Genomic DNA, 65,439 nt, shown 5'->3' on the forward strand with positions numbered 1-65,439 from the left:
GAGCTTATAAGATGATGAATAAAGCAACCCTTACGCATATAGCAACCATACCTGGTTTCACGTTGCCCTGTATCGTTTTGCTCTTGTTAATCTGAGCGCTTGGCTTTCCTAAATGCATGTACACCCCACACAACAGCTCAGCAAAACATGTAGTAACGTAAAGTGCAGCAAACAACCTTACCGGCAGCTGTTGTGCTTCCCTCGTTTAATTTGCCAGAGGAAAGGTCCTCATCTTCTTCCTCATCCTCCGAAATGGCCTCCAACACGTAGTCTTCGTCGCTGGCGTCGTCATCCTCGATCCCGAGCGCGTTATACGTGATTTTCTGTTGTCCGTTGACATTTTGCGTTCTTCGGGCTTCTGTTCGCACACAAACGCATACAAGTGGTAAGAACTACAACCACAGCTCTAAAGCCCGACTCATGTAGTCTACCAGCCATCGTCCTATCCTTCGCACGCTGTCCCTCGTTCTCGCAACGCCAACTAGCGCGGCGCGAATCTACCGCGTGGCCGTCGCAGAGCTGCCCAGTTTCAAATATGAGCGGCTGAAGGTGCAAGTTATATTTCAAAAACTCAAGTAGCGGTACATTCATGCAGCTAAAGTTTTGCATGTATTTAACAGACACTTGACACCAAGACTCTACATGTAGAACCGCCCAGCAGTGTTCACGCCTGCCGCCACTGCTGTGTGATGGACACATGAGATAAAGACATACTTCGTTTCCGATATTCTCGATGTTCGAGTCGTCATGGACCGAGTACTGTTGTTTTCATGACGGTACACGTACTCGGTAGCTTGGCGCTTGACGAGCACTGCTGCTCGTGGCTGTCTTCGTCAACTCAAGCAATGAATTATTCTGCTCAGATCGACAGCCGCTGAAACTGAGGCTTAATTTTTTTTAACATTTCGCTAGTCCACTGCGCCAAGAAATAACGGAAACAGTCAATTCGGGCTTAGGCAGCCTAAGCGAAGTTAGGCTTACCCACTGGTGGCGAAGTGTATGTCTGCACTGTTGACGCTTTGGCTGAGAACGCTGACATATACTACTAACGTTACTAGTATTTAGGTACCAGAGTACTTACTACAACAACAGACCGCAGACCCCCTAAATAGTGAAGTATTTAACGTTTTCTTCTTTTAACAACGCACGGTGGGGTCGTGCAGCACATTCACCAGAGTGTCCAGCATCTCGGAGTTCCACACGTCCTCGAACAGCTCCGAGCATGACCGTGTAGGCGAGTAGATGCCCAGTGGTATTTCATGCCCGTACGGCAACGTCACCTGGTGCTGCTGGACCGTGTCCTGCTGCGGCCAGCACGTCGACGCACAAGGCTTGAAAACAGGAGCTGTCGAACTTGGAACGGGCCACTGCTCCGCGCTCGTGGGACTACGGAGGATAAACTGCGGTGGCATCACCTGTGGCATGGTGACGACTGGAGGTACCGAGACTTGCTGAGTTTGATCCTGAATCTGAGCTGCCGGGAGATCCGGATGCTGGTGCTTGAGGTGGTGCCAGTTGTGCTGAAGGTTTTGCCAGAGCCCGGCACCAGACACGCCTTGACTGTGCTTCCGTAGTGGAATTTCATATGCTTCTCCAGTTTGTTGTTGCTTGGAAACGTGCAGATGCATCCCTGAACGGGGCATTTTAACGGCTCGATGTAGCCGTGAAGACGCTTGTGACGGGAAAGGTTACCGGACGTGCTGAAGCGCTTGCCGCAGATGCGAACGGGACACACGTGTGGACGCTCACCCGTGTGGGTCTTGATGTGCTCAGCGAGCGTGTATTTGCGGCTAAAGCGACGTGTGCAGCCCAGCTCCGGGCACACGTGACTGGCGGGTCGCGTGCGCTTCACACTCGTCGACTTCACGGTGTACGACGGCGACCGTGGCAGTGTCTGCGGCTCATGTTAAGCATCGATATGCGCTACCATGACGACGAATAGCTTTGTGTGCACTGTACAGTGAGAGCTTTAGCCCGTGCAGAGCCAAAGCGATAATGACGTGGGGTAGCTGGTCTTTGTGGAGTCAAGTTGGCGGCCGCGCTCACGCCGATGAGCCGTGTGACTCGGTCTGTAGGCCATCACGTTCCCTGAGATCTTAGGTAAGCTGAGCCACTGTCATCCACGAGCTGGCCAGCTGACTCAAACACGTGAGAATGACGGCATCGTTGTGTCTGCTCGTAGGTCCCACCTCGGTGACAGATTGCAGCGTTGCAGTGGAGGCACTGAATTCACTCCAGCAGACAACGGTGGGCTGAAGCATTCGTATCCTATGTTCTGGACCCAGGAAGGCCTAAAGCCGCGGACGAAGGCTGATGACTTGAGGCGGGCATCCATCTTGCTGATCGTTTTTCGGTGCGCCATGCCACGAAGGACTCGAAAGGCACAACCATGACCACACACCACCTCTATCTAACGAGTGTACGCTGCAGTGCTGGCCGACAGTCTGATCCGTACACGACGACACGGATACCGACAGCAGGTTATCACCGCGCGTCGAGCTGGCGTGCCGCGCTACTACATGCAGGAAGCTCGCCGTATGACAGCCCCGCTGAGCCATCCACTGCCAAGGTGGTCCAGTGACAATGCCTACGGCAGAAACCCGATCGTCACGGGCCTGATGCTGCTCGTAGCGACTGCCGAAATCCACGATTACGCTCGAATCCTTCGCACCATTTGAAGTTCAAATCTCGATCTAATGGATCTTCAACGTGGACAGCAAATGCACGTACCCCGCCGTGGTCTACTCGTCGATGTTGACGGTGGCAATACGGAAAAGGCTTTGGCAGCACAAGCTCGTGCCATTCGATGTTCCTGAATCACGTGACTATAATGCATTGCATTAATAATACTGTAGCGTAGTGGCGATCGTATGAATATTTTTCCCGGGCGCTTGCTAGCACCGATACTGGCGTTTACAATGCGGGGGCGAAATCATGCGGATTCTGCCATTATCGTGTACTAAGTATGATAGTAAGATGAGCGGATATCACTGAGCTTAGCAAAATGAATTGTACATTATTTCGCGTTCCTTCAGTTTATACACGAACACCTCACTACCATCGGTTCGCTTTCTCCTGCTTCGGCTCGACGTCAGCGCCCAGAATACACGCTAAAGTGTCGAGTAGGTCGTCATTCCATACGCAGTCAAGCGAAACTGCACGGTTTCCTGACTCTGACGGAGTCGACCACCACGAGGCGTCCGAGTCTGACTCTGTGTCGGATTCGCCGCTGTCGATAGAACAGGGACTCACGGTCTTCGTACTCGTCTTGTAGTAAACGTTTTGTGTAGGATTTACCACGCCGGTAGCAGCAGTGGGAGTGGACGATATTTCTCCATGGTGCTTCTTCATGTGGCGGTTCAAGTTGCCGGTTGACGTCCCCACCGTAGTGAAACTTGAGATGTCGTTCCAGTTTGTTGGTACTCGGGAACTCGCAGATACAGCCGTCGATGGGGCAGCTCAACGGATCAATCTTGCCGTGCAGCCTTTTGTGGCGTGACAGGTTACCCGACGTCGTGAACCGTTTGCCACACGAACTTACAGGACACACGTGGACTCGCTTACGAGCAAGCAGTCTGCTCGTTTGGGCACACCGAAAGTTCTGATTGTATTGAAACACTGGCATTGGTAGGAAACCTTGACCATGCATCGGTAATGGTTGCACCGGGAAGCTGTAAAACACCGGGTTCATCTTGTAGTGCGTCGATTCTTGAATTGACGTGTCCACAGCAAATTTGAGAATGACCTACCGTTGTAGCTAACAGCTCCGTCAGTTCTATCAGATATCCGGCAGGCATGTGTTTTGACTTTGGGAGGGAGAGCACTTATGGGCACTCGGGATGCATGTATTCAAACGGTAACCATGATATATTGACAGATGAACTACCATTAGTCTCGGTTGCCCAGATATTAAAACCAATAATAAAAGAGAAGTCTCGTTGAATTTTCACTGCGTGTCTGTCCAAATCGTGAGCTGTAGCAACTTCCAGCCCTACGCTTCCGGAGACGTCAGGAACAACTTGTTGCGAACAACTAGCTTAAGTGCATGAGAAATCATTACAAAGATCTTCGAGGCGATGGGTGGAGGGGAAAGGCGAGACGCTGAAGCGCTTTTCGCCATGCATTTAGCTGCTGTTTATGCGATCTAATCGCGTCAACACGTGGTAACGAGGTCAATGCTGGCTGCTTCTCCATGTGTATTCGTGTTTATCAAACAAAACTCGTTTAGTAAATCTCGTATGGTATCCAGTGTAGCACATGCCATGTATTAATACAAGTTCACCTAGAAAAATGACCGCGGCGAGTCTTGGATTGGAGGACAGGTTGATGTAGCTTTAAAACTTGTTTATTTGAAAGAAATCAAATTCCGAACATGGAAATGTGCTCTGGTCGTCCAATATATTCACCAGCGTGTCAAGCAAAACGGGATTCCAGACGTCTTCGAGCATCTCCGTGGATGATAGAGTCGCCCAAGACGGTTCGTCTTCACTCCAAAGCGAGTCGACAACAGTTGTCGGGAGGGGAAGCCACTGCTCTGCACTTGTGGGGCTGCTCGCTCCGTGGTTGAGCGCAGGCAGATCCATTGTTGCCGGTGTGGATGTCTCCTGCTTGCTGAGACCGTGCTGGTTTTTCAAATGTCGGTTCAGATTGCCGGTTGTGGCGAAGGTCTTACCGCACCCCGGCGCAGACCTTGTTGTCCGTGCCGCAGTGGAACTTCATGTGCTTATCCAGATTGTTTCTGCTTGGAAAAGTGCAGATGCAGCTTTGTACAGGACATTTAAGCGGTTCGATGTATCCGTGAAGACGCTTGTGACGGGACAGGTTGCCAGACGTGCTAAAACTCTTACCACACGTGGGCACGGGGCAAATGTGTGTGCGTTCACCGGTGTGAGTCTTTGTATGCTCCATGAGCGTGTACTTGCGGGTGAACTGCCGCTTGCAGCCCGGCAAGGAGCAAGCGTACACGGACGAGGTGTCGGACAGCCGGCGTTTGAGGCCACACGAAAGCATGCCCTCAGTTGAGATGGGGGCTTTGCTGTTTGTGTGGTGAGCAACCAACTGCAGAATGAGTGAGCGTCGTCTGCAGCTCTTTGGCGTACGCGCCATGAGCTGAGCTGGTCCCGGCGTTGCAGTTGAGAGAGGCCTCGTGGCGGGACTCTGGAGTGGACACGAACCGATTTGATCGCCGTGCGCAGCGCAAAGGCCATGAGTGTGACACCAAGGTGCTGCGAGATCAGCACCGAAAATCTACGTGAAGCTGTCACAACTCGCGCGCTTTGCCACAAACAGCGCTAAACAGCTGCGGCTTGCAAGTGTCCACTGACATATTTCGTCTGCACCCATACTGCTTGGTGGCGCAAGCCTGGCTACACCCCGTCGCGTGCGATGCAAGACTGGGCAGCTCGCGTTTGTCACTGCTAGCGAGAATAATCAGAGTCGTGAAGATGATGCTCTCACCGGCGAGAGCCAAGGCAATGGCAAAGCGCAAGATCTGTGTAGTCGTTGCAGAATACATGTACTAAAGTATCCAAGGGCGAGCTTTCGCAACTGTCAGAATCCGAACATTTTGTATATCAAGTAGTTCTGAAACGTGGGGTTGTTTACTGTTAATATACATTCGTGCTAGCTCAATAAATTAAGGTGCCGTCGAGCTGCTTTCTAAAGCTGAAGTGGCTCGTACTCGTCGAGAAAGGACTCGAGTGCTTCGAGCAGGTCCTGGTTGGTAGCCGTCTCAGTGAAATCACTGAGGGTCTCTGACCAGAGCGTAAAGTCGTCAAGAGGCGTCATTGGGATCCACTGCTCGGTGGCTGAAGGACTGCCGACGACGACGGTCTTAGACGACGTGGGGCTTACGGCGTACGTTACGCAACCAGAGGCGGCATCGCCGGGGTGATTTTTCCGGTGACGGTTGAGGTTGCCCGTCGTGGTGAAGGTCTTGCCGCAGCCAGGCACCAAACACACCTTGACGTCGTCGCTTCCGCAGTGGAACTTCATGTGCTTCTCGAGCTTGATATTACTCGGGAAGGTGCAGATGCAGCCCTGAACGGGGCATTTGAGCGGCTCGATGTAGCCGTGGAGACGCTTGTGGCGTGAGAGGTTACCAGAGGTGCTGAAGCGCTTGCCACAAGTGGGAACAGGACACAGATGCGGACGCTCGCCCGTGTGCGTCTTGACGTGCTCAGCGAGCGTGTATTTGCGGTTGAACTCGCGGTGGCATCCCACTTCGGCGCAGCGGTAGACACCCGACTCGCTGTGCATGCGCTTAAGATCGGGGGCCATATTGGCCTCGAAGGAGACGGTGGGACTCGTCATGTTCTGGTAGTTTGTGCGAAGATGGCAAATTGGAAAGTGAGCTGAGAGCTGAGTGAGGCGCAATCCATCGGGGTGGACCATCAGTCGATCGCTGCGCCTTTTTCTGCTAGAGCTTAGTGAAATCAAGTCAATTCCGACTACTTGACCGTTACACCATCGAGTTCAGCTAGCCGAACGCCGTGTGACAGCAGATCGCCGCCCTGCTGTTCGTAGAGGAAGAGCCACAGGACCAAGTGTGAGATACTGTCTTATCGCGCAACATGTATTAATACTTACATGTACTATTAATACGTTAAGCCAGGGAAGCTCCCTGTCCACTTTTGCCGTTGTAAGCTCAGTATGCTGCAATAGCGAGGTGGCGTTACGTCGCTCCCCAGCAGATACGAAAGCCGAGTCAAACTCCTGGACATGGAGCGAAATCAAGACCGATTGTATTATGGTCCACCCACGCAACGCGCAGCGAAAAAAAAACACGCACACAGGACTGAAATCCTTGAGTAAAGATCCACCGACGTCAGGAGATAGGAAATCAAGATGCTGTGGTCGAGTCGTCGGGACACTACACTTGGATGGAGGTCTGTCAACAGCGATGCCGTGGCGTGCCTTAGCAATGGATCGTCGTGGATGTTGCTATGGAAACAATTGTATTAGCAACGACGTTTGATCCGCTTTCATGCTAGTGCATCGGTTCTCTTGTAGCAAACCCGTACGAGCTTGTAGCAAAGTAAGATTCTGTGGATGTCGAAGTGGATGTTCATTAGTTTTAGTGAATTCTGTCGGTAGTTGTCTACTGGGCTTCTAGTTTGATGGTAGCATGTTAATCTACGAGTTCCCGAGCTCCTGGACGTGAAAGCGGATGATGTCGTCCACGAGTTTGCTCTTCCTGTCACTAGAGGTGCCGTCGAGGCCCGTTTCGACCAGAAGAGCAGAAAGATTATCCAGCGTTTCATCCAGCACCTCGAGGGTCTCTGAGCCATTGCGGTTAAACGATTCCGTCGGCAGCGGGTTCGTTCCGGTCGACCACGCTCGTTTCAAACGGCATTGCGGGGCCGCGAGCTGCGATTCCGGACGCCACCCATCGGCCGTCGTGGGGCTCCGAGTGTCGAGCGCTGATGTTTTTGCGTTTGGTGTGTGCAGTGCGAAGACATCAGGGTGCTGGTTCTTCGTATGGCGATTGAGATTGCCCGTGGTGGTGAAGGTCTTGCCGCAGCCTGGCACCTCGCACAGATGCACAGGCCCACCGTAGTGGAACTTCATGTGCTTCTCAAGTTTTGTATCGCTCGAGAAGGCGCAGATACAGCCCTCTACAGGGCATAGAATGGGTTCGATGTAGCCGTGCAAGCGCTTATGGCGTGCCAGGTTCCCGGACGTAGTGAACCTCTTGGCGCAGGAGCGCACAGGGCAGACATGCGGCCGCTCACCCGTGTGCGTCTTCATGTGCTCGTTGAGCGAGTACTTGCGGCTGAATTGGCGGCGGCAACTGGGCTCGGGACAGCGGTGGAACAGCAGGTCCTCGGGCGCGTCGGCGGAATTGTCTGCCATCGCTGATGTGTGATAATGGAGAGCAGTTCGAGGCTGTTGCTTCGCGCACCAGAAGGACAGAGAGCAACTGGTAAAGTGAGCACTTCCAGCTCACGGAGTGATTATGGCGCCCCGATTTGCGGCTGTAGATCCTTGATCCGAAGCGCCGAAAATCGAAGTCGAAGGCGCTGTCCATTACCAGTAGCATTGTTGTGGTCTCGCAGCCATCGGCATAGGCTCTGTGGTGGCCATGGCTCGAACGGCTTTACGTCGCCGCACGTGCTACTCCACACGACGATACTCGCGCGCTACTCAACCGTCAACAGAACCCCAGTTGACAGGTATAGGTGTACACTGTACAGTACTCACATCAGCGCTTCAATTCCAGGTCGTTTGACTCTCGAGGCAGAGTGGCATCGTTTCGTGTGCTGTTCACGCCGACTCTCTTGCGGACATCTTTCGAACAGCGCGAAGTTCGCAGGTGGACTCATCGGAAGTTCGTGAAGTAGCCGCCGAACTTGCACGCTCTCTTTCGTAGAGAGCGGACTGACCAATCTTCCATCAGTGCGTCGTCGATGGCAAGCATCTGCCGCCGGCCATCGTCGTGATAAGCTTCCCCGAGAAGGCTGTATAAATACAATACCGTACATGTAGTACATGCTTTAACTTAAACAAAGTATCAGCTTGGAACGACGGATACCCGAGCGTGGCGCGAGCGACTAATAGGATAGCCGTCGCTGAACGACGGCTATTTTGTACCAGGCGACTCGTTGTGGTCTGGTTTGACGAACACGAGTCACCGCGCTGGCCGCCTGCGCTCGGCTTATTGTGCGGCAGGCGCGCTGCGCGAAAAAGCCTCGAGGCCGCTGAGCAATCACTCCAGCCATGAAGCTAGCGTCTTGCCGCTCGCGCTGGACGGCGACCATCATGAACGCTACCCGTCTCAAATCGGCGGGCAGCCAGCATTTCAATCAAGTACTTTCGATCGCCCGAAAAGTGGACACGACCGGAGCATAATCGAAAAACGTCACAAAACGAGGCGTTGATGCCCCCGCAAAGGTACGTCACATTACTGAACAGCTGCCACCGCCGGTGTGCACAGTAATACTGTGCACAAGATGGCAGCTCGCTGTCACACGTTCTTGCCGACTTACTGGACCAGTACTCTTATAATACATGCACTATTAATGGTACAATGGTGCCATATCTCAGGCCCAGCCGGTGGCGACAGGCGTCCTCGGTCTGCCCGTGGCGATGGCTATCCTTTGTAGGTCCCACTTCGCTCGACTAGACCAGCAGTGACGTCGTCTGATTGCTCTAAATGCTAGTGGTATTAGCCACCGCCCTCGCTGTCCGTCGTTCAACGCGCGCGCGATTAATAATTATTTCGCCATTTTGTCATTGCCTTCCGACCCTAGTAGCAACATGCAAGTCTCCACTGACCCCACCGCCACAGTCAAAAGTGCCGTGACGTTCAAGCGCCAGGTATCGGCTCCACTACATCCGACGGAGAGCTCCCCCATTGTTGTCGACAAAGCTCGATCTACGCCCACTGTTTGCCACTGCACGGAACCAGGCTGTGACCGCCGCTTCATTTTTTCGCAAGTACACATTAACCGAGCACATGAAGACGCACACAGGTGAGAAGCCCCACGTGTGTCCCGTTAAAACGTGTGTCAAGCGCTTCAGCACGTCCGGGAACTTGTCGAGACACAAGCGTCTCCACGGGTATATTGAGCCACTACAATGTCCCGTTGAAGGGTGTTTGAGCTCCTTCCCCAGCAATAACAAGCTCGAGAAGCACATGAAATTCCATCTCGGAGGTGCTGTACACGTGTGCAGCATCAACCACTGCGGCAAGACCTTCAGCACCGTGGGCAACCTGAACCGCCACGTCAAGAACCAGCACATTGACGAGGTATCCACCAGCTCGTCGTTTGATTTTAGTGCATCGAGCCCCACCAGTGCCGAGCAGCAGTCGATGTCCTCCTACACGGCGCTCCTGCTCGATAGCAGCATGGAGGTCTCCCAGCCACCTGCCATTGATGTGTCTAGTCTTCCACAGTTCACACCAGAACAGTGTGAGATGTTCCAAATGCTTCCTACGACGACCGGACACTTGGACGAGATGGTCGACGTCCTCTCGGACATTTTCGACGAACCCACCAACGAACAGACCAGAGAAACCGAAAACCACGGCAAAGTAAGTATCCTCGACGATATGATCAACTTTCACGTCTCCCGCATCTCGATGGCTTAAAAATAAATACTGCGTAGTAGTGTTTTGTGAAATAAAGTTAGTAAATCAGTTAATGGGCATCATTTTTTTTAGTTTGCTACTTCTACAGTACCGGTACTACCGTCTTACCCCGCATATAAGGCATATGTGCTGTAAATGAATACAACACTGCTTGTGTGTTATATTCGTTTAGAATGCCTATGTGTTGTACAGCGAACAAATTGTTTGACTTTGAAGAATCAAGTTTGTGGGTCCTGGAATCTGGCTTGCTTGACCCTCCTACGCGATCGGGTAGGGTTCAAACCCGCCTGCGTGCAGTTCACATGATGTTGTGATTGGTAACGGGTTTTTCTTTCTGTTGCGGAGGTTTTGCTTGTTACTGTAATATTATGAATTCTATTATTGTTTTTTTTCTTTTAATAAGAATTGTTTGCATTACATGTAATCACGTGTATTATATTATGTATCCATCTACTTTCACTGCGAAATATGATCCGGAGCGAACCAAGCACAGCGTTTTCAGAGGATTTTCAACCGTGTACGAGAATTTGGACACCAGCTTATTGTCCTTGTCAACAGTACTTACCTATAGCTACGTCGCTCAGTACTCATGGCTGTGTTTTTTTTTTTTAGAGAATTAAAGCCGAGTAACAGCAGCACCGACAAGTTTGTTCAGAAGGGTGGTTGGTTGGGAGCTCTCACGAATATTCATTGGTTGGTACAGCCTTGTGTTTTAAGTAGGTGTCAGGCACATGTGTTCTAATTAGGTAGGTGGTCAAATTGAGGTTTAAGCTAGATGTCGAGCGAATCCCGTATTTTATTTAGAGCACATATGCCTTATATGCGGGGTAAGACGGTAGTAGTGTTCACGTAGCTGCTATTAATACAGCATCGTCTCTTTTCGGCCAGACTTCTAAAATAAACGTAAGGGGCTGGCTGATAACGCGAGCCTTTTTAAGATCGTAAGGCGTTTCCGTGATAATATCAAAAACTCATTCCGCTATCATAAACTCATTCACAATTGCATCACGGTCTCTGCGCAAAAGCGGAAGTGAATCCACAATCGTATCCAGTTTCATAACTTTGTACGCTACCATGTACTGACAAGACGTCTCGAGGGACACTTTTTCATAGCTTAATGTGGTCGACATGAAAGTTTACCATAGCGTCGAACAAACTCTGCGGCTTTGGCTTAAGTGGTGGAGCCGGCAGCGGTTTCTGCGGGTCCGCGGAGGTGTACTCCATCTCGTCGAAGATGGACGACAGCACGTCTACGATGCCAGGGTTGCGAGTACATCTGGGCGTGACATTCAGGGAGGATGACACCTGAGACGGTACGACCTGCACCGGACTTGCTCGGGTCCACCCAGTCACACTGCCGCCGTAGTACTGTTGCGCTACGCCCGGAGCGAAAGACGACGAAGCGATGTCCATCGTTCTCTTCATTGGGAGGACGCGAGGGCTGGGAAACTGGTAAGTTATGTCAACAGGATACTGTTGCACTAGTTGCTGCGACGGAATGTGAACTTGGAGCTCCTGAGCAGGGCTTCTCCAATTCAATATTATACGGAATTTCCTGCCGACCACAGCAGTAATAATGATTCAATCCCTAAAGAAGCAATAATAAAATCGACCGCAAATACTGCAATGTATTATCATGACTCTGACTCACTTCGAACGGATGCCAATGTAGTCACGTCCCACAGGCTCCTGTTTGCCCGAAGAAACATTAGTAGTTCGAAATTGGCGGGTAGCATGGACGTACGCTGTGGAGTTAATACCAGCTTGCATTGCGAGCAAAGTCTCTCGCACGTGTTTGATGTCGGTGGAAGGTGCTTTAGGAGAGAATTGTAGATAGCACCTTTGTCCTGCTTGGACCGCTTGCCTGGCCCAGCACGAAGGATCTGAGTCGCGTAGTCTTCGGCACGAATCTTCCTCTTGTTGCCACAAACCGGCACTTCAAACCGCTTGACTGCTTGCGACTCTGCGTTGGAAAGATTGACGCCGTTGATGACCTTGACGACAGCCGACTCGAACACAGGAGAATGTACGATGTTAGCGTCTGCCTTCAGGTGACCACGCATGCATGGGTACTCAGCGACCACAGAGTCAAAGAGAAGGCGCACGTCCGCCAAGTCAATACCTTCAGTCTGCAGCTTCTTCGTCACGCTTTGAAACTTCTTCATGTGCTCAAGAAGAGCGACCAGCTTCCGATGTGACGCACCGGTCGGGATCAGCTCCTCCACGGCGTCCACTGTCTTGATCTGAGGGCGAATTCGAATGTAGCGCTGAAGCATCTCAAAACTGGAACTCCATCTCGTCATATTCCGTTTGATGGGATGGAGGCTGGTCACTTTTGAAAGTTCGGCGAAGTTATTAACTTGACATAACTTTGACATCAGCGTGTTAACTTGCGCTAGTAGCGGTTCGTAATCAGCGAGATACTTGTTAACCGCCAAGTTAAACCGGTGACTGGCACAACCAACAAGCGGAACACCAAGCTTGGTGGCGATCGACTGGTTGGTGCTGCAGTTATCGCCAACAATAAACGCCACCATGTCGAGCGTCTTGTTGTAGACATCCAATACACCGTCAAAGAGCTTGATGTGCACATCTGCATCCTGCGATCCGTCATCAAGGGGAGACACTGCGAGCAGCTGCAGACGCATATCCCCATCTGTATCAAAAGCACCATAAACGGCGATGTAGTGCATGGAGCCACTCGACCATCCATCGAACATTATTCCAAAACAGCTGCCCAGCATCGACTCGATCGTCTTGCCAGCTTTCTTGGCCACGTCGTGCATTGCGTTGAGAAGAACGAGCGAAGAAATGGATGTCCATTTCGACATCGATCGTGTCAGCTCGTTGTCAACTTCTGAGAGCGGCATATTGCGCTCGATGACCCACTGCATCCACTGGAAACGATGTGTCGTCTCTTCGGAGACAAACCCAAAGTCCTGGAGACTTTTAGATGTTGTAGAAAGGGAGGCTGCATGCTGAGTCTTGAAACCGGGGTGCTTGTGAGCGAGGTGAGCGATCAGGTTCGAGTAGCCAGTATTGGCAAGTTGCTTTCTCTCGTTACCGCACTGCTTGCAGCGATAACGGCCTTGATCGAGGGCCTCGTAGAAGTACGCGCAGATGTCCTTGTTGTTTGTCAGCATGTTTGAGGCGGGAGGTTACTTTGAAAAGTGAGCGAGCGAAGTACAAGAGGCTTCTCGACCTCACCTACTACTGTAACCAGTCGTTTTAACATCAACAAGTAAGTATGGCGTATAGATTCGACAAGATATGGTGGTGAGCGAGGCTCTGTTGTCCACCAATTCGAGTTTTGACCTGGAATGTGTATGAGCTTACTTTTGTACATTGTATTGTGAAAATTGGTCCAATATGATGTTATATTTTTTGCGAAAGTTGAAATAATCCGCTTTTTTATTGTAAAAAACTGATTTTAGTCGTACGGAAATTTTTTATTCAGACCCCTGCTCCTGAGGAGCCATCGGCGACTCGATCTGCACAGCGGCGTTAAAGTGTTTAGGCGGCAGCGGGCGCAACGTCTCGTCCGGGTGATGGCGCTTCACGTGGCGGTTCAGGTTGCCCGTGGTGCTAAATGTTTTGCCACAAGTACCGATGGTACACACGTGCACGGGGCTACCGAGATGGAACTGCATGTGCCTGTCGAGCTTATTGTCGCTCGGAAACGTGCAGTAGCAGCCCTCGATGGGACATTCGCGAGGCTTGATGACGCCATGTAGGCGCTTGTGGCGTGACAGGTTGCCCGACGTGCTGAAGCGCTTGCTACAGGACCGCACGGGACACACGTGCGGTTTCTCGCCTGTGTGGGGCTTAATGTGCTCCACGAGCGTGTATTTCCGGTTGAATTGTCGGCCGCAGCCTTGATGCGGACACCTGTGCGGCTTCTCCTGCGCTGGAGGGGGCGATGGCGGTAGCGTAAAGGAGGGCGAAGCGGTGCAGTCCACACTCGGGTCGGGGTTCGCGATGTGCGAGCGCTTCGTTGCCGACTTATGCGTCATGGTGAGCTCGGATCGACTGGCAAAATGCGAGATAGGTCACGGATGAGCAACAAGCGTGTCAGTTTAGCTTTCGGTGTTGAAATCACGCAGTGACAGGAAAGACGATAGTGCGTTCGACTGCGATGATAAATATGATGCCCCGAGGATCCCTTGTTAAATGTTACTCTGCCGGGTCATTTCTCAAGAGTTTCTCTGGCAAAAAGGGACGCGTCAGCGTGTGACAGCGTTGATAAGCTGACGACATGGCTCGGCTTGTCTTCAGTTCTCTGGACGAGGAAGGGACTTAGCATGCCTCAGCTTTGGCTAATGCGATAATTGACGCAGAAACGTGAGGGCAGGAGGAAGCTTAGCCCTCGGGCCAAGCCACACACTGCTGTCTCACGTCGATATCCTCTGCAAAGCGTGCTTCACTAACCAAGAACGACCGTCTTTTGCTCACGGATGACGTTTGAAAAAGTTACCGTAATGAACTGATCTATGCAGATAGCGCACGCTAGATAATATAAAGCTTAAGTGTAAGAAAGTGCCATCCACCAACTAATTTTGTAGAAAAAGTACAATCCAAGATACCGACTTTAACCTAACCACAAACTAGATTTTTCGGATTTTTAAAGTTTTGACATTTCAAACCGTTCCTGGCCGCTCATTTCTTATCCCCCGTTCGCTGGAATGGAGGACGCAAAGAAGGCCAAGCGCGCGCAGACGGCAGGAGGCGAGCGCAGCAACGAGGGAGACACCGCGCATAACGAGACGCTTGCTGAGGGAAGTGACGAGAAGACACCGGGGGGCAGCAGCGTGGAGTCACCAGAGGTCAGCACGCATCGACCAGCCAAAAAGACGAAGAGGAGCGTCGCTGACGCTGATGTCATACCGCCAGTTGACGGAAACTTCCGCGATCCAGACGACACTGACCCAGCCGAAGTTTGTGTGGAGTGTGAGCCCTTCGCTGGGGTATTCGACTCGTGGGATGATATAAAGGCGGCATTCAGCGGGTATGTACAACTATTTGCAATTAATTTTATTTATTAATTTTGTTTTAATTGGTCAATTTTATTTTGTTCCTAGCTACCAACGCGATACATTCCAAGTCTAAAAACTGCGGACGAGCAACTCAATTAGAGATCGCAATCGAACTCATGTTCGGCAAGCGGAGGCTCGTGGAACGCAGCCAAAGTTATGGGAAGAATCACTGCGGTACTACACGAAGGGCCGGACATGCACTCACGGAGGTCAATTCAAGCCTAAAGGGCAGGGGAAGCGTACGAATCACACAACACGTCGAATTCAGTGTCCTGCGAAGCTGAATGCATTGTTGTTCGTCGACATGGATGGTTCTTTTCGCGTGCGCGTTAAGCTGCACGATTCCACGCACAACCACGCCATCGGCGAGAACGTATTCAATACATACGCAGAGACGCGGAAGATCACGTCACCTGGTACTCGGAGCGTCGTTCGGACAATGTGGCAAGGTACGCCGCAAGCAAGCAGGAAATTGTTTTATTATTTATGGATCACTACGATTGTTTTTATGAAGGTGGAGCCAAGAGAAAAAAATCCTCCGATTCCTGAAAGATGTTTCTGGCAAGCCGATTCAAACGCAAGATGTAAACAACATGATCGCGGAGATGAGACGTGACTCCTACACCTCGCTTGACGACAACATTCGCGTTACGGAGCTACTACAGGACTTCAGCGAGGGCCCCGGTAACGTGGTGAGGGTCTACCGAGACACTGACTCTCAGTTAACGAGCTGTATTGCCTTCCAGACGAGTCATATGAGCCGCATGGCGCGTCTGTTCCCTGAGGTGGTCTGCATTGATGCAACTCATGGCACGAACATCAACAGGTGAGCTGAATGATGTAATTGGTTTGTTTGGTGACGCTGTTGCTATAGTTGGTATAATTGGTAGCAGTTCGATACCCAATTGCGTTACCGATTACTATACCAATTACTTACCAATTATGCTCAGATTATATTATCATATCTTTCTAACCACTGTCAGGTATTCCTTTCTAGGTATCGGCTATTTAGCTTCATGGTGACGGACAAATTCGGATGTGGAGCGTTTGCGCAGCATTCACTGATTGATGGTGAAACTAAACAGAACATGCAAAGCGCAATTTCTGCATTCAAGATCAACAACGAATGCTGGAAGGAAATCCAAGTCATAGTGATTGACAAGGATTTTACCGAGCTATCTACACTCGAGGCTGAATTATTAGAGGCTTCTATTATCCTGTGCCACTTTCATGTGATCGATTATCTCAAGCGAGAAACCAGTAAACGTGAGTACGGTTTTACGGACTTCGAGAAGCTTCACATCAAAACCTTTATTACTATTATGGTTCGAGCCACAACTGAGGAGCTATTTGATCACTACCTGAATGCTCTGAAGGAGCTATGTCGTGGGAAGTTGGTATTTGTGGAGTATTTGGAGACCAACTGGCTTTCGTGCAAATATCGATGGTGTACATTCCGTCGGGGTGAGCTGCCGCATCTTGATAATAACACGAACAATAGGCTTGAGGCTAGCTGGGGTGCTGCCAAGGACGTATTGTCGAGACACATGACAATGGATGAGTGTATCGAAACACTTCTATTTCTACAGCAGGCAGCTGAAGACTCTTACAAATTCAAGACTACACGGATCGGACACCGTGTAAATCATGGCTACGACCGAGAAATGAAGATGCTAGCTCGTTTAGCCACTCATCATGCGTGTAATATCGTGGAGGAGCAGTACAAGGCCTGTCAAAAGGCAGACTACACAGTGGTAACTGATGGACTGACGTCAACGTTTCAAGCTCTCAAAAGCAAAGTAACTCAGCAAAATTACGCGGTATGTTGTCTACATATTTATTTTTTATTTTGCCTTAAATTATTCTGGAAATTCAAATTCTGCAGGTGAACGTGGATGCAAACGCGTGCAGTTGCGTCTTCAACCAGACTCAACTGTTACCGTGTCGTCATATTGTGTTTCTGCGGCTACAGCAATCAAAATCTACGGCAATTCCCTGCGAAAATATCCCGCCACGCTGGTGCTTGCTTGAAGAAACTGACGATGCTGACCTGAGCCCAGTGGAGGTCTCTAGCTTTGCGCTTGCAGACATGCCTGGGGTGACGTCATCGAAAGTAATTTCGCACAATGCCAAGTACAAGAACGCATTTGCCATCTGCCAACGGATCGCAGAAGTCGTAGCTGACAAAGGGACGATAGACTATAGTCGATGGCTTTCGCATCTGGAGCGCCTCGAGCGGAACGCTAGAGATAACAAGAACCCGGTACTGGTTGGTGGGGAGGAGAATTGTGGAAAAGGCAACAGGATTGATGACAGTGCTGCAGAAGTGAGTACAACTAGACGCCTTCTCGATATGGAGAGTGTGACCAACGACAGTGGAGTATCTGACAAGAGGAACCACGCGCCAACTATTAAAAAGAACGTGGCAAAAGTACCTCTGCCCGCGGTTAACTTGAACGAAGCAAGTCGTCCCCCTGGACGGCCACGGTTGCAGCAGGCTGTAAAGAAATCAAAACGGAAAAAGGAGTACATAGAGAGCCAAGAACTTGCCGGCCGCCTAACTACAATCGGGGATGTTACGCTCGCCAAGTTCGCTGACCTTGCGCTGCACGAGCTAATTACGCTCTCTGAGATTGAAGACGTATTTAGCGGTCTTCAACTAATGCATGCAGAAGCGGTTTTCAAGCGCCCCAAGGCGAAGCTGCTCACCGATTCGTCAAGTGACGCATGTAAACCAAAGTTCGGGGTGTTCTGCCTGGTAAGTTTGCTATCTTGTGCTCGCGTTGGTATAGTTGGTTCAAAATTGGTTTAATGGGTAAGCAGTGGTGCAGCGGGGCTGCCGTAGCTTTAGCGTCAGAGGAAGACGTTCGACTCAAAGAGTCACTAATACTAAGTTTCTTATCCAAAGGACACTTACAGCCCAAGACCAGGGCTCAAAGTTAACACCTTAACTTTTATGCTTCAAAACCAGAAGTGTTTTATTTACTATTATTGCGGCCAAGCCGCCTAGGGGTAAATGTATCTGTTTAACTATCTAGCATAGTTAAACCTAATCAAATGCATAACGTGTGGCTTTCGGCCAACGTACTGAGAGACCTTGTTAGCTATCCAACTTATGTACTGAGAGTTTGTTAACTCTCCGGGTACTTCGTACCCCTGTGTGTTCCACACCATGTAACCCCGTTACACTCTCCCCCACTAAGATGAGAACATTCCGTTCTCGAAACTCTCCTCAGCGAGGTCACGTCTTGTTAAGACGGCGGAGGTTACTACACCTCACACCAGCGTTGTACAGCTCCGTGAGCTCACAAACGCCTACGCATCGTTGATGCCCAACTCCTCGTCGTCGGCCCACGGCCCAATGCTCCAAGCGCAGCGCGCATCTTGCTCTCAAGCGGTCTCAGACCTACGCTCGCGCTCCGCGCCTTCTCCAAGAGCTGCAAATCGCTTAGAGCAATGCTCTTGACTCATTCGAGTCGTCGACAACAGCTCAGCGGTTGAACGCTCGCTTCACAAGCGATAGGTCGGTGGTTCAAACCCACTAGGGCACAGCCCTCTCGTTCCATGAACGATTGTTCACGCTTGGACAAGCTTAAGGGCAACACCCTTTTAGCTCAGTGGTCGAGCACTGGCTTTGAAAGCCACAGGTCGGTGGTTCAAATCCACCCGGGCGCAGCCCTCTCATACCATGAGTAGTCCGTTCTCGGACTGACGTACGGGCATCGCCCTTATAGCTCAATGGTAGAGCTCCGGCCTGTCAAGCCAAAGGCCAGTGGTTCGATCCCCGTCCGGGACACCACTTTCGCTGTTACAGCGCATCCACATTTGGATCATGCTCATCGAGCAAGTTGTTTCAAAACAACTATGCGTCTATCGAGACGCTTGTGCCTGAACCTTGTTCAGCACAGCACGAAGCACCTGCTTCCTTCGGGACCATGTCCCTAACACTACGAGGTCTCTCCACCTCCTGCTCCCGCTGCGAGCATCGCTCATACGTACGAGCTGGCTGCTGCAGCCACTGGTCAGAGCCTAAGCTCAACTACTGACCTCATCGCTCCCCACTCTAGTGGGAGGCGCCCAGCGCCTGGCGACGCTGTCGCACGCCATGGTGGCGCTTCGGCACATGATGTGCCCGGTCGTAAGCGTCAACGACGTCAGGGCAATCTTGCCGGAGGATAACCTCAAACTCCCATGAGTTCTGTGAGTGAGGGTAACCCCTCCACTTCACTAAGTACTGGGTACGACCCTGGCGTCTACGCCACGCCACAAGGCGTTCCACGTGAAAGTGGAGCTCACCATGCTCATCGAGCAGAGCAGGAGGAGGCCTTGCCTCAGCTGGGCTCTCGCGGGGAGAGTCAGCACTTGCCGGAACGGCGTCTGCGTCCATACGACGCCGGCGTCCACGACGCGAACGTTCACGTTCACCGCCCATCGGTCGATCTCGAAGAGATGATCCACCTTGTGGATAGGTTAGAGCCACCACAGTTGACTCACAACCAGGTCTCGGACCTTGAGCGTCCAGCTGCTCGGCTGAACGTTCAGCTTGCCTTGCTCCTGCATCTCGAGCACTTCGCTCCGCGACCTGTGGCTCTGCCACATGCTGTTGATCAGCCATCTGTGGATCCATCACTTGCTGTCGTTCAGCCTCCCGTGGCTCTACCACCTGCTGCCCTGCAGCTGTCCGTGGCTCAGCCACCGTTGGTGCCAACGCCTCCGCGCTCACCTGAGCAGGGTCTTGGTATGGCTTAAGCAAGCCGACATAGAAGACCGGATGCGTGCGCATCTTCTTCGGAAGGTTGAGCGTATACGCTAGGCCCTTCCTGGCCACGACCTTGAACGGTCCTATGAACCGAGGTCTTAACTTCGTCTTGAAGACTGCAGACACTGCATGAGTAGGTAGGTTTTTAGCGTTTAATAAAACTTGGTCACCGACCTCAAACCTCTCAACATTGCTTCTGCCCTTGGCATCTGCATGTTCCTTCTGCGTGTCTTGGCTTTCAGCCATAGCGTCGCGTACTTGACGCATTACGCTCAGTCTCAAAGAGACAAAGTCATCGACTTGCTTGCGAACCGCAACAGGGCTGACATCAGCTAGCCGCTCGGCTATCCCTCCCCATCAAGCCCTGAGCCACTGCGTGGCGGCGTCAGTGGGACGCGAGGGTTAACCAAGCCGTTCACATAGAACGGAGTGTAGCCTGTCGAGGCGTGCACTGCATTATTTAATGCGAACTCAACGAGTGGGAGCATCTGGCTCCAGCGTTTTGGCGCCTCAGCGCATACGCTTCGAAGGGTATCCTCCACAACGCGATTCACGCGTTCGGTTTGACCATCGGTCTGCGGATGGTCCGCTGTGGACATGTCCAAACGAGTGCCGAGCACTCTGAAGAGGGACGTCCAGAACTTCGCGGTGAAGCGCGGGTCTCGATCCGAGACAATTGCCTCAGGCAAGCCATGTTGGCGAAAGACTCGGTCTAAAAACAGCAAAGCTGTACCTTCACCATCAATGGTGTCCGGCACTGCCGCTAAATGAGCCATCTTGCTCAATCGGTCTACAAAGACCACTATACCTGTGTTTCCCGCCTTATCCTTGGGAAGGCCAAACACAAAGTCCATACTCATGGACTGCCAGCATCCCTTGGGGACAGGCAAACTCGCCAACGGCGCTGCCGTGCTCGGCGCGGACTTTGTCCGTTGACACGTCTCACACGTGCGTACATAGGTGCCGACCCACTTATACATCTTGGGCCACCAGTACATCGAGCTCACCGAGCCATAGGTCTTCTCCCGACCTAAGTGCCCGCCCACGGGCGTATCATGAACCTCATAGAGGATTCGATACTTTAGATCCTCATCTTGAGGAACGACTACACGAGGGTTATCCTCAGCGTCGGTGCTGTAGTACAGCAGGCCGCCATCGAGTGAGTATCGATGCAGCCTCGCGCGTAAGCGCCCAGACAATTCCTTGTCAGAGTCCTTAAACTCTTCGCTCCCAAGAGCCCGTAGCAGCGCTACGCACATGTCGTCTTGTGCATACGCTCCGCGTATCAAGTCAGGCACTGACGACGTCACTGTCGTGACATGAGCTAGCTCGTAGTCCGGCCTGCGCGAGAGTGCATCGGCCACTACATTAAGCCGCCCCGGCTTGTACTTCACCTCGAAGTTATACTCGGCAAAGAAGGAAAGCCATCTTGCCATTCTCTGAGAGAGATGAGGCGACTGTGTCGCAGTGCGTAACGACGCATGATCAGTAAAGATCACAAAAGGCTTAGAGCCTAGCAGGTGTACTCTGAATTTGACGAGAGCATACTTCATTGCAAGTAGCTCTTTGTCATGAACTGGATAGTTCTTCTCTGCAGCTTTGAGCTGGCGAGACTCAAACGCGATCACGCGCTCACGCCCTTCGGCGTCTGCTTGTAGTAAAGCACAACCGATTGCAAAATCGATGGCGTCACAGACGACGCTAAACGGACTATCCGGGTCCGGTAGCGCAAGGATCGGAGCCTGGAGGAGGCTCTCCTTCACAGCCTCAAAGGCTCCGTCGTGCTCGACGTTCCAGCACCATGGTGCGTCCTTCTTAAGGAGATCTGATAATGGCCGAGCCATCTCCGCGTAGTTCGCACTGTACTTGTGCAAGTAATTGGCTAAGCCTAGCCACTTGCGTAAGTCTTTTTGGTTCTTGGGAACCGGCCAGTCCACGATGGCCTTGACTTTGGCAGGATCTGCCCGTAAGCCACGCTTCCCAATGAAGCACCCGAGGAAAGGTATCTCCTCCGCGCCAAAGACGCACTTGTCCAAGTTGGCATACAACTTATTAGTGCGCATGCACTCGAGCACCGCTCGCAAGTGGTCAATGTGGTTATCCACGTCGGACTTTCCGTGCTCGGCACGACTATGGACGAATATATCGTCAAAGTACGTTTGAGCGTACGCCCGGTGGGGCCTAAACAACTGCGTCACAAGACGATTGAACGTTGCTGGTGCGTTCGACAGCCCCTGGGGCATCACCAGCCACTCCCAGAGCATACCGCTCGGAGTACTCACCGCTGTCAGCGGAATGTCGCTCGCTCTCATGAGCAATTGGTAGTAGCCATCGACCAAGTCGAGCGCGCTGTACAACGTACAGCCTACCATGTTGTTCTGCAGAATATCCTTGCGAGGAATCGGCGTTTGCGCCGGAATAGTGGCCGCATTCAGCTTGTTAAAAGCATGAACAATGCGCCACTTGCCGTTCGGCTTTCTGACACAGAACGTGGGTGTCGAGTGCGGAGACTTACTCTCACGCACCATCCCTGCCTCGTGCTTCGCACGGAAGAATGCGTCAATGACGTCACACTGCTCTCTCGGCAAAGGCCAGTGCCTTGTTACGCAGTATTTGGTTCCAGGAACCAGGTCAATCTCATGACACACGCCTCGATCCGGAGGCAGGCCCGTCGGTGGGTCTTTTGAGACAACGTCTCCATACTCCTTCACCACCGGGTAGAAGGGATCCGAAGGATCTTTGAGGATCGCCGATCCACTTCTTGCGCTTAGCGCCTTCTTGGTGTCCTCTAGGACCGCGTCGTCGACGACGGATGAGGAGTTCAACTCCTCCTCAGGTCCCAGCAAGACCACCTCGGCTAGCTCGCCTGCCTTTAAGGCTTCGCCGAACTCGGCAATGGACATCTCGTCCAGCTCTAGCAGAGCATCTGCAGCGGGCAGAGTATCAATGCTGATATCGCCTTCTACCTCCCCCGTCACTCCGTTCACGAGTGTATACAGCTGTTCACAGCAATCACGTGGAGCATCACCGCTCGTCACGTTGGACACATCGTCCGACGTCGAAGACGTCACAGACGCCCTGCGTCTTCTTCTCCTCTCCCTCCGCGACCGAGCCCGGCCGGATGAGGGCGGTGTGGCGACATCTCCGTCACCACCACCGGGTGCAGCAGCACCATCACTCCTCGAAGAGGATACAGTGTCTCGCAAGACACTCGGCTGAAAGCCAAGAGGCTCTTGACCTTCACACAGTGAACTAGGTGTCACTTCACCTGCATCTCCTGGGCCACGCCCATGATGCCTCGACTCGCAGTCGACCGCGACCCTCGGGTCACGCAGCGGTAGGTCATCGACCAGATTCATACCACTCAGTGGATTACGCGCCACTCCGCGCTCGTCCTCACCAGGACCCAGCAGTTGGTCATTGACCTGACCTGCACCGCTCCGCGGATAACGTGCCGCACCACGTACGCCCTCAGGGCAAACAGCAACCTCGTTGCTAACAATTTCGGACATACCAATGTCCAGCACTACGGCCGCCTCGGCCTCGTGCTCGCGCCAAAAGCGCTTCTGCTTCCTAGCAGAGGTGGGTTCATGACTCACCAAAGCTCCACTAGGAGCAGGGTGCGACGCACCCAGCGTTTTCGACTTCCAGTCGATCCATGGCTCATGACGTTCCAGCCATGCCATGCCAAGGATGAGGTCATACCTCGCATCCAGGTCTAAGACCAGACAGCGTTCCACGCTATCGAAGTTCTCAAACCTCACTCCAAGGTCGACAGAGACCTTCGACACAGTTACCATTGTCCCCGTCGCGAGACGGACAGAGATCGTATCTCTCGTTGGCACTTCCAGTGCCTCAGCATACAGCTGACTCCCTTCCAGGGTGGAGCGACGGGCGTAGTTGCCCGAGGCTCCCGAGTCAATCAAGACTCTCCATGGCTTTGCAAAGCCCTTCACGTTCGCTTGAACGACCAGCAAGCCCGGCTTGCACACACTCTTCTCGTAAGAGAGCTCAGCTCTCTTCGGGGCTGAGCCTCGTTGCCCTCTACCTCTTCGAGGCACAACAGAACTCAGTTCTTCCCCAGTAGGCCGCCCCGCGCTTACTGGGAGTTGCCGTTTCCCGGCGATGACCCGGAGGGTTGGCTCGCCGGAGCCTCGCGCTTCTTGCGCAGAGGGCAATAGGCCCTCAAGTGCTTAGTGCTATTGCACACAAAGCATCGGCGGATGCCGGCGCGCTGCTCCGCAGCAAGAAGCTCCGCTTCTTCATCTTCAGCATAGCTGAGGTCCATCGGCTCTGGACCGCTCGAAGAGCTCGCGCTACCAGCGCTCCAACCAGGTCGCGCCGACCTGAAGTTGTGCTCGGCATTCAATGCCACATCCACCGCCTCTTCAAAAGAGTTAGGGTGTACACGGAACACTTCGGTTCGAGCTGCGCTCACACGAAGTCCCTCCATGAACACGGTCACGCTGACCAGTTCCGGAAGAGGGTCCGCCGCCATTCCGGCGATAAGAGTTCTCAACTCTTGGACATAGTCCAATAAATCCTTCTTACCCTGGCGGGTAGCAAAGAACTTTGAGCGGACACGGTACGCCTGATTAGGCGGCGCGAACACGCGCGAAAGCTGTTGCTTCAGCTGATACCAAGTGGGAAATGCAGCGTCAACAGACGTGCCGCACGTTAGTGACCATTCGCGAGCGCGACCTCCAAGCCTGGAGATAGCCAGCGCCACGCGCTGATGCTTAGACTGGAGCAGCGCCGATCCCATGGCCATCTCGACCTCACGGGTCCAGAGAAGGAGATTCTCTCCATCCTTCCCCTCGAAGGTTTTTACGCTCACCATGAGCGGTTTCAGTCTCATAGACTCTTCACGCGTCATCGACGCCGCCGCCGTTGCGGCGCTCATCTTCTCTTGGACATGCTCCAAGAGCGCGTTCTCGTAGCGGGAGAACGATTCCAGCCTGGCAGTGACCGCCGCTGGACCTTGCGATGCAAGATGAGCCACGCCCTCCGGGCCAAGCAAGGACATAAGCTTAGTAAGCGCGTCCTGCTGCGCCGGGGGCAAATTCGCGAACACGGGGTGTTCCATCCTCGCAGAGGATATAGTCAACCGACTCAGGAGCGGGATTGACTACAAGTGCTACCAAGTGCAGCGGGGCTGCCGTAGCTTTAGCGTCAGAGGAAGACGTTCGACTCAAAGAGTCACTAATACTAAGTTCCTTATCCAAAGGACACTTACAGCCCAAGACCAGGGCTCAAAGTTAACACCTTAACTTTTATGCTTCAAAACCAGAAGTGTTTTATTTACTATTATTGCGGCCAAGCCGCCTAGGGGTAAATGTATCTGTTTAACTATCTAGCATAGCTAAACCTAATCAAATACATAACGTGTGGCTTTCGGCCAACGTACTGAGAGACCTTGTTAACTCTCCAACTTATGTACTGAGAGTTTGTTAACTCTCCGGGTACTTCGTACCCCTGTGTGTTCCACACCATGTAACCCCGTTACAAGTGGGCTATAGTTGGGAGTCGGGTGCCAATTACCAATTCTGCACCAATTACCAACGACACGATACCAACTATTGTGTAAATTGAAACTAACATATATGAGACGGCGTCAAACGAAAAGGTGCTTACAAACCTAAGTACGAATCGCGATTTAGGCACACCATTGGAAAGAGGATGATCTCCTCTTTTGATTGGTGCATTCAGATCTACAAAAAGTACAAAACTCACTGAGCGACGATCCTCAGAAAAACATGTCTCCTTGAAAAAAAAAATTTCGGAAAAAATGTTCGTAGACCCCTGAAAACAATTTTTCTTACTGAATCGATTGCACCTGGTCCCAGTATCTAGTTTGCATTAATTTCTTTATAAATATGTGTTTGAAGTTGGAGATCTCAATTTTGAATGGTATATTTTGAATTTTGGGGTACATCATTTTTATTTTTTGGGGTATTTGGGTATAGGATGGAAGGATCATTCTGATGTATTGCTAACATTCCACTCACGAATTGACCTAATTATCTTTCTTTGCGCGCTTTCGGCTTCGGGTTCCAGTCTTGGGCTGCGCTGGTGTAGCTTTCAACACGTTTGCACGGCCTTCATTCCCTTCTTCACTTTCAACCGGGGCAACCTTCGCCTCATCAGAAACTGCAGCGTCTCTCTTTTTTTTTTGGCACTTGCGTTTCGACGTGCCTGCTTAGCCTCCTTCGCGAGGCGCTCTTCCTCATCCGTAGGAGCTGCGTACAGGGGATCCGACGCAAACTCGGAAGGGACGTACGGTCTTACCTTGTTGTACATTTGCTGCTTTTTCTCGAAATTCGAGGCGGTGGTTGTAGAGGCTCTAAGTACGCAGCTAGCAGAGTTTGCACTTTTGCGGCGTCTGTCTGTATGCCGTCAAACGACCGGCGAAGGTCTTGGTCCATAGGCTCGTCTGCAGGTCCAACACGGCAGCTGACAACCCCCGGCTTCTCCTCGCTCATTGAGAAAATCTGGTAGCGCTGCACCCCCTTAAGATCCTTATAGGCCTCTGTGACCGGCGTTCGGAACACTTTCATCATCGTGTTCTCTTTCGGGATATGGACAATAGCTGAGCTAGACGAGGAGTCGTTGATAATCTCGAGTAGCTGGTCAGCCGTCCACACGTCCTCCTTAGCAAACTTCTTTCTCATAAGGCCGAAGCCACGGTCAACAGCGTTCTTGGTGTGACCTTTGACGAAAAACTTGAGCGAAACGACATCAAGTTCTCCAGTTTGAGCTAAAGCCAGCAGCATCTTAATAACGAAGTAATTCTTGTTTTGCCCCCCACAATTGTCAGCGTAGATAGTGAGTTTTCGGTGGCCGTTCGCCTGCACGATCCGCTTGATGAAGTGGTACAGCATGCTGTTGACCTCGTCCGTTCCTTTGCCGGCAACCGATTCTTCGTAGACGTAGTTGTACTGAATACCCTTGTTAGCGTAGTAAATTCCAAAGACGTGAACGGTCACCAGAGACAAGAAATACCACTGAGACGGCGTGCTGGTAACACTAGGAAGGGTCTGAAATCCATGACGATCACTGCAAGATCCCTTGACACGGATGCCAGGTCTTTCTTGTACTCCAGCCTATACAAAAACTTCACAGTTAAACAAAATGATCTTTGCATCCTATCTAAACAAAAATGATTCTTGTATCCGTACCTCATCTCCTTCGCGGCTTCAGTATGGACGCCTAGCTCCTCAGTAAGCTCCGTCGTGATACACGACCGCATGCGAGTGTGCAGGATAGCACACAAGTCACACACGTTGCTACGAGGAGACCTGATCCGAATCGTCGGACAATACTGCTGTAGGAGCTTTCGAAACGTCGAAGGGCGGGGTTTACGCACGTCCAGGTCGTTTTCAAGCACATAGGCATTCATCTCAGAGTAGAGCTGATCCCAAGTAAAGTATGCAGGCAGCAGCGTGTAGTTTTCGTCCGTGTACTGCTTGCGTACGTCACCGGCTATCGTTTTCTGTGTGCGGACTCTCACGGGAACAACATCGCCTAGGGTCGAAGCAAACGACCGAAACCAGCTCACCAACCAGCGAATGTCGATCTTTGTAGCGTTCTTGTTCAGTAGACCCTTGTGTACCTTGACGGAGAAGGCGCCACGTTGAATTTGACGGCGGTAGCGAGTGATAGTTGCCGTAGAAACGCTGTAGACAGCACACCATGCATCTCTGCAAACACGCCCTATCAGTGGCAGGTAGAACGTGAAAACTTGCCTTTCCCCAGTACCCCGACGCCGCACTGCGGTGTCTGTCTTCATGAGCATCGCCAACGAAGTTAGGACGCTCTGCTTCATCTCCCGGGCAGTCATGATTAATGTCGAGCGCAGGAAATCTTCAAGTTCAGCAGCCTTCCCCTGGAGGCAATGATCGTCGCACTTGTCGTGCTGGATTAAGTCGACCACTGTGTCGTGAAAGTCCTCGCCAAACAAATTGATGCCTCTGTCCTCAGCGAACTCATCCAGTGACTCCACGTCCGAAAGTCCATCTTGAGCCTCTTCAGCACTTGACGCTGCGCTCGACTCATCCGAGACAGGCTCCCACACACTGTCGTCGGAATCCATTTCACTGTTGCCTTCTGGATCCGGTCTTAGCGACCCAAGCAGCCGTCTTTCACCGAAAACTGCGACGCCCTGCTCGGACGACGCACTGGGGCTTGCATGACTGCTGGTGGGTGTCGGAGTGGAGGAGGGGGCCGGACGCGTATCCATTGCTCAGTTGAGTACAAGATCGCCTTCGATACACCTCGAGAAAAATGGGTCTGTGTGGGAAAAGGCCCTGTTTGCAAAATATCACTTAAGTTCGAATTTAACTGGCCAATCTTTAAAGCCGTTTTTCTCGATAACTCTAAATGGTTTGTAAGGATCAGTTCGTTTGACGCCGTCTCATATATGGACCGTTAATTGTAGTTGCGCTAGCTAACAAGTGTATCACTGCAATTGAAAACGTGATACTCCGCGAGAAAGCAAATAATAGGAGGGATGTCTCCCATGACGATGTTGCCGTGGTGATTTTGAAGGTGGGGACATTTCGGGCAAACGATATTGCAATTATGCAGCAATGGCATTCCATGGCATCCGTTGTTCGTGGAGCAGAGGCGCTGGTATCATGGATTAAGAGTGTGAAGTGTGAAAATCCTGATGAGGAGGAAGAGAGAAATGCGATTGTGGAGACTGTTTTAGAGTTAGATCTACGTGGGTCAATTAATTCTAGTGGAGTGTCCGTGGAATTTGCCGAGCTTGCTAGATTTGGCAACGACGGATGGCTCAGTGATCAGTGTCTGATGAGCGCAACGCAACGAATTGCAGCAGAGGCATCGTGGAATCCCCCTCCAAATATTCACGTAATCAACCCGACGTTTTCGTATTTCGAGGATGATGACCAGCGCAATCGACTCTTAGACACAAAGAGCCAGCTTTTCAGCAAATGTCACGATGGTTTAGCAATGTTGTGTCCAATCTACATTAATATCGACTACGGACATTGGTGTGGAGTTATAATTGATATTAAGAGACGCGTGATCTGGATCTACGACCCCTTTCACAGGAAGAAACACGAAGATGAGGTGAAAAGGAAGGTGGTAAACGTATTTTTGGAGCTGGTCGACCCAGCCTACAAATTTGAGATTCGAGAATTTCGCGCGTGGCTTCAACAAGACGGATTCAGTTGTGGCGTATATGTGGCTCACTGGTTCGACTACTGCGTGTCAACATACATATTGTCACCAGACAAGATTGTATCTACTGATACGGAACCATTGTCAGAGAAAGAACTGGAGAGAATTCGCTACAAGATCTTCTGCTATGTACTCTTCGGGATGCAAGTCAAGAATACTTCTAAGTAACTACAAAGAAAAATGGATTCTTTTTACTTTTTAATGCTTACTTTCTAGTAAAAAACGGCTTAATCTATATTAAAGCGCCCGCCCCCACCCTTCTTCTTCTAATCCTACTTCTCCTTTTGCGTGTATCAGTCTGCACTATAACGTTGGGGATCCCTACACATTTCCTATGTTCGAATAAAAAATATTTGACATTGTTGACAAAAAAAATAACATGTATGCGTCACCTATGTAATATACTTAAATTGGTTTATAGTTGGTCTGGGGACCAATTGTAGGAAAAACCAACTCGTACAGATTCATACCGACAGTCATACCGGTACCTTCTAGCCCTAAGCTCACATGTGTTTTTCAGATTTCGTCCATTTTATGGCGAAATAGTTGGTGGATGCAATGAGTGCCAAAGTGTAATCAGTGCCTTGTGGATAATATCCACAGGGCATATCAGGTTATTTTATTAAAATAGCTCGATGCACAAATTAATAGCATTGATACTGGAAATTATCAATGCTATTAATTTGTGCATCGAGCTACCGGTAAATAAATTTCAAGCAATAATACTAAGGAATCCACCCGAATAAAAGCACCCTAATTAAAAAAATGCTAATCATATTAATTCTCACATAAACATAAATTTAGAGCGCCTATTGTCATTATTGCTTACCGGTTCGGGCTCAACAGTTCGTATCTAGTGTGAATTTAAAAAAAACGGGGAAACGTATTTGACTCGATTCTGTTGGTATAGCCTTTTGCGATGATGTCACCGACTTTGCCATCCTCCGCCTTTACTTTGGCGGGGAGCGAGCGCCGGACCCGATCGAGCAACAGCAGCAGATACGACTCCTTGCTCTCATTCTGGATGGGGCCCATGCTAACACCCTCACTCTCGTCACAGAAATACCAGGACGTCCCGAACCAGGACGCGATGCAGACAAAGCAGTGTGTTATCACGACCTCATTGTACGAGATCAATATAGCCGATTCACGCCTTTCAGACGAAGGATCCGTGATCACATTCACACATGAGGGCCTACCGCAACTGCGTGCAGCTTCACACCAAACTGCACTACATCTCGGTCGTGACGAAGCCACGCATCTCCTAAAGGCCCGGCATCGTCTCTCTTTCATTTCGTTTGATGAACCGTCCAAAACCCACCTGCTCGTCAAGCGCACGTGGATCCGAACGTTCGAGCGCACGTCCGGGTTGCTTACGTCATTAGAGTTAATGAAGTCACAAATCTATGTGTGTACAGTACGACATGCGTTCATGCGCGCTCACTGGGGCTGCTGAAACGTGTACGTACCGCCGATTGTAGTAAAGATTTTCTTTGGGTGTTGGCTCATGCTTTTTTCCAGCTTTTAGAGAGGGGATTGGTACATTTGACCGTCCACGTTGGTCGGTGGCGTTGATGTGGCCGGGTTCGAAGCGTGGTGGGTGTCGGTAGCGCTCTTGGCGACCTGTCGCTTCATCGGATTCGATAAGCGGCGCGGTTGACTCCGCTTGCTCTAGTCTGACGAATAGAAGAATAAGCCGTATATTTCGACGCGGCCGCTTGCGTTGAGATGGGAATGACTAACCGTTCCATAAGAAGTGCTGTGCAAATTGGAACATGGCTGTGTTGGGATGGTTGTTGTGGCGGTGGGACCAGGCTCATAACTTTAACGTCAAGATAGCCGCTACAGCTTCGTTGATATGATGTTGTTGCAAGTAGTGGAGCTGATCGCTGCGCTGTTCGTGACGTTTTCAGAAGCTGATTGTCGTGTGCGTAGGTTGAATAGACAAGTCAGTGATCAACCGCGCATTTAGGTCGGTTGCGATCATCACCCTTTATTTCTATCTAACGCGTCGTCGTGGAGGTTTAGCTTCCTGATCAACGTTCGCTAGATCTACAGTAGATATGACATGCTCTAGGATGACATTTTAGTTTGCAAATGCTCGGTGGAACCTCGAGATGTGGCTGGCTGCTTTGATGGCTGATTTTAATCGAACGGTAAGTGCCTCGTGAAGTGTGCTAGGGCGCAGTCACACATTGACCGGACTGGATTGCGTTCATGTAGGCGCAGTACGAATGCATTCGCGGATATGGTTCGTGCGGCAGCAAGTGCATGAAACAGCGCTCCGGTCTGGATCAAATTCCAGGACCGGTTCTTCATTTTGAAGAATTCAACGATACGGTCCATTGTTGGTGCTTTCTGGTCTAGCGCAAGAAAGTCAAATACAGGTATGCCCCATCCTGTTGCCAACGTGACCACAAGACTTCCTACAAAATCATAGAAGTTAGTGTGTGCATGATCTGAAAATTAAGTACGATGCAACTCACCCAAATTATATCCGAGGTTATTAGTCCCGTGTGTCAAGTCCATCGCCAGTGTGTCGCCCCACTGACGAAAACACTCCTTCTGAATGGAGGTTTGCAATGCAATGACACATGCTATACATATTTGGTCTTGCACCAGGAGTACATCATTTCCTTCTCTCCGTGACGAAAATACCCAAAAGAGACTTGGTTTGTTCCAACGCTGATGATCCCAACAACGCCCGTAGCATATTAGGTGTTTGCTGAGGTGTAATTGTAATATCTGCACGTAGATGAAATATTATTAAACTTGATTCAAACGTTGAATATACAGCAACTCTTAAGGTCGACTGCGGTCACCCTCCCTTTCGAAAAGCACCCACCTAGCTTGTCCGCCAGATAGCGGTTCACAGCAGCAGCACTGGGCTTCACCTTGATGAGTATACCGAGTTCTTGGTGAGCTTTTGCGCGACAAAAGTGACTTCGCACTACGATACGAATCGTAGATCACCTATGTAGTGGGGTGGTCGTGCATCGTTATCTAGAGCAGTAAACAGTTAGAACTACAAATATGCGTAAAAACAGCATTTTACGAACCTCTGTGTCCTCACCAATATACACTTCCCACGAGGGTTTACCGGCCTCAACTGAGTAGACGAAAAACACAACAAAGCTCGCTTCACATCCTATAAAGCGGCACCCATGCTCTCGAAGGGGGGGGGGCTGAGCTGCAGCATGCGTACACCAAACTCGTTTGAAGCTGTGGGTCAAAAATTTAGGTATCTTCCTAGCACCAGGAAGCCTAAGCAACATAGCAGCAAACAACACGTAAACGACATAGTGAGACAGCAACATAAACGTCAATATCAGTATCGTGCACCTCACCTGTTGTGCTTCTCTTTGTCTCAGAGCTCCGAGCTCAACAACAAAGTAAGTGCTCGGCTTCGTCATCTTTGATCACTTTCTGATACTCCTCCACGTGTTGAAGAGCCCTGGCTTGTCGTTGATGACTGGGGTTAGCGTTTTCACAATCTTCTTGCGGTTATCCGCGTTGTTCGTTTGGCGACGCCAGAGATGATGTGGCCGACTAGCCGACCCTTCCATGGATTCTCGTACCCGCTTGGCTGGAGGCTTGGGATATGGGTCATCTGCAGTCGACAACTCTAATTAGAAAATGTAAATAACATTGTTGATGACTCGTACCTGATTCTGATGCATTGCTTTCCGTATCGTTGGAGTCCGCTAGGGTGGCTGCAGTGGTGTTATCCTCGATGCTGCTCTCCATGTTGCCATCCATGTCTTCCTCAGTGTTGCCCTCAGTGCTGCCCACAATGTTGCTCTTCATGTTGCTCTCCATGTTGCCATCCATGTTGCACTCAGCGGTAGCGGCCGGCGAGTCGGCTGCCACCTCAACAATAGCGTTCTGGGTGTTTCCACCTCTTCGTCATGCGTGGTAGCCTCCGCCGTGGCGTCCTGTGTGGCGGGGGCATCCTCGTCCGGCATGACAGTCTCTGTGGCGTTCTTCGTGGCGTCCTGCGTGATGGGGACGCCAGACTAACGTAATCACGCGAGCGCAAGGTGGAGCGACGTCCTACACACATCAAATCAGTTTATATCCATCACGGCCTAGTTTATAAGCGTCATACCTGTGTTAGTGACCGCCTGGGCGTGCGCCACATCCACTTGTTTCGCCGCCCCCGTACTGGGCGCTCGCTTTTCTTCGCCATATCACGTGAATTGGGATTCATAGCTCAAGAAGTGGAGAAAGCAGCACCGTTGTGGGTTTCTCAGATTTCGTACTTAGTCGACCACAAAAGTTTGCACATTTTTAGTCTAATTGTTTGGTTTCAAATTCGCGGGAATATAAACTTGATAAATTACCGAACAACCCAGCATTGCTACTTATCGTGTGATTGTAAATCTAATTATGTCTAAAACACCAAATAAGCAAGAAAGTAGTTCAAATGTACAGTACTTGTACATGTATATCCAAAAACAAACAAATTAGCTGGAATGGGCGTGACCAAGGAAGTTCTGACAGAGGGCAACGGGCCGACGCCCACGAAGGGCGCGTCGGTGACGGTGCACTGCACGGGTTTCGGCAAGGACCGTGACCTTCAGCAGAAGTTCTGGAGCACCAAGGATCCGGGCCAGACGCCCTTTACTTTTAAGGTGGGACTTGGCCAAGTCATCAAGGGTTGGGACGAAGGCGTGCTGGGGATGAAGATCGGAGAACAGGCGCGTCTCACCTGCACGCCCGACTACGCGTATGGAGCTGGTGGCTTTCCGGCCTGGGGATATCCTTTTCCGCCAATTAGTTGCATGAATGTGGGGTGTGCGCTTTAATAATGTCGTGGGTTCCTTAACTGTGTGGGATGTGTACAATTCAGCCAAATTCAGCGCTGATATTCGAGATCGAGGTGCTCAAGATCGAGTAGACTATGCGTCACTTTATTGGCATGTTTTCAAACGTCGGATCGACCGACGCCTGCACGCTCTGTACGACCACATACGAGTTTTCAAGGCCAGTATAATGCGAAAATGAGACGAACGCAACATCCATAGTTTTGTTGTTGTTTTCGTTACTTCACTCACATGCATGTCAGCTTCCGGGAGAAGCGTGAAACCAAAATAGTACTTAAAAGACTTGCAGGAACGATTTCCAAGTGGCGTATCTTCTTCAGTACCCTGGGCCACGAGGACGAGGGCGCGGTCGAGCTACGACTGCACCACCACGGACTACCGCACCACCAGCGACAACGGCTTCGCCATGACCATTATTGGCGGCGCCGTCGCTAACCCCGCGCAATGCTGTCATCAAAAATGCGTTAGCGTTTGAGTCAGTCACTCAAAGGCATCAACATGCAAGCTATGCCCGCTTACCGCGATAGCCTCCTCCACCGCCGATGCCACCAAGCCCACCGACTCCGCCTAGCCCACCGACTCCGGCTAGCCCACCGACTCCGTCCAGCCCGCCCAATCCGCCAAGACCTCCAATTCCACCCAGTCCTCCTAGCCCGCCCAGTCCACCAAGCCCACCCAGCCCACCCAATCCACCGCCAAGACCGCCGATTCCGCCGCCAAGACCTCCGATTCCTCCCAATCCACCGATTCCACCCCCATACCCAAGACCATACCCATTAAACTCGCCCTTTCCGCTCGGATCACTCGCCAGAGCACGATTTTTGGCATCGGCAGGCACGGGGTGCGTTGCCGCTGTCAAGGCGAAGAGGATCGATGCGAAAACGAAAAAGACCTTTTTCATGTTGTTGCTTTGCTAGGGTGCTGTGGGGTACTGGAAATATTTGTGAGTGAGAACAAGGAAAGCCATGGAGACTAACGGTATCTGCTTGCGTATCTGAAACATTGTCCAACCACGTAGTGTATCAAAATCCGGGAATGGTGCTTCCAGCTTTTGCTAAACATCAACGATTATGACACTGGGGCTAAGTGTATTCCACGAGAGATTCGAGAATTGCATTCTCTATCAAGAAAAAAATGCTTACCAATTTAAGTAGACTATTGCTTGTTTTCGAAACCCGTTAAGTGATAATGGAACACAAATGATATATTAATATTGCAGAGTTATGGCTAGCTGCTCGTGCCCCAAACAGGCCTTCCGAATAAAAAGATTTTATACGAAACACATGAACGGAATAATGAGTGTTTTCCTTGATGAGACAAAAACGCAATATCTTACAGTTTAGATTGTCGCAACACTTTTTTCCAGCTGATTAATGCCATGTCACTCAAGAAAAAACAACGCCCGCGATAGTGTTCGCATACGGTAGAATTGCGAATCTGTGAAGAAAACGTGGCTAAACGTACCGATGGTCTTGCGTTTTCCGAGTAAGTGAAAACAGAAATTTCTAACTTCAGAAAAAGCAACATCCAAATTTTGAGTTGGCTTACTCGAACTACATGCACAGCTTCATGAAGTAAAAGATGGGCGGTGAAGCAATGTTGGCGGTGACTGTGATTCCCACAGTCAAGCAACGCCATCGTCCGTAGCATTTCGTTTGCAAATCAGTAGTACCAGCGACGAGGACCCGGTCGAGCAACAACGGCACCACCACGGACTACCGTTCTTCCCCCCGCGACGACGACCTCGTCATTGCCATTCATTGCGATGCCGTCGTCTTCCAGCGCATCGTCAACCCCACGCAATGCTGCAGTCAAAATGGATAAACCATTTGATCAAGATTTCAAAGAGCATGAAAGTTAGCCCAAAACTGCCTACTTACCACGAAAGCCATCTGCACCGCCCATGTCACCGACGCCGCCCATACCGCCGCCAATTCCACCCATTCCGCCCAATCCGCCCAGCCCGCCAGCACCAATTCCACCCGCATCACCGATATCATCGCCAATATCGTCATCTCCCCCCATACCACCCCCATCCATTAGGACACGGCCTTCAGCGTTGACGTACTTGGGGTGTCCCCCGAAGTACACAGGTGGAGCTGCATGGACAGGAACGTACGTCGCCATTGTCAAAGCGGATAGAATCGAAGCGAGAACGACGGAAAAAGTCTTCATGGCTGCTGCTTGTTGCGGAATACAGAACAAATTGGAAAGTGAGAACAAACCCGACTGGAAGAAAATACTAACGGTATCTCTTGCGTGCTTGAAGAATTGGCCCCTCCCATTCCAACCACTAGGTGTATCAAAATCCGAGAATGGCGCCTCCAACTCTCTTTAAGCGATTGGGATCATCAATTAACAATGCTGACACCGAGACATTATATTTTAAAGTTTTCTGCAAACAACGTATAAAAATGCGCCCCTGAATTCCGCTCTACAGGTTTTCTATTTGCTACGACCATTTTTAAGCGTATGCCAAAAAAGTTGAGCCAACAATCAGCTGGATCGAGTATAAATCTGACGTCACTACACTACTCCTCGACACCTTTGAACGATCTAAACCTGTCACGACAATAACCTGTACATATGCAACTAGGAGGCATAAGGCTCTGCAGTCAAAACTGTAGTCAAACTAGTGTCAGTAAAGTGTTCAATCTTCCTTATGGCTGCGTCGTTAGGAATGGAGTACAGCGAGATTTCGTGGATTCAAGGGAACCAACATCCAAATTTTTGGTCAACTACATACTACATGCACAACAGCCTCATTGACATCGACGCTGCGACAGATTCCCACGCTCAAGCTGGACAGCAGCTTCGGTCGCTCGCGACATTTATTTCGCGATTCAGTAGTACCAGCGACGAGGTCCCGGCCGAGCAACAACAGCACCACCACGGACCACCGTTCTTCCTCCAACAACGACGACCTCGTCATTACCATTCATAGCGGTGCCGTCGTTTTCGAGCTCATCATCTACCCCACGCAGAGCTGCGATCATATGCATGAACCACTTAGTCAATAACCATAAAAACAATGTCAACCCTGAGATTGCCTACTTACCACGAATGCCGCCACCGAGGTCGCTGATTCCACCTAATCCACCCGCGCCACCCAGTCCACCCAATCCACCAGCATTGCCGATATCGTCGCGAATTGCATCACCAATATCATCGCCGCCAATATCATCATCTCCCAGACCGCCCCCATCCATCAGGGCACGATTGGCGTTCGGTCGAGTTGCATGGCCAGGAATGTGCGTCGCCATTGTAAACACGGACAAGATCGAGGCGAGAACGACGAATAAAACTTTCATACTTGATGTTTTACCCAGGAGAAATCGGAGAGTGAGATGAAAGTGCCTCTCGGGTACTTGAAGTGCTGCCCCCTCCCATTTCGGTGCATCAAGTTTCGGGAATGACGATGTCGACTGACTTTGTTGAAAACCTCTGATAAATAAAATACCCTAAAAATGAGCCTCAACTCTTAGAGACTACGAAGTTGTCGCTCCACACGCTTGATCTGAATTCACACACAGTAGATGTGTGAGCTTCGCTTTTGACAAGACACAACTAGCGGGCGATATGCATACCTTTTCATCCCAAGCGGCAACTTCTGCCTGGAATTGGGACTCTTCGTGTGCGCATTGTTGTTGCAAACTGAGTTCTTGGCGACGAAGTTCAAACTCGATGCGTTTTTCTTTGTCGTCGCTAAGCGCATTTGATTCGTTGAGTCTCTCTACACAGTCCATTCCGTACTACAAACACAATCGTTAGGTGGCATTGGAACTTAAAACACGAGAGCCCAACAAGTAGATTGTGCACGGACCTTGATGCCTTCACCCAGTACTCTGCTTAAGTGCTCGGTTTCTTGAGCTTTCGACACCAACTCTTTTTCTTGTTTGAGCAACGAGTCCTTCTGGCGACGAAGTTTCGCCTTGGTCTTGACAGCATTTTTGTTCTTGCGCTGCAGCTCTTGGTATTCTGCCTGGAGGCCATCGCTTTTCTTCTTCGCATCAGCCACTAATGCCCTTAAGCTTCCGGTTTTCGCCTCTTGGTCGTTAATGTCTTTTGCCAGTGAAGCAATTTCGTGGTTTAGCCGTTCCACTGCGTCCTTTGTCCCGACAATTTGATCCCCGACGTCTTTCAATGTTGCATCAAGCTAAACACACAATTAACATCACTTCCAGTAGTCGAGTCGAAGAAACGAGATGCTTACTTGGGTTTGGTCTGTTTCCAGCAGCTTGAGCAGATTCTACAGGCATTTTAGATTGCTGATGAAAGGAATGGATGATGGTCAGCACATACCTGCTTGTCTTGTAGCTTCTTTTGAGCCGTTTGAACGCTTTCACGCTTTTCACTCAGCTCTTCCTGAAGACTTCTGGTACCGAAACCCCCTTCGTTTCGACCAAATGTAGCGATCGATATCTGTAGCTCGGTGATAGCGCCCTATAGTCAGCCAGCAAAGCGTCATAGTCTTACCAGTCTCTAAATGATTTTAGTGATACTACCTCAGCAGCAGCTAGTTGCTCATTCTGCGCGCTTAGCCTGAGTAAAACAACGTTAAGTGAGCAGAGCGATGAATATTAGCATGAAGCGCTTGCATACCTTTGTTCAAGCTCTTCACGTTGGGTGCTTAAAGCGCCAACGCTAGACAGCGCATCCTCGTTCGTCATCTGACCTCTCTCAAGCTCTGTCCATTTATTACAAAAAATCAACTACGTCGCCCAGAAATAATAAATAAATGCGTATGAGGTACATACCAGACGTAATAAAGGTGACACGGCGCTTGAGCGAGTTTGCCTCGTTCTTGGTTTTGAGTCGATATTTTCTGCGTTTGGCCTTCAATTTGCCTTCGATCTTTCCTGTACACCATACGTCGACGTTTTAGCACCAGCTAGTTGTTGTAAAACTGCGAAGGCAATACCGTTTTCTTTGACGACGCGGTGAGTGTCGTCACGCAGGCGTTTGAACAGCACATCGGTTCCCCTTTCCTTGAGGAAAATTGATTCTCGCAGCTTGTGAGTCTCCTGCTCGCACTTGCGTACTTCCGCTTCAAGTTTGGCTCGCTTCTCGATAAGCTGGTTCGTTTCCTCCCCCATTTGTACGATGAATTGCTGTGTATATCTGATCTTGGCGCGAATCTTCTGGCGACTTGCGCGTTGTTTAGTCGGCTTCGCACATTCACCCAAGGCGGCAGTGACTGTATCAATACATTATAAACATTTAGATCCACAGGTAGCCTGCCTGTCGCAAAGATACTTCAGTACCATTTTGTGCTTCTTTCTCCACCAAAGCATCCGTAGACGATAGCTTGTCCAGCTTTGTTGTAGCATCTAAGATCTGACACCTCAAACTGAGCATGGCGGCGCGCTGTTGCTGAAATTGAGCACGGAGCACTTGCACCTCGCGCTCGCGTTTGGCCACAGCGTCTACACCATAAATTAGCCAAAGATAACCGAGTGAAAAAAGAAGCACACCAAGCACTTACATCGGAACTCGGAATGCTTTGCCTCAGCAACTGCAAACATACATTTAGATAAGCACTGCTAACAGATGCAGCCATCCCCTCTCCCTTACCGACTTGCTCCTCCTCGAGACTCTTGAGCTCGTTGGTGTCTCCATCCAACTTTCTTGAAAGTGTTTTGAATCGTGCATGTTCTTGAGCAATCAGTTCCTGTAGAGATTTACAACTCTTCGAATCAGCTCACTTGTGTGCATGACTGCCAGGAACCTCAAACTCACCTTAAAGTGTTTGATACGGGCGTTCGCAGTCGCTACGTTACACTCGTTCAGCTTGATGTTCTCCATTAGCTCCATTTCGGCGTGCATCATCCCGACTACCCAAGGAAATTAGGCCACAAGAGTTATGTCACTAGATGCAGAAGAAGGATACACGCGAGCCAGACACACCGATGTACTTGCGCAACTCGCCGATCTCGTCTTCCACGAAGCTCGACTTGACACTGCCTGCTTCATTTGCGCGAGTTTTCTCCATCTCTTCCCTCTGCTGCTTATCTTCCGCTTTGCTCACTAGAGTGCGGAATACAAAATGGATGCGGAATCAAAGGGAAACCGAGCGACCATCACTCCTGGATCCCACGTTGAAGTTGGGTTCAACTTATGTGCCTTAGTGAGGTACTGCAGTTATAATTGGGAAGAGTCGTTTGCAAATTTGAGCTAACGACAACTACGGACGTCGGAGACTCCGACAGTATGGTATCAGCATCCACCGTCGGCGTGACGACAGATGTGTGCGCGTTGTCAGACCAGGTGAAGAAGTATCGTGCTCGAGTCGTGCAGAATGCCCAAGCGGCGGATAGTGACGCCAAAAACGCTGGCTCAACTGCAATCCCGTCTCTGCTGCTAATGTGTCTGAAGATCATTTCCGACCGCTTTCGTCTCCAACCAAAAGTGCAAAATGTGCCACGCCAGTTCCTTCCTGAGGTAATGGCTCGGCTACCATTAGACCTCGACGTGTGTGTGACGGCCCCTAATGTGACTGATGAGAACTACTGGAAGCGCTGCTGCCTTAGCAAAACGCAGTGGAAAAACATCCAAATCGCCGACCACGGACTTACATGGAAGCAGCTTTTCCTAGAGAAGCACCTACAGGATCTTCTTGAGGACTTTGATCCGTCTGTAGATGATCATGACCACCTAATGGCAGTGGTCAAGGCCTCCAGCGAGTTCATCTTTACACTTGAGATCGACCAACTGTTGTCCCACTTGGACTTGAACGAGATATGCGCCCAATTACGCAACTTAACAAGACTTCGAGTGACTTACGGCGTCAAACAGATCGGAATGAAGTATGAACGCATGCTGTTTGGGATGAAGATCTCCGACGCAACAAATCTCTCACATATCATCAAGATGTCGTGCTCATTGACGACGGTGTGGCTGCCCAGCAATCTTCTGGATGATGATTTGCTGCGGATGCTTATGACTGGGCTAGTAAAGAACACCAGCATCACCTCGCTGGATTTATCACATAACAAGCTTACCAACCACGGTGCGAGATTACTATCCAAACTTCTGGGCCCCGAAAGCGTGCTCACTACACTGAAACTATGTGATAACCAGATACACGCTGAAGGTGGGCGGTATCTCAGTCGCGGTCTCAAATATAACACCAGTCTGATGGAGCTAGATCTCCGACTAAATCGCCTCACCGACGATGGGGGGCGCGTGTTGCTGGAAGGCCTGGTGGATCATACGTCGCTGACCAGTCTGAACTTGAGCAGCAACATGTTGGGCACGGAAAGTGCTGAGGCGTTGGCTGAAATCCTCAGTGATTCACCGACGGCACTCCGCTCTGTAGATCTGAGCAGTAACGCGATGAGTGAAAGCGATGGAGACGTGTTGCTGCAGGGTTTGCAGCAGAATAACACGGTCATAGCGCTAGATCTGCGCCAAAACACGCAGATCCCGGCTGATGCTGATTGCCTCGCTAAAATCGCCCAGAAAACCAGACAGAATGAGGTGAATATCAAGAACCCTTCCTCCACAGCAGACGGTGGTAGCACGTAAGCATTGCTATGGGATTCCACGGATGAAATACTGTGACGAGTTCAAGTCAATTATCCACTTTCTTGACGTGATACCAACAGTGCATGCGTTAATGAAATGAACACGACGCTATCTGCAGCCTCCTCTGTTTTGCTGTCGCCGTTAGTATTTATCCGTTCACCACCGCTCTTGCACTCTCCGTCAGCACGAACACACGCAAAAATGAGCTGCTTCTTGACCATTTTGGCCACACGACAAAAACTCACGATATTCACACGAGAAAATGGCTCCTCGTAACCCTTAACCACGATCAGCGCCACAGCATGTGCATGCTTGGGGTCGTCTTTGTAGATGAGGAAATCTGCGCCGAATTTCGAGCCGAGAGTGACAATATACCCTTTGTCCCAAAGATCTCGAAAAACCTGTAGCCGATCGTGACGCCGAGGTGCTGCAGGAAACCTGTTAGATCATGAACCTAATCCTACACATGAAAGGCAATGGACCTTACATAATCGCCACTTGGCGTCGACAGATACTTCTCCAAGCCGTGCACCTTCAACCAATTCGTGCTTGATCTCCTCCACAAGTGCCAGTCCTTCCTCGTCCTTTAAGCTTCCTCCATCGGATCTTGTTGTTGCTGCTTCTAAACGAAGAAACCCTTTTGAAATACCCACTGCCATCTCTTCCAGTGTCAAGCGCAGCCGCTGAGATACCGCAGATGCAGGTGTCATGAGACCTTCTGATGAGCCATATATGCGGTATTGTTGCTGCAGGAGCGTGGCGTGCTGAGCATCAAGTACCAGCGCGTAGGTCGCCTCAGGGTCCGGCGTCACCACTACCGTCGCAACTGCCCAGTCAGTCATCGTTGAAACCAATATTCCAGATACTGATTGGCTGAAATATTTAGGTTGAAAGCTATAAGTTTACAAGCTGAAAGTGTGATTTACTCAGTCATCCTCCAAACGTTCAACATGGCGGACGAGAACAAGACGTCGACGGTGGAGGCGGACGTGGTCGTGGATGGCGACGCCAAGACCACCAAAACGGCTACCAGAACCACGACGACCTCTACGCGGGTCGTCGCCCCCTCCTCTGTCTCTGCAGCTTCCGAGATGGCGTCTTTCCTCGCGGCTTACGAAGCGTGGGTGGGCAGCCACTCTGGTCTGGCCCGCAATGTGGAGACGACGCTATACGTAGCACCACAGCTCGTACCAAAGCGTTTGATGGAGCCGGAGGTGGCGACGCAATTTGGCTATTCCCTGGTGGGGCTGCTGCATCTGTACCACGACTACGTGCTGTGGAAGAAAGACAACAAAGAGACGGAGCCGCCGACAAACTATCACAAGTACGTCATCCTATCTTCATAGCTGCTGAATAGGTGGATGCTGACGATGTGTACAGGTTAACGCGGCTAGTTCGTGTGCCGTTGTCGCTTATTTCGCACGTACAAGTGCTGGCAGAAGTCGTAGCTCGTCGAGTCGGTGGAGACGCGGGCAAATGGCGTCTCATTGTGTGGGTGGAGATCGTCAAGAGCGTGTTGCGTCTCGTTCTACTGGCTCAACAACGTCGCGCTATGCTAATGCGTGGTGGCAAGGTGAGCTGTTGATATAAACTTCAGTGATAGTTTGAAGCTTACAGCGCTGTGTGATATACGATCAGTACAAAGGGGTGGAATCTGCGCCTCGACCGTCGGCGTTATCCCGTTTCAAAAAGCCTAAACAGCCTGGTGCTCGTACAGGCAAAACTTTTGGCAAGGGTGAGATGCTGCGGACAGTAACGAGCAGGAAGTGCTGGGGCTGACTTGTACATGTTATTGGGGGATGTAGCTGAAGTGTCCGAGCCGGAGTCACAAGTGAAAAAGATCGACGAACCTAATAAGATGACGTTTGAGGTGAGTGGAAGGTCAAAATCTGGTACCAGGTGCTGAGATGATTGACAATCTTTGCTGTTCGGAATCAGAATGCGACGATCGAAGTCGCAGAGGGCTCGCGTGAGGACTTTCTTGTGGCAGGAGAAGCCTGTCACATCTTGCGACCTGTTGTGTACGCACTACTTCGTCGCCGCCGACCAGCGACATCGTGGACTCCCGTTGTAGTATCGCTCCTCGTGGAACTCTCTGGGTACGTGCGGAATGAATGACGTGCTGTCCACAATCGATGGTCTGATATTGTTGCTTTTACAATCGTAGATTGGCGCTGTCTGCTGCTGCTGTGGAACCGGTGGAATCATTAAAGCATGACGCTGGCGACAAGGCTAAAGATGAGATTGCAGCTCGCAAGGTTTGTTCATCGAGTCAAACAGTTGCGGGGTGATGTTCTACTCACCAAGTGCGTTTGTTACTCGGTCTGAATACGACAGATGGCTCTACTTCTTTACTTGCTCCGCGACCCCGTGTACGCGACCGTCACCAAGCCCGCGACTGGAAAGGTAGGACTTTTGAGTGTTTTAATCACTGTTGCGTCGATAGGCTCACCACTTATGCTATGCACAGGCTGCGGATGTCTTGGACTACGTACCTGGCGTGGGCAAGTTGTTCCGCTTCGGTACGAGGGCTGTACTCGACTACTACCACCAGTTCCACTTCTACACGTCGGCGTCGTAGATCTCTGTTTGCCTGGTTGTTTATATAAGCTTGATATCAGAAATGGAATGGGGTTCTCGCACTACTTCTTTCTTTTTGACAACTTGAAGCTTTCTCAAAAAGTTCCGGAACTACTCGACACTTTGGACTTTCATTTCTCAAGTTACGGCGAGCAAAACAAGGAAACCATGCACGTGAAAATGCTGTTAGGATTAGCTGCGGTTGCTGTGGTCTTACTATGGGTGGAGCCTGGTGTGAATGGGCTCACTGCTGAGCAAGGTACCTAAGTTCATGCGTCTTGTTAACGGAGTTGTGGATATTGATGAAAGAACTTGTTCTTGTAGAGCGTCAGCACCCAGTGGAGGCTACTGCCCAGCTGCCGCACTTGCTGAACGAGGAAGACGGTGACGCCAACGCTAGCGCTTCAGGCACTGATGGTAGCGATCCGGACGACCACGAAGCCGTTGAAGACAGCGATACGAGCGCTGATTGTCGTCCTGGCACCAGTAACTGGCCTGCATGCCGTAGCGTTGGCTACCCTGGGTGTATGCCAGGTGTCGTCCGCTGGCCGCAGTGTAAGACTGATCCAACTCGTGGCTAGTTCTCAGAAGTCATTCTAGCGCCAGAGTTGTTGGTACAGCTCGCAAAGTCGCTTAAAACTCCGAGGTCACCGAAATAACACCCGCGGTTCACCCCATTGGGATCCTTCCTCACGTTGTCAGAGAATTCTTCTTTCGTTAGTGCTCTACTGTAGCTGTTTTCAGTTTCTTGTTGCAACCTCAAGACCATTGTGCACGTACTCGGACAACTTTCCCAACTCGCATCAAGTGAATACAATAGCGGCAACAGTGTCTATTGAATTCGTTTTACTCACCTCGACACTTGAGAGTAGAAGAGTAAATACGCAGTGGTCCTCGTCTCGCTTCGAAGCTTGGATTCCTCTATCACAGAGACCACTTCGTCATCAATTCGAAGCCAACTATCACCGTCTCGCCTCGAGTCGCGATGCCTCACGTAAGCAACGTAGTGGCCAGAGTCATGTGACCCCCCTAGATGAGCACACACAGCGACCAACTCAAACTTATCACCCCTCTCATCGTCTCGGAAGAAGGCGTTCATCGTGATGTCCAGCAGCTCGTCCCTCCCACACGGAAAACTCACTGGAGTGTCCACTTTTTCAGCATGCCCTCTCACTGACGTGTGCTTAAGTCGTTGCAGCCGAAGCACCAGCACAGGAGACACACGTTGCAGCAGAATTTGTGTGAGACGCGTAGTCTTGGTCTTACAGAAGCCGTCGCAGAAGACGCGATTCTCGCCCGTGAGCTGCTCAGGATGCCGAAAATGCTCCAGACATTCCGCCAACGTTTGGTCACCTTTCCCAGCGGCGATTGGAAGTGAAATAACCCTGTATGCAGCAGCAGATTAGCACGAGGTTTGTTTTCTACTCGACAGGCACGTATACATACCGTTGTTCTTCGTGAAGACACGAGAGCGTCGCACAGCTGCAACATTGGGAGCCACGCACAGTTTGGCCAGAAAACAGATCGGTAATAACCGACGAGTTTTTTCGTAAGGAATAATTCCATCGCACTTCCCCAAGATTGGCTAAAAAAAACACGAATTAGAAGCAATTTTCACAGCCATGATACGCAATTCCACTCACCCACAGCCTGCATATACGATCTGGGGTCATTTGGGTTGTAGCTCCGAAGTTTCTTTAGCAACAGCTTCTCGATTCGCAGAAAATGCTGCCGTTCTTCTTCATTAGACCGCACAGGCTGCGCTGGTGCACGTAGTAGACCGTGTAATAGCTCCAATAGGAACGTCAGGAACTCTTCGGCATCTTGCTGCTCCTGTCTCGAGGCAGCACTGGACAATAAGAAGGTGCAACGACTGGCGGCCGACCTGAAGCTTCTCATCTTCTGCAGGTTGTCGTCTCTATTGTGTCTATGTCGCTCTTGTCTAGCTTCTGCTTCAACTTCAGATTCCAGCGCCTCACGAATGGGCGAGATACCTCTCAGAAGACTCACAAGCGTCTCGGCCACCAGTAACTTCTGCGTTTGCACGTCGTCTGCTTGCTGTACCATGTGAAGTTGTGTCCGCATACGCAGGGCACGGTCCACACCGTCCAAGAAGCCAGGTACTGCGGCGAGACATTGTAATATGGCGCTCACGAAGCACAAATTGCCACTATTGACAAGTCCGCAGGGAAGAGCAGCGTCTGATTGCTGCTGGTCGTCCGATTGAGTCAAGTTTGCTTCATGCTCGACCTCTTCATCGTCTTCTGAGCCAATACCGAGCCGCATGAGAGGCCGATGCACCCAGATCTTCAGCCAGCGACGAAGCCACAATATTGTCTGCGTCCACCAGAGTAGCAACAGCCACGGAAACCGCGAGGACTTGAAGCGCACACCCAGCGATGAGGCCCAGTCTGCCATGACGTGAATCGGAAGTGTCACAAGAAATGTGATTATGTGTGAATCACATCAACTAAGTAAGGTTTAAGTAAACTTAATGTTTTGAGCATAATCGCAATACCGGTAGCCACACACATCAAAATGCTGTCTCGACGAGCAGCTACGCTGGCGTCTCCGCTGGCACGTGGCTTCGCTGGAAAGCCCCAGATTCAAGTGCCTGTGAACAGATCGAAGGTACATGAAACGCCTATCGTGCAGAATTGCGGTGGAGACATGATGCGCTGGATGGGGACCGGTAGCCGCTTCCAGATGTACTGCGCATTGCTACTGTCGGGCAGCCTCGTGTACCAGGCAGACGCCAGCGCCAACATGATCGAGGTGCTGGCTACGAGTGGGGCCATTTGCAGTGCATCAGCCACTGCGTTTTTCGGCGCCAAACGACTGTGTGACAAGGTGGTGACAGATATTGTGACGTGTCGAAAGATGGGAGATCCCGACGAGTTCGTGCGCGTGTCGGTCTTAAGCGTCGGCGTGAAGCAAGTGCTGACAGCTTCGCCTCAAGGTAAATTTACAAAGAATGTTAAGGGGTTTTGTGGAGCTGAATTTTGGCCTTAATTGCAGACTTTAAGCTGCTGGGGCATGACGGGCAGGATGCCTACAGTTTTGCGTTGGGTGGTCGAAGACTGCAATTGGACACCTCCACAGGCGAGTGTGTGAATCGTAGGGCGCTGGATATGTTGATGCAGGGAAGACCGCTTGCTACTAGGAAAGTCAAGAAGGGCAAGAAGGGATCGCGCAACTAGATTGGATGGATAGAGTTCGGTGGGGGCGGATGCTTAGATTGTGATGGCTGGACAATCTTACATTTATTTTGGAGCCTCGCAAACAGAAAGGCACAACCTTCACGCAGCTTTACGTACAGTTTGCGATTTCTGGTTGCGAGCCAACAACTTGAACTGAGCGTACGCCAACTTGGCAATTGTTCATGTACTAGTAATTCTGTCCGGGATACTTGCTACTACAGTACAATACCATCGCCAAGTGGCAAGCGATGAACGGTACCGGTACCTACAGCGCTTACATTACTGTGTGTGTTTTATTTTTTTATAGTGGTATTGTGGATACCATTTCGGTGGGGCATTGGTTGTATCAGTTATGTAACACGACTCGTGCCTGCGAGTGTGTTGTCGAGCGACTTCGTTATTTTTTCTGCAATGTTTTCGGCACCGGTTGCACACGCAGCCAGTGGCTACAAGCTACGCATGGACTTGGCGGTTAACTCTTTAGGACGAACCTGCTTATGGGAAGGCTCGCAGAAGCTAAGGAGCTCCACGAAAATTTCAAGGAGTAAACGCCAACCAGAAGGAGATGATAGGGCTCCACGACACTGCAAGCGAGGTCACTGCTGTGGACTCCGACCTGGCTGGGTGCGCTACGTGATGAGAATAGAGTAATACTTCGAAGTCTTATTTTGGACTGCGTGCAACAAGGAAAGCACATCCCGAAGAGTGTAGCCATGTTCCGACTACTTGAGTCTGTAGCCGGTTCTGTCGCTTCAACTAAAATTTCAAAGATCGTTTCCTCGAGTCGTCAGCGACCACTCTATTTCGAACGACACTGTCCACTGGACAGAGTGTCCAGTACCGGTGCAGCGCTTGTACCGTACTTCGTCCTGCACGCCGCGCTACGTTGGCAAGGGCGGAACCCCATCGCATGACAGCTGAGAGCAACTCCTCAGCAGCCATGCGATGGTGCAGAACGGAATGGTCGACCGCTCCACCAGCGGCACCGCAAAGCGAGGCTCGTTGACTCTAATCCGTCCTCGACGTCTTTGATTCTGATACCAAAAAACAACGGGTCGAATTTTCTGACGAACCAAACCAGTCAAAATCTGCTATTATTAATATTATCGGCTGGATTGAGACGCACAATTGTGGAGACAATTAGATGAATTGCCGTGTCGATATTTCCATAGATATTTCAGCGTTGTCCTTCTTGATCGTCTGAAAGGGAGGTGGCTTCGGGCCGTACTGCTTGCAACACCGGGCGTGGAGGTCAAGGGGAACGCCACGCAAGTTGCAGGAAATCAAATTAATTATTATAATTTGAAAGGATTCTGTTTTGAGAAAAAATATAAGGCTTTCCCGGTGCGATACTCTTGCTGGTATCAATAATTGAAAAAGTTTGGCGAAAGAGATGTCTCCTGGAGACATCTTTCTCACCAACAAACTTTTTTCGCCCATGTGGGGAGGTCAGATGAATCCAGCATTGGCAAAAGGCTCTGGAAAAAGTGAAAAACGTTTATTGTCGCCAACCCCAATTTTTTCACGCCATCCGGTTCCAAATATTTTATCGCGCCCATCACCTGTTTGTTTGAAGCAGTTCAGTTGGCTCATTTACCAAAGTGCCTCGTCGAGTGCAAGTCTAAGCTGCCACTCCCGCTAATTACACATTTCACAGAGTATTAGTCCCAGCGCTTCGGTCGCCGGTCGCCATCATTTTTCAACCGTTCGCCTTCAACGCCCGCAATATGTTGCTTGTCGACAAGCGCCAGTCGCTGCCGCCTCAGGTCTCCGCCAGTCGCAAGCGCAAGATCGTTCTGAGTGACGACTGCAGGGAAAAGCGCGCGCGTTGCGAGTGGACCGAACTCGAGTACGAAATGGTACTGGAGGAGGCCACTTTATTACGTGAGGAGCTGGAGCTGCTGCTCTTTGTGGCAGTAGATCTGTGCCGCGATCTCAGCTGCGACGACGCACCTGTACGCAGTTTTTCGACCGCGCTGGAGCAGATCGGAGAGCTCATGACCTCCCCAGAACCGCTTACTGTCCCGCAGATCCGCGATATGTGCCAGCAAATGCTCGCTATGATGCAGTATCTGTGCCGGGTGCACTACGACCACTTTGCGCTCGTCGACATGCAGGATCAGCTCCGTGAGTGCCGTAACCGCTTCATGCTCTTCATCTGCAAGAACGCCTCTATGATCGGACTCTAAGCAGCATCAACAGCAGTAGACACTCTTTAAGTTATGGACGTCAGGTCGCCACGTCCTGTATCATAATTGCCCCACTACCATCAGCTAGCGGCAACAGTAATATAACGCCGAATTTTAGACCACGCAACTACTGTGTTGGACATTTGCTTGACGGTACCCACGGTAACCGTTTCTGACGCTACTATTAATAATAGTGCAGCTCTTGTCAACGTATACGATGCTACAGTGCATTTGGGATCGTTTGAGAGGTACCGTCGCAACACTAAAGACAAAAGTTGAGTACTGCAAATCTGTCTTTGACGTCAGACGCAAACTGGGCGATCGCCTTGAGATGCTGGTCCAGCTGCACGTTTGGATTCTCCTCGAACCACGACACAAACTTACGGTGCTAATAATCAGGTAAACAGTTGAGTTTTTTCAGCTCAAGATCAAGCAAACCAGTGCGACAGCTTACACTCTCTTCCATTTTGTCGAAACTTTCGTGCACACCGCGCAACTTGTCGTCGATTTCATCAGCGAATTGATTGAAAGCGTCGTGTGCGAGCTTTGCGTCCTTGTCTGAGGACTTGCTGCTTGCTATTGCGACCGACTTTACAAGCTGGTGGCCCTCGCGAAGCTGGCCCAACTCGACGGTTAGACCGCCCACAGACACGCCCTTGCACTGCATGACCAGGTGGATTTCATCGTAGAAATTTGCCAAGTTTCCATCCTTCTCAGTCTGCAAAACAAAATCACATTAGTGCACGTTTGAATTACGTATGCTTCATCACAAATTTGAAGATCGTACCCGGAGCAGATACAAGAAGGCGTCGAAGATGGTGGTCTTTTTGTCGAATGCCTTCGTGTGACTCAAGTTGAGCAGCGATTCCAGCGAGAATCTTGCTCGGTAATTCGCCACAAACTCCTCATTGGCCAGGTTACCAAAGTCTCGAAGAAGTCGAATCACTTCGCCGAATTTGGAACTCGAGCAGATTTGATTCAACGCCCGAGTCACGAGTTCCATCAATTGTCTACAAAGAGCACAAACTCGTCAGTTTTTTAGTGTTTAAACTGGAAGAGAATGCAGCGTACTTGAGGTCTTCAGCACGAGATTGAAGCTCCAGTTTCAACAGAAGACATTGAAGCTTCTCCTTTGCCATGGGAATCGAGCGGATCTTCACTAAAAACTGCTCGCACTGAAGCATACACACATCCAGACACCAGTGAGAAGACGCCAGAGTCCTAATAATGCCATTCCTGATCACTTACACGCCCCAGTTCGTTGAAATCTCCCGCGTATTCATCGAGGAGGACTTGTTCGGCCACGCTGGGCCACATGGCCAGAATCGTCTTGATGTCCGTGTCTTGTAGGTACATCGCCGTCAGGATGTTCACGTCTTGAGCCACCTTCGCGAAGGGAAACTTGAGTCGGCTTACCACAAACTCGAGGTTTGTGCCTTTAGTTCCTTTCATCACTTGGATCTTCTCAGTCTTCACAGACCAGGAAGGACGCTGAGCTATTAAGGCCACTTCCGTTTCACTCGTCATCGACACCAACGAGTCGCGTTCGTCGCCTTCGACAGATCTGCCAATCTCTCGCACGAAAAGTTCTTGGATGCGAGCTTGTGACAACGCAGTGACGCGTTGATGGGCGTCTTCCTCGTCGTCTCGAGTCCAGACGGACCCGTTCGGCGGAGGTGGAGCTCGATCTGCTGCTGCGACTTCGTTCCAATGCCATTTACGACGCTCTGTGGTCGCCATTGTAGCAGTTGCTTCGACCTCGGGACTTTCTTCCAGAACGGAGCCGTTCAACGCTGCGGGGTTGATGCCGTTCTTGCGCATTTGCCGTTCAACAGCAGGTAGAGGGACCCCAACTTTGAGCATCGTCCGGTACCGCGCAAGTGGATCCTCAGCAACTGGATCTGGCTCATCGCTGACACTGTTCTCGTCCTCTGGCTGTGGCTGCAGCACAACTGTTCAGTGTGATAAAACCTTGGAGTTCATGAATGCCAAACCTGTTGCTTTGTTCGCTCTGATTCTTCTGGTTCCTCCGCTTGCTGTGCTATTTCATCCATCCAAGCCCTCGACGGCGTGAGCGAGTCTCCCTTTCTCAAGCAAAGTTTGTTAGATCTCACATCCGCTAGCAAAAGGAGCCACGACTTACACCGATGAGGCGGAGGATACCCTCCTGATGTTCCAGTTTCTCTTCGGCTCTCAAGCGGATTTGCGCCAGGAACATCCTGGGCTTGAAGTCTCTCGTAGCCTGTGAACTGATCGCCCTTCTCTCCTGTATCACAGGAAAAGTAAGTAGGACTTTACCTCCAGCCTTTCTCAAAACTCAAGAGTTGTGTGATCACGAACTCCTCGCTGCGTTCTGTCTAAAGATATTGATTTAAGCAGCCCCAATTGTCCAGACTTTATCTCTTGTTTGCTGCCTGTAGACCTTCAAGCTCCTGTAGATCTCCCAGTTATGCGTAATATTGTCGCTGCACGTCTTCAAGCACATCACGACATGGAACCACCGCACGTAGCTTGATACACATCAGGAAAGCGCCAGCAAGCTTTCGGTGGAGAGAATAGACTTCCTGTGGGGGCGGTGTCAAGCGACCATGCATGAAAACCTCCGTGTGTTGTCCCAGTCTGGTGGTCAGCTTGCTCTTCTGGAAGTCAAACGGTTCATGAGACCTGAAAGGCTCACCGACTACCATTCCAGCTGCAACGTGGGCACGCATCATGGCTGGAGACTCGTCGCCAGTGAGGAAATGCATCTTAATAGAGTAGTCGACCATCGTTTTCTCGTCCTCATTCGCTGCAGCCCACACGATGTTGAAGTAATCGTCCACAAACGACTTCGGATACTCACGAGCAGCGCCGAAATCCACCAATCCAATCGTGTCGGTGGATGCGTTGTACATGAAGTTACTCCAGTTCGGGTCTGTCTGCATGAAGCGCCAGTTAAAAAGCTCGTGGATCGTGAGCTCGAGGATACGACGAGCGATACTGTCACGAACGTCCTGAGAGAGATGCACGGCCTTGTCGACTGCAACGCCCGAGATCAACTGCGTCGTCAGGATACGTGCTGTGGATAGCTCACGGTACACTCGTGGCACCACGTACTTCTCCCCCATGCCGTTTTGCTCGATAAGTTGCTTGAAACGCTCCTGGTTGTCTGCTTCAGCAATGTAGTCGCACTCGGCTGTGAGTTCCTCCTTGCCCACACGGATGATCTCGTCGATGTACAGTCCACGCGGCAGGATGTTGGTGTATGTCACCAGTCTCTTGAGGTTGAGCAGGTCGCTGCCAATTGACTCGGCTACACCTGGATACTGGATCTTGATCGCCACACGATCGCCATTCAGCAGCGTAGCGCGGTGAACCTGTCCGATAGACGCAGCGGCGATGGGAACGTCGTCGAATTCCTGGAAGTTATCGCGCCAGTCGTCACCCAGTTCGGTCTTGAGTTGCTGATGCAGCTGGTCTTTAGGCATCACGTGGGCACTAGAGCAAAGGCAATAAATCAGCAACTACAAAAGAATAACACTAGGAAGCCTTGCAACTTACTTTTCACGGACTCGATCTAGTGCCACTGCCAGCTTGGACGGGATCATGGCTTCGTCCTGGATGCTCAGCATCTGTCCGAGCTTCAAAGCCGCTCCTCGCATAGTGCACAGCGTCTCGGCCAGCTTCTCGGCATTGGCATCGGACACCAGTGCATTGTAGGTACCATTTCTGCCTCCACTACGTACAATTTCTGTCGCTGTACCCACTGCCAGCCTAGCTGCAAGACCACCAAAGCCCAAGATACGAGACAACGGGGACGACGGCACGTGTTTCTCCTCCCACACCTTCCTAGGCGGCTCTTCGTCCACAACAGGAGGTATCTCGTTTTTCAAAGGCTCAGAAGCACTTTTTTCCACCTCTGGCAACGCGATCTTGTCTACCTTTAAAGGTTCCGTCTGGATCTTCACCTCCGGGGTCTTAGGCGTCTCTCTAGTCGCCTCAATTTGCTGCTTAAGCACCGGAGCTTTGTCCTGTGTCTCAGTCTTCGTCTGTGTTGTCGGAGATACTGCAGTGGACTGCGTCTGTACTGGCTGAGAAGCCGGTGGAGGCGTAGCGCCCTCTCCGTTGAGGAAATAAGGCACTAACCGAGCCAACTCTGTCGCGTGTTTGGACAATTGAGCGCTCTTGGCAGCGACATCAGGCCCCTGTGTGCGCGCCACCTGCTCTGCGACTTTGCTGACGCCTTGCAGCACCCGCACGAAGTCCTGCGTCCACATCGAGAATGCGCACTTAGCTCCGTTGTGCGGCTCGGATTGCTGCTTCGAGAATGCACGTCAAATACGATTGTGGGTGATTGATGTGGTGTTTTTTACATTATATTAATGTGTAGCACACATCAGGTTGCGATCAAGCCCCCTTTGCTCTTCAACACAACAACCTGAACTCTTAGCAACGATGGCTGGTGCGACTTTGCTGATGGATGCGTGGCTGCTCGGTGGGATCTAACACTGTGTGTGCGACTGAGCAGAGCAAGTCCGAGCGTCTCACCTGCTGATCAAGCACAGCGGATCGCGTCGCCCTGGTACATTTATTGGTGCTGCAATAGTGAAGAGTATTCGGTTGACACAATTTTACTGCAGCGTCGCGTCTGAGTGACAACATCACGCGCTCCAAGGAGGAAGCCATTGCCAAGCTGCTCGGTGCGTAAAATGAATTTCAAGATAATACAGACAGGTGACTGACTGTTGCCGACTCTTATCCAGAGCTGCGCGCCCTGATCGTGTCGGGCCAGGCCAAGTTCGAGGAGCTGGCGACGCAGTACAGCGACTGCAACAGCGGCACGCGTGGCGGTGACCTCGGCCCGTTTGGCCGTGGCATGATGCAGAAGCCGTTTGAGGACGCCACCTTCGCGCTCAAAGTTGGTGAGCTGAGCGACGTCGTTGACACGGACAGCGGAGTGCACATCATCCTTCGTACCGCGTAATTGACCCGGAGAGTGAGGGCAAACTCACACCCTTGATTCGGATGTCTTTACGAAATGAAACTTTGTTAATGATATCTTTTACTAAATTCACACATACTGCTCAACTTGAGCATGCAGTTTGCCTAACATTGAATTTCTTCCGGCAAATCTACAGCCCATGATTTTTCACTACCGCATCGCCCCTGTCCTAAGCGAACGCCCATGAAAGACCTGCCTCCATAAATTCCAAAGTGGTCCGCTGGTGAGAGCTGCTAATAGTATTTCGGTCGAACACCTCTGGCTATTTGTACGCTGTCGCTCTTCCTTTTGCATCTTTATCAACCCCGGTCAGACTGCTGCCTATAATTAGCTCGCGGAAAGACCCTTTAATGGGCAGCCATCTGTTATGAATACAGCGCTGTTATTGATCATAATCGAAGTTCGCTTAGGACAAAACTTCGCTTAGGACAGGGGCAATACTATACATGTACATGATTTGGCCCATGGCTGACCATGTTTGTAATTTAAATATTTCCCGTTTAAAAATGCAGGCGGGAAAGCCAGTCATTTGTCTGACACGCGTCATGAGAAGGCGAACCGCTCGCCACTGCTGCCCCGCGCGTCCTGGCAAGACCCCGAGACCCCCGCCAACCGACAGCTGCCTCCCCCCCCCACGTCTGCCCGCAGGTACGCAGAATCTTTATGCTCCATCATCTTCATTGACGCGTACAGGACGCAAACTAACTTTTCCTGCTGCTGATTTCCACAGCTACACGGTCGTTGGGGAAAATGGCAGTCGATTATGGTTTGGTGTTGGCCCTCAGCACGGTCTTGTAGAGGCAACGGGCTGATTCCCTAAAATACTAAATATGTAGTATAGATATAGCTAAATCTAGGGAGTGGTGTGGTGGGAGCTTTGGTCTTGAGCAGAGAAACCGAAACTGAGTGGTGCTGGAGTCCGCACTACCTTCACGGGTAGGCATACCCAAAACCTTGGCTTGAGCTGCGCTGACTTGTTAACTCCCTCTGCCTCGAAACCTCTATTCCTGTTACCACAAATGCCAATTTCCACAGCTACACGGTCGTTGGGGAAAATGGCAGTCGATTATGGTTTGGTGTTGGCCCTCAGCACGGTCTTGTAGAGGCAACGGGCTGATTTCCCACCGAAAGGTAGGGGCAACACCTCTGACTTCGCTGGAGGTTGTGTAGTTGCTTGGATCCGCTGATAATCCTAGTCGACAGAGTGGCCACTGATTCCTGGCACAATCTTGTGTACTGCTTGAAAGTATCCGATGCCCAGCGACCGTGAAACTGAATTGTCAAAGTGTCAATGCCTGCGCGATACATGTGCGTTGCCCCTCCTGCCCTGAGTGAATGCGCGCTGTACACCCTAGGGTCATTTCCTGTACTTGCCGCCGCTTGTCGTATTGCTTCAGATACTTGGTGATTCGAGACGCACTCAGGAACGCCATCTTCATTAGTGTACACTGCCGCGGGAATATCGGCAGGAAGTGAACGCCTTGCCTTAAGCAGGCACAGAGCACCCAGCACTGGGCACACGAACGGGTGTCCCGAGCGTCGCAGAAACCGTCTTGTAGGGTCTCCTTGTTGGTTCGTCTTTGATCCGGTAAGCCGAATGTGCACTGCCGACGCATCCTTCGCCTCGAGAGTTGGTTGATCGCTCGAGTCAAGAACGGTAATGTCGTTAGCCTTCAGAGCAAACCATGCAAACCTGTTGGAGCTCACCGCTGCGATCTCGGAGCGTCTCAGAAGGAAAAAAAAAGCCAGACACAGTACACCCCAAAGAGCTTGGTGAAAGGGCTTCTCCATGTGAAAGGAGTGAAAGCACGTCTCCAGCAACTGGATGGAGATCGGAGCCTTGTGCCTCACCGGCGTGTCGAGGCATCTAATGCCCTTGATAAGCATGCGAGCCTGTGGATGGATAGACGGGAAGTGTAGGCCCGCGGCAGCGAAGAAATGTCGAATACCCGTAAGCGTGGCCGTAATTATTGTACTGCGCACTGGTAGGCCGGATCCATAGCATTCGCGAAGTCCCAGCAGTGCGAAATCGGTAATGTGCTGAATGGATGCGCATAAGGACATGGGCTCGAGTGTCGGATGAACCCCCCGACGGGAGCACCAGACCAGCCACTTTCTCAGGGCCCTGGCATACTGGCCGAAGGTGGACTCTGCAACAGAGTGCGCTCGGAGATGGAAAGCCATATCCGCTCGAGATCGGCCGACGTAACGTTGGGAGAAACCTGACACCAGTCACGCGTGAGGCAAGAAAATAAGTTAGCAGCTGAGGCGTCGTCAGTACTTCGCGAGCCGGCGTCCGCAGTCGTGTTGTCTGACCCCGGGATGTGAGACGACGAGAAACGAAGATTCCACTTCACCTCCCAAATACCGAGAAGACGGATAAGTGTCTGTGCGCGTGAGTTTGTGGCTACCATTTTGGACTGCCAGCTCACTGCCGACATGTTGTCGATGCGAAAGTGCACATGTACTGGTCGGGATGCTGCCCGCGTGCCGTAGCGGCTCGACCAGGCGGCCCCCACGTGTGCGCTGCCATAGTTGCCGACAACAATTCCCGATAATTGATGTCGAAACCCACAGATGATCGATCTTTGGTTCTCGAGATCAACGCCCGCTCCTCATTGGAAAACCGGTAGACGAGAACGGTCCTGTCCGCGCGAACGAGAGCAGACAACCCAGTGTCGGAGGCGTCCATCTCAACCACGACGTCGGGCTGGGGATGGCTTCCAAAATAAGCCAGTGAAACACCATTCAACACAGGGCGGCCCAGAATATGTAACCACCACAGCAGATCCTGCCGCATTGAATCCGTGACAGGTACAGTTTGCCACCGATGGAGGTGGCGCTCCTGTTGGCGGAGGCGCTGAAGGAAGGAACGAGCCGGACGAATGCACGTAGCCACATGACGAAGGCACCCAAGGAGTGAACGGTACTCCGAGCGACCTAGCGTGGATAACTGGAGTGCCGTAGTCACGATACGTTTAACTTTCGCGATCTTGGTTGCTGGCATTGAAATCAGACCCTGCGAGGTGTCAAAAATAAGGCCCAGCGCCTTTTGACGTGTGCTCCAGCGGGTGAACTTGTCTTCGTTGATGGCACGAGGCCCCAAAACGGTCAGCATAGCGTAGCGAAGGGACTGCTCAGCGTCCTGGCAGTTCGAGCCCACGTCGGCTGCGACATTAATATGGTCGTCCACCCAGCAGTAGTTGAAGAAACCCGTTGGGTTGTGTGTGTTGGTAGTATGACCGTGGACGTGTGCGATAGCCCCACCGACCACACCGTAGTTACCGGGGGATCCTGACCAGCCGAAAGCTGCCGACATGTCGATTACGAGCGCGGTGTCGCGGTCGAGGCACCCGCCAAAAAGGTGGACTGAGTTGCTGTGGATGCCAACGTGTTTGAAAGCCGACGCAACGTCGCCAGCTTGGACAGCGATATCAGCGCCCGGAACTGTACTTCTTACCGTGTAATCTCCATGGCAATCGCATCGCAGTGAACGAAATCCGGTTGGCACACCGCCGCCTGGTCCGTGAAGTCGTTGATCGAGTGCTCAACAGGGTGTGATATATCATGGATGACGCGACCGGTGGTTGCTCTGTCGCCGTCCCCTTTGTCCACTTCTCCGAATGAGCTAATATGAACTTCGGTCAAAATTGAAAGAAGGTCGATGTCGACCACAATACAGCGCCAGGCATCCTGCTCTTTCCGGATGTTGCGCACGAGCACAGCGTAGCGCTCATCCGCTGAACCATGGTTGCGAGGCCGACACTGCTGAGGGGGTAGTGGCTGTAATAGCGGTACTTGCGCTCCTGCCTCTGCGATGGCAAGAAGCTGTGGGAGGTGTTCATATCCGGCACAGGTTGCCGATAGTACGGCCGGTATCATGCCTTTGTTCGGTCGGTAGTCATCTTTGGTCTGGCCGCGAAGGAGCTCGGCGAACTGAGGAAGAGGCATACGCGTGCGTCGTACGAACTCCGACAGCGTGGCCTGTAACTCTTTGTTTAATCCTTCGCTGGAGGACCGGTCCTCGCCGGAGTCGCATGCTGGGAGGGTAAGTCCGACAGCACGCACCGAGCGTTCGATCCGACGGATACGAATTGACTCCCACAGTTCGAGCCTAGCCAACGCGGCTACTGTCATGCGCCTTGTTGCGGCTACCGTTGGCGCGGGTCGGAAACAAGGCGCAGGGGGCTTAGAGAACAGTGGAGAGCAGATGTGACACGTTCGACTAGAGAAATTGGTGGCGTCTCCGGCTGTGGTTGACAGTCCGGCAGTCGCCGTGCTGTGAATCGCCTCCAGCGTGTTCTGTACGGTGACGTCCAAGCCGGGGGGCGTTGGTGGCTGAGCGCCATGGGGCGACCCGTGTAAACCCGAATTGCCGTGGGGCGAATTCGGTTGAAATTGTGAGGTACTGATGATGGTATCATGTTGGTAACTGCGCCCATGTTCGACGGGTTCCAGTGACTGCGCTCCACATCCCGCCGGCGGCTGTATGGACGTTGACGAATTGACTCCCACAGCTCGAGCCTAGCCAACGCGGCTACTGTCATGCGCCTTGCTGCGGCTACCGTTGGCGCGGGTCGGAAACAAGGCGCAGGGGGCTTAGAGAACAGTGGAGAGCAGATGTGACACGTTCGACTAGAGGAATTGGTGGCGTCTCCGGCTGTGGTTGACAGTCCGGCAGTCGCCGTGCTGTGGATCGCCTCCAGCGTGTTCTGTACGGTGACGTCCAAGCCGGGGGGCGTTGGTGGCTGAGCGCCATGGGGCGACCCGTGTAAACCCGAATTGCCGCGGGGCGAATTCGGTTGAAATTGTGAGGTACTGATGATGGTATCATGTTGGTAACTGCACCCATGTTCGACGGGTTCCAGTGACTGCGCTCCACATCCCGCCGGCGGCTGTATGGACGTTGGCGCAAAATATGAAACCACACTGCTGCCGGTGGACTGGGACTCGACGGGGGAACTAAACTCTGTAGCAGAAAGATGCGTGTATTGGTGCAAACAGATTGTTGACCGAAGTGGAGCAGAGCTCACTGCACCTCGGCCTCCTCACTGACGTCCAATGCGACCGTCGTGCCGGCGGTCAGCGCCGTAGTGCCGGTCGATAAACTCCTGAAGATCTCGTGGCAGCCGTCGTTCCCACGTGTGTGTACGTCGGCCGTGACCGCACCGATCCGTGCTTCCGCCATGGCACATACCACCACCCATGAAGCGCAGGCATGGCTCCAAACCAGCGGCATCGCGCGGGATTTGGCGTCGGATGTAGTCGGGCATGATGGGAGTACGAGTTGAAGGGCCTCTGCGCGGCGCTGATGGTACACCATTGCCGGTAGGTCTAGATGTTGAACTTGCAGACGCATGGTGAGCGCGAGAGAGGCGCAGCGCGAGGCCGTTCAGCGCTGCCTGCCATTCAGCACCGTGGTAATCAATGGCTCGCACAGCTTCGCAGTAATTCCGCCACCACACAGGGGAGTCATCAAGCAAGTGCGACATCGCACGCCCGAGGAACGTGCTCACGTGCTGTAGTGTTAGCGTGACCCGCTCTGGGGTATTATCGTCGCGTTCGACATTGGCGACAACGAAACGCTTGAGACGGGACGTCATCCGCCGAGCGTATTCGAAAAAGAACGCGTCGCCGACAGAGATCAGGCCGCCGATGGCTGCAAGAAGGTCTTCGTAGCTCGAACATTCGCCAGATGCCGAGGGAAGCGCTGCACTTGCCCCAAAGTCGGATGCAAAGTTGGCATTGGACGAGCCCCGTTGAAGGCGCTCCAACTCTGACTGAGGTCGGACATGCAGGATGGTGAGGCCGCGACTACCGAGACGGGCACTGTAGAGGGCCATCAACACAGCAGGCGTTGATTCGAAGCGGACCGCATCGTGCTCACGAAGCCTAAGAACAAAAGACATTGGAGTGGTGTACGCACCTTCAGGAGACGGCATGATCTTGTACAGCCGATGAGCAGCTAGCTGGTGAGCCTGGGGCGGGTAGTACTCCCCCTTGACTCTTGTGCGCGGCACGAGGAAGCTGGAGCAGCGCAGGTGGCAAACTTCCCGATCGGGCATGTCTTCCGTGTTTCCCAGAGGAGGAAGTGTCCAGGTCGACGTTGCGTCCGTCAGCGTAGGCGGCGGTACGGTACACATTTTAGGGTGTAAGTCCTGAGGCGGCTGGTTGGAGCCAGAAGAAATCGTGTCCTGACCGGGTTGTAGTCGCTGCTGTAAGTCCATCACCAACCGGAATAGCCAGTCAACCTTGCTGTCGAGGGACTCCCCAACCGGTCGGGAGGAGGCTGAGGGCGGAGCCATCGCTGGTAGTGGCGGTTCCGCGTGATCAAGCCCGTCAAGAAACTCGTCAAGCCGGAACGACGCCGTTTGAGGCCGTGGTACATGGCTCTCAGCAGATTGGCGGGCAGTACCACCTTTGATGGACGTCGACGTCGACGGTCTGGCCTGGCGCGACGGTGGAGGTGGCGCGAGACTTTCACTCGTGTACACGATAGACCGTCGTGGCGCTTGCGGGCGCCTGGTCGTGGGTATAGCAGAGGATGTGGTGTCTACGGGTGCAGAAGGAACAGCAGCCAGGGTTCCGCTAGTGCTGGCGGTAGCCATTTCGACCTCCGAGCTGCACGCGGTGGCCAGAGAACGATGCGTTTCGGTCGGTGCCGGTGGTGCAGACTTGCGCTTCGGCTTCTTCGATGGTTCACTCGGTACAAGGCCAGGTGCAGCAGCAAGTGCACGTTTTGCCTTCCTCTTACCGGCAGAACCAGATTTCCGCGTGGCAATGCGTGCACTTAGGCGTTGTGGTGGCGAGGCAAGAGGAACGTCATCGTCCCCGTCAACGATGATGACGGTTCCATCAGGGGCTGAGCGCTGGGCTCCCTCGGCCGGAGCTGGAGCCGGGGATGGCGTCGGAAGGCCACCGCTGAGAATGGCAGACAGCATGGCATCCAGCGGTTCGTCTTGAGTCACACTATCGTCAGGTTGCGGTAGTGGCATCGACGATGCGAGGGATGAGCGAGCTCCCGATGAGTCAGCGTCGGGCTGCGTTAAGACAACGCGAGGAGAGTTGGGGGCGGACGAGGCTGCACGAGGAGAGCTTGGGGCGGACGAGGTCATACTGATGACTAGGTCGAAGAACTTGGACGAACTGTAGCTTTGGTCTTGAGCAGAGAAACCGAAACTGAGTGGTGCTGGAGTCCGCACTACCTTCACGGGATAGGCATACCCAAAACCTTGGCTTGAGCTGCGCTGACTTGTTAGCTCCCTCTGCCTCCGAAACCTCTATTCCTGTTACCACAAATGCCAAATCATGTTGTGTTGGACTATAGAGGCGTCTCATCCGCCCCAGAACCTGATTCCAGGTCCTTAATCCGCTCTGTGTTCGCTTTAAAGGCTCCGAAGTAGAGAAACCTCGAAGAGGTGCGAATATGTTTGTTGATTGGATATGGATGCAGCTTTTGCTGATAAAATGCCTGCAGCTCGCCCAGAATCGCTCACACGCGCAATACACCACCGTGAAGCAGTTGAGAAGCACGACCAGAGCTCTCTACGAAACGGTATGACACATCTAATACGATTTACCATGCGATGCATGTTCGACAACTACTCTTTAACTAACGCTTTGTGTACTACTGTCACTTAGTAACCACTGCATTACTGTCACGTGGTACTCGCTGGAGTTTCTGTTCAGGTATGTTTGATCCATGACCTTCGTGGCGATGATAGATAGTCAGGCTAAAGAGGTTCTCCATGTTTGTTCCATGTTTCTCCCATTTATTGATGTTACACAGCATCATGGCTCGAACAAAGAATACCGCCTGCATCTTAAGAGTCGTGGACATGGAAGTATCGCCAAGTAGCAGTAGCGATGCGGACAATCTGCTCGATGACACTGAGCTGCAAGTCTCTTCTGGGAGTATGATGATGACCGAGACTGTGCTTGATGGCGTACCAAATGCTCAAAACACCGGTGATATTGCGGGGCCAACCCGAGACGTTGGTGGTGATAAGGCTGACAACAATTCAAAGGATAATAGCGACGAGAATAGCGACGCTGCTGACAGTGGCGATCTTCAATCCAGCGACAATGATGATAGTAGTGAACCAGATCCGGAAAAAAGGAGGGCAGCGAAACTACTTCGTCTACGTCTCGCAGCAGCCGAAAGCGTGCGATCACCGATTGTGACGAAGAGTTGCATTATGTGCCTGCCCTACAGAAGTATAAAAGACATGGAAAAGTATGGATCGGTACCTGAAAACGTATCAGCGGGATACTTTGACGATGAAAGCAATCTCTGAGACTCAGAATGTCAGACTACGCAACCAACGATGAATACATACACATTGCGCGTTTCACTATACTATACTAAGTAGTTCTGGATCATGCAAGATAATGGGGGGGAACTGACCGGCACCCCAGCTAATCTCTCACGCGTCAAATTATATATCGTCCTGGAAACATGATTTAACCATGGTTATTAAATGCAAATACATGGACATCATTATGACACGTGGTAGTATTGCTCATGCAGTATGAGGGTCCGACAGGCGAAAATCGCGTTCAGTCTTCAATTATCGGGTAGTGGTGCGAACATGTTTTGGCTGTGACCCAACATGGGGAATACATGCTCAAAATAAAATACCTGACTCCGCAATATATTTCGGGGGAATCATGGAGAAATCATAGTAGCCATGGGCAAAATCCATGATTACTGTCCCCTAGCCCTAATAAAAAAACATGGGCTGTAGCACTGGGCAATTTCTTCTCGTGAATTTGTTTTGCTCCACCCCAGTGATACGAAAGCTTTGCACAAAAGATGGGGCAACAGCGGAAGCTGTCACGCTTCCCTAGTTAACAGAGTTTTGCGTTTGTTGGGAAGGTTACAAGAATATGTTGCATCAATTGTTGCTCTTGATCACTTTTCGTTTTGCCAACACAGTCATAGAACCCTTACGGCCACAAGTGAAACACTTCAACCAAGAAAAGACGATGAACAAGACTGGCGTCGCTCTCTTGATTGCCGCCCTGATCATAATTTCCTCCCCCACGAAAGCTCAGCAAGACTGTCGGGGCATGGCCTGTGGGAACGACTTATTGCCCCGGATGAGTCGTATCAGCAAGTGCTGCAGAGACATGGATGCGGGCATGACAGCGCTTACTACATGTATTGCTACGATAGTTGCCAGCATCAAATTCCCTGCGCGTGAAGAATTTCGCGTACTTAATTACACGGGAAGTATTGTCGTTTTCACCCAGATTTGTAGAACCGGGAGGGAAAATCGGGGCTTTCTGAATCGATTCCTTCGGTTGTTAGCCAATCAGAGGTGAGCTATGTTAGTCGCTTCACTTCGCATCTCCCGGTAATGGATCCAGCAACCCCGGTCTGGCGTAGCTCTCCTTGACGCGTTTCGCTCAATGCCAGCACACCTAACCAAGCCCAGTAGGCTTCACGAGGTCCCAATCCTCGTTCATCGTCCGCACGGAGCCCCAGCCTTCGCACCTCGCCGTACCAAAGGTGTAGCCCACGGCTCGAACAGCAACGAGTAGCGGTTTCCTCGAACGACCTGCTGATCAATCTCTCTGTGGAAGTACGACTCAAGAACACTGTCAACCAGCGTCTGTCGTCGGCGGGATGGCTTGGCACCCACCGGATTGGTTGCGACACCTGGTTAAGACAAAGCTGTGGGGCATCATCGGGCGTGAATTGAGGCCGCTAGCAGTTCCAACTGGAACTCCACCAGTGTGGACATTTGATGAGCACGAGCCTGTAATTGAGATGTTCGAGAAGTACACTTTTATGCGGATGAGCACTAAGGTCCTGGATTCGTGGACAAGTGCAAAAGAACGTCGATACTTGTTGAAAAACCAGCAAGAATCTGCCTTGCTTTCTGTCTACAAGTATGACAACGAGACTTCAACTATTGGTCAGCATGCAGACTTTGAAGAACAGTGCATTGGTCCGGCTTCAGCTGATCGCGGAGGTGCTGCGACAGAAGAACTCCACCAAAGCATGATGGTTTCACTGAAGGAGAAATGGGGTGCTACGTTCACTGCACAAGATATGTCATGGCGTCTTTGAGCTTCTCTTGTTCTCAAGAAACCAAGACCGCAACACGAGCGTGAAATCGCAAAGGGGTCGTCACCAAATTTGGTTTCTCAGTTCAGGCCTGCCTCAAAATCTAGTGACCAGCTCCTGCAGCGTGTGCAGCGCAGCGTAAAGATGGCTAAGAAGGTTGTACTGGCATGCAAGCAAAAGTGAAGCACTTCGCACAAACTGTCCAAGTGTTGCAAACTGCAATCGTGTCCATGGACCAAATGCTAAAGACTCATTTAGATGTGATCGAGGCAATGGGTGAGGATGTGGTGATACAACCAGATATTATGGAGGGAGCGTCAGCGTTGGCCACGATTCCGAACCAAGAAGACGTCGACCACGCCTAAGCCAACTCGTTTTTGAACACGACTAGCTTTACAATCTAATTATGCATTCCCACCTCACTAATTCCGTCTTCATCACCCGAACACTCGTCGTCCTTGTTAGGATCGCCTCGCTCCGAGAACACAAGCAGCTCGTCCATGCCAAATTGATCGATTCGTGAGGTACTCACGTACTCATCTCCCAGGGCTGATGTAGGGTCAAACTTACCGGTTACACTCCACCCACAGTGCTCGAAAATGTAGGTCATATCAAAATTTTGGAACTGCTGGAGCACATTTGCAATTAGTATACCTTGGTTTTCTTGGATCGTTCGACGCACTGCCGCTTGAATGCTTTCTTGATTAAGCCAAACAGATATTCGATGGGATTGTAAAACGGGCAGTATGCAGGAAGGAAAATGGGAATGATTCCGAGCGAACGCAGGTAGTAGGCGATGTCAGGGTGGCAATGGATCTTGGCACCGTCCAGAATCCACACGGAACCGCTTCCAGGGTATTAAAGTACAGTCTTTCCCGAATGCGCATGTACACGACAGCAGTCTACAAACTTTGCGCGGTCAAACGTACCATCTATGTGAAATGTTTCCACGAGGCCGTTCACAGATATAAA

General features: G+C 51.3%; 16 protein-coding genes across 16 annotated transcripts; 8 read left to right on the plus strand and 8 right to left on the minus strand.

The window, feature by feature from the left end:
* Positions 1 to 1,136: 1,136 nt before the first annotated feature.
* On the minus strand, positions 1,137 to 1,585 carry PITG_01303 (uncharacterized protein; the record flags this gene model as incomplete). The annotated part of the gene is made up of 2 exons (XM_002907931.1): positions 1,137 to 1,493; positions 1,547 to 1,585. The coding sequence occupies 2 exons, from the start codon at positions 1,583 to 1,585 to the stop codon at positions 1,137 to 1,139; spliced, it is 396 nt and encodes a 131-aa protein (XP_002907977.1).
* A 685-nt stretch (positions 1,586 to 2,270) lies between these two features.
* PITG_01304 (uncharacterized protein) lies at positions 2,271 to 2,678 on the plus strand (the record flags this gene model as incomplete). The annotated part of the gene is made up of 2 exons (XM_002907932.1): positions 2,271 to 2,353; positions 2,444 to 2,678. 2 exons carry the CDS (start codon positions 2,271 to 2,273, stop codon positions 2,676 to 2,678), a joined length of 318 nt encoding a protein of 105 aa, XP_002907978.1.
* Positions 2,679 to 5,658: 2,980 nt separating this feature from the next.
* On the minus strand, positions 5,659 to 6,279 carry PITG_01305 (uncharacterized protein; the record flags this gene model as incomplete). The annotated part of the gene is made up of 2 exons (XM_002907933.1): positions 5,659 to 5,815; positions 5,861 to 6,279. 2 exons carry the CDS (start codon positions 6,277 to 6,279, stop codon positions 5,659 to 5,661), a joined length of 576 nt encoding a protein of 191 aa, XP_002907979.1.
* Positions 6,280 to 7,134: 855 nt separating this feature from the next.
* On the minus strand, positions 7,135 to 7,854 carry PITG_01306 (uncharacterized protein; the record flags this gene model as incomplete). Its single annotated transcript, XM_002907934.1, has 2 exons — positions 7,135 to 7,368; positions 7,459 to 7,854. 2 exons carry the CDS (start codon positions 7,852 to 7,854, stop codon positions 7,135 to 7,137), a joined length of 630 nt encoding a protein of 209 aa, XP_002907980.1.
* Positions 7,855 to 9,457: 1,603 nt separating this feature from the next.
* PITG_01307 (uncharacterized protein) lies at positions 9,458 to 10,093 on the plus strand (the record flags this gene model as incomplete). The annotated part of the gene is made up of 1 exon (XM_002907935.1): positions 9,458 to 10,093. One exon carries the CDS (start codon positions 9,458 to 9,460, stop codon positions 10,091 to 10,093), a length of 636 nt encoding a protein of 211 aa, XP_002907981.1.
* A 1,107-nt stretch (positions 10,094 to 11,200) lies between these two features.
* On the minus strand, positions 11,201 to 11,518 carry PITG_01308 (uncharacterized protein; the record flags this gene model as incomplete). The annotated part of the gene is made up of 1 exon (XM_002907936.1): positions 11,201 to 11,518. The coding sequence occupies one exon, from the start codon at positions 11,516 to 11,518 to the stop codon at positions 11,201 to 11,203; it is 318 nt and encodes a 105-aa protein (XP_002907982.1).
* Positions 11,519 to 25,901: 14,383 nt separating this feature from the next.
* Positions 25,902 to 26,442, minus strand: PITG_01309 (uncharacterized protein; the record flags this gene model as incomplete). The annotated part of the gene is made up of 4 exons (XM_002907937.1): positions 25,902 to 25,954; positions 26,065 to 26,173; positions 26,257 to 26,376; positions 26,422 to 26,442. The coding sequence occupies 4 exons, from the start codon at positions 26,440 to 26,442 to the stop codon at positions 25,902 to 25,904; spliced, it is 303 nt and encodes a 100-aa protein (XP_002907983.1).
* Positions 26,443 to 33,564: 7,122 nt separating this feature from the next.
* Positions 33,565 to 33,897, plus strand: PITG_01310 (peptidyl-prolyl isomerase FKBP12; the record flags this gene model as incomplete). The annotated part of the gene is made up of 1 exon (XM_002907938.1): positions 33,565 to 33,897. The coding sequence occupies one exon, from the start codon at positions 33,565 to 33,567 to the stop codon at positions 33,895 to 33,897; it is 333 nt and encodes a 110-aa protein (XP_002907984.1).
* Positions 33,898 to 38,495: 4,598 nt separating this feature from the next.
* On the minus strand, positions 38,496 to 39,744 carry PITG_01311 (uncharacterized protein; the record flags this gene model as incomplete). The annotated part of the gene is made up of 7 exons (XM_002907939.1): positions 38,496 to 38,602; positions 38,673 to 38,774; positions 38,837 to 39,112; positions 39,180 to 39,341; positions 39,401 to 39,430; positions 39,490 to 39,586; positions 39,655 to 39,744. The coding sequence occupies 7 exons, from the start codon at positions 39,742 to 39,744 to the stop codon at positions 38,496 to 38,498; spliced, it is 864 nt and encodes a 287-aa protein (XP_002907985.1).
* Positions 39,745 to 40,071: 327 nt separating this feature from the next.
* On the plus strand, positions 40,072 to 41,554 carry PITG_01312 (uncharacterized protein; the record flags this gene model as incomplete). The annotated part of the gene is made up of 1 exon (XM_002907940.1): positions 40,072 to 41,554. One exon carries the CDS (start codon positions 40,126 to 40,128, stop codon positions 41,440 to 41,442), a length of 1,317 nt encoding a protein of 438 aa, XP_002907986.1.
* An 827-nt stretch (positions 41,555 to 42,381) lies between these two features.
* Positions 42,382 to 44,023, plus strand: PITG_01313 (uncharacterized protein; the record flags this gene model as incomplete). The annotated part of the gene is made up of 8 exons (XM_002907941.1): positions 42,382 to 42,766; positions 42,823 to 43,015; positions 43,081 to 43,177; positions 43,248 to 43,312; positions 43,381 to 43,541; positions 43,610 to 43,700; positions 43,780 to 43,848; positions 43,913 to 44,023. 8 exons carry the CDS (start codon positions 42,393 to 42,395, stop codon positions 44,021 to 44,023), a joined length of 1,161 nt encoding a protein of 386 aa, XP_002907987.1.
* An 849-nt stretch (positions 44,024 to 44,872) lies between these two features.
* PITG_01314 (ubiquitin-specific protease, putative) lies at positions 44,873 to 46,440 on the minus strand (the record flags this gene model as incomplete). The annotated part of the gene is made up of 4 exons (XM_002907942.1): positions 44,873 to 45,407; positions 45,469 to 45,607; positions 45,666 to 45,938; positions 46,002 to 46,440. The coding sequence occupies 4 exons, from the start codon at positions 46,438 to 46,440 to the stop codon at positions 44,873 to 44,875; spliced, it is 1,386 nt and encodes a 461-aa protein (XP_002907988.1).
* A 255-nt stretch (positions 46,441 to 46,695) lies between these two features.
* On the plus strand, positions 46,696 to 47,222 carry PITG_01315 (uncharacterized protein; the record flags this gene model as incomplete). Its single annotated transcript, XM_002907943.1, has 2 exons — positions 46,696 to 46,981; positions 47,041 to 47,222. 2 exons carry the CDS (start codon positions 46,696 to 46,698, stop codon positions 47,220 to 47,222), a joined length of 468 nt encoding a protein of 155 aa, XP_002907989.1.
* Positions 47,223 to 48,830: 1,608 nt separating this feature from the next.
* On the plus strand, positions 48,831 to 49,538 carry PITG_01316 (uncharacterized protein; the record flags this gene model as incomplete). Its single annotated transcript, XM_002907944.1, has 1 exon — positions 48,831 to 49,538. One exon carries the CDS (start codon positions 48,950 to 48,952, stop codon positions 49,409 to 49,411), a length of 462 nt encoding a protein of 153 aa, XP_002907990.1.
* Positions 49,539 to 49,673: 135 nt separating this feature from the next.
* On the minus strand, positions 49,674 to 53,588 carry PITG_01317 (uncharacterized protein; the record flags this gene model as incomplete). The annotated part of the gene is made up of 9 exons (XM_002907945.1): positions 49,674 to 49,799; positions 49,866 to 50,129; positions 50,199 to 50,421; positions 50,483 to 50,586; positions 50,660 to 51,363; positions 51,555 to 51,677; positions 52,089 to 52,888; positions 52,952 to 53,456; positions 53,537 to 53,588. The coding sequence occupies 9 exons, from the start codon at positions 53,586 to 53,588 to the stop codon at positions 49,674 to 49,676; spliced, it is 2,901 nt and encodes a 966-aa protein (XP_002907991.1).
* Positions 53,589 to 53,845: 257 nt separating this feature from the next.
* Positions 53,846 to 55,204, plus strand: PITG_01318 (peptidyl-prolyl cis-trans isomerase, putative; the record flags this gene model as incomplete). The annotated part of the gene is made up of 6 exons (XM_002907946.1): positions 53,846 to 53,885; positions 53,919 to 53,972; positions 54,031 to 54,090; positions 54,154 to 54,312; positions 54,905 to 55,040; positions 55,123 to 55,204. The coding sequence occupies 6 exons, from the start codon at positions 53,846 to 53,848 to the stop codon at positions 55,202 to 55,204; spliced, it is 531 nt and encodes a 176-aa protein (XP_002907992.1).
* Positions 55,205 to 65,439: the final 10,235 nt, after the last annotated feature.

This window comes from Phytophthora infestans, genomic scaffold, assembly GCF_000142945.1.
Source record: "Phytophthora infestans T30-4 supercont1.2 genomic scaffold, whole genome shotgun sequence".
Taxonomy (NCBI): Eukaryota; Oomycota; class Peronosporomycetes; order Peronosporales; family Peronosporaceae; genus Phytophthora; species Phytophthora infestans.